General features: G+C 49.4%; 7 protein-coding genes across 10 annotated transcripts; 4 read left to right on the forward strand and 3 right to left on the reverse strand.

Moving 5' to 3' along the window:
• The first annotated feature begins 3,398 nt into the window (after positions 1-3,398).
• Positions 3,399-3,713, forward strand: LOC147413673 (feather keratin 1-like). Its single transcript, XM_086478146.1, has one exon. It carries the CDS (start codon positions 3,399-3,401, stop codon positions 3,711-3,713), a length of 315 nt encoding a protein of 104 aa, XP_086334272.1.
• Positions 3,714-8,197: 4,484 nt separating this feature from the next.
• Positions 8,198-8,503, reverse strand: LOC147413674 (feather keratin Cos1-1/Cos1-3/Cos2-1-like). The gene has a single exon (XM_086478148.1). The coding sequence runs from the start codon at positions 8,501-8,503 to the stop codon at positions 8,198-8,200; it is 306 nt and encodes a 101-aa protein (XP_086334274.1).
• Positions 8,504-14,956: 6,453 nt separating this feature from the next.
• LOC147413675 (feather keratin 1-like) lies at positions 14,957-15,271 on the forward strand. The gene has a single exon (XM_086478192.1). It carries the CDS (start codon positions 14,957-14,959, stop codon positions 15,269-15,271), a length of 315 nt encoding a protein of 104 aa, XP_086334318.1.
• A 2,900-nt stretch (positions 15,272-18,171) lies between these two features.
• LOC147413676 (feather keratin Cos1-1/Cos1-3/Cos2-1-like) lies at positions 18,172-18,477 on the reverse strand. Its single transcript, XM_086477881.1, has one exon. The coding sequence runs from the start codon at positions 18,475-18,477 to the stop codon at positions 18,172-18,174; it is 306 nt and encodes a 101-aa protein (XP_086334007.1).
• A 3,248-nt stretch (positions 18,478-21,725) lies between these two features.
• LOC104345212 (feather keratin Cos1-1/Cos1-3/Cos2-1) lies at positions 21,726-22,031 on the forward strand. The gene has a single exon (XM_009949575.2). It carries the CDS (start codon positions 21,726-21,728, stop codon positions 22,029-22,031), a length of 306 nt encoding a protein of 101 aa, XP_009947877.2.
• A 4,228-nt stretch (positions 22,032-26,259) lies between these two features.
• On the forward strand, positions 26,260-43,827 carry LOC104351432 (gametocyte-specific factor 1). The gene is made up of 9 exons (XM_086478163.1): positions 26,260-26,281; positions 28,101-28,198; positions 30,422-30,548; positions 31,536-31,622; positions 32,072-32,141; positions 33,096-33,182; positions 35,250-35,321; positions 42,109-42,218; positions 43,661-43,827. The coding sequence occupies exons 1-9, from the start codon at positions 26,260-26,262 to the stop codon at positions 43,825-43,827; spliced, it is 840 nt and encodes a 279-aa protein (XP_086334289.1).
• GOSR2 (golgi SNAP receptor complex member 2) lies at positions 42,618-60,564 on the reverse strand. Of its 4 annotated transcripts, none has more exons than XM_086477866.1 (6): positions 60,520-60,564; positions 57,813-57,877; positions 53,849-53,954; positions 52,580-52,712; positions 49,402-49,542; positions 42,618-45,840 (listed from the first exon to the last, which is right to left on the reverse strand). In XM_086477866.1, the coding sequence occupies exons 1-6, from the start codon at positions 60,546-60,548 to the stop codon at positions 45,679-45,681; spliced, it is 636 nt and encodes a 211-aa protein (XP_086333992.1). In that variant the 5' UTR covers positions 60,549-60,564; the 3' UTR covers positions 42,618-45,678. The 4 variants fall into 4 exon arrangements, with proteins under 4 accessions (XP_086333992.1, XP_086333991.1, XP_086333994.1 ...); XM_086477865.1 differs by having other exon boundaries at positions 53,849-53,957; XM_086477868.1 differs by lacking the exon at positions 49,402-49,542.
• Positions 60,565-68,981: the final 8,417 nt, after the last annotated feature.

A 68,981-nucleotide genomic window follows, 5' to 3' on the forward strand; every position in this document is an offset into this window, starting at 1 on the left:
CCATTCCCTCTTCCATGGCAAGCAGCCTCATGACACAGCACAGGACAAAGAGACAGCCATGTCCCGAGAAATTCTAGAGGAGGCAAAGGACGAGGAGGAGGAGGAGGAAGAAGAGGAGGAGGAAGGGGAGGAGAAGAAAGGCTTTCAGACTCACCTTGTTCTCAAGGAGATGGAGGCGAGAGGAGGGGATGAGAGAGTGAGGAGAAGCACCCTCTTATATACTGCTCCTGCACCGCCCCAGGCCCACAGTCACTGCACACGGGCAGTAATTTTCCAACAGACTCACCTCCAAAGCAAAATATCCTGCCTAATGGCGCAGGTTGTGTTTTGGTTTCCGTCAACACTGTCATTTCACTTCCTCATTTCTGACATGCTCACTAGGCCAAGGAGGCTCCTTTCAAGTCGGAGGATGAGAGGCCCAAGGATATTGTGGGCAGAAACACATCAGTGTTACAGGTACAAGATGGTGCCTGCATGCTGGAGATGCCTGTGCAGATGGAGGACATGGGTCTCAGGAAATATGTGGAGGTTGTTTTCACACCCCTGTGCAGGAAGGTGCGCACGTCTTCCCCCCAATGCAATCCTCTCCTGAGTGCCCAAAGGCTTCTGCGAATGAGGACGTGCCGCATCCTTCTCCCTCCCTGCCTGCCTCCCTGCTCGCTCCAGCCGTCACTGATCATTACCTCTCTAGGCAGGTGGGCCATGCTACTGCTTTCAAATGCCTTCGCCCATGGAAAGCTTCTCTTTCCTGGGGACGTTTGCTGGTTTCTTTGGCAAAGTCGTTCTGTCTCGTGGCAGTCTCTGGGGGTCCCAAAGCAGTGACGTCAGCAGGCTTGCAGAAGGACGTCATCGCCCTCCCCAAAACCACGATTACTCAACAAGACCTGTGGAGTCAGGTCCCTCCTCACTACATGAGGGGTGTGTTGGTGCTCAGGACAGCATCTTCTTCCTCAGACTCTCCTCACGCCACCCAAGCACCATGGCCGCATGCTTTGGACATTGACCTGCATGACAGACAAATGTCGGGCCACTTTTCCATCTTCCTCCTCTGCAGCTCATCCCTCCTTCCACATTCAGGATGCTGCCTTTTGGCATTGTTGCTCTGCCTCAGGTAACCCGCTTAGCCAAAGCCGGTGTGCTGCTACACCTGAGTATTAGCTGGACTGTTCTCACTCTTGGACCATGAGGTGCCTAAGGTGCTGACAGCTTTTCTGAGCTCATTTTTGCTTCACCGCTGCCTTCACGTCATCTTACCTACCAGCTGCCTCACTGGGCAAAAGTTGGCTTGCCTGAAGGCCAGGAGTTGTAGTCTGCTACACTCTTTCCTTCCTGTCTTCGGCTCCAAAACTCCAGCGTTTCTCAGGAGTTTCCCATACTTCGTTATGACCTATTGCTAAGAGGCATGCCTCGGGGCCTTCTTTCCTCCAGGCTGAACAAGCCCAGCTCCCACAGTCCCTCCTGCCTCAGTGGCTCCAGTCACTTCCTGGGCTCTGTGGCCCTTTGCTGCACTCCCGCCACTATGGCCATGCCCGTTTTGTACCAGGGAGCCACAAACTGGGCACGGTTCATGGCAGATGTGGTCTCAGTAGTGCTGAGCCAAGAAGAAGCACCACCTTCCATGATCTGATAGCAAACCCCTTCCTTATGTGGCCCAGGACGCTGTCAAATGCCGTTTTCTCACGGGCACAGGCCTGCCTCACGGTGTCCACCAGGAGCCACGTCCTCTGCTACAAAGCTCTTTGGGAGCCCATGGGCTCCAGCCTGTAGTGGTGCAGGAGGTTCTTTCTCTCCTGCTGCAGAACTTTGCACAGAGGGCTTAAATACTGGTGGACCCGGTCTGGTCCCCAGGAGTGAGTGGCCAGCAGCTGGACGTTGTGCCACTTATTCCCAACTCTTGGAGACCAGCAGCCATGCCAGATCTCAACCCCATGCACTGCCCTCTTCCCAAGCCTGTCTTTCATCACTTGGTCTCTCTCTAAGGATTGTTACAGCAGACAGTGGCAAAAGCCTTCATTAGATGAAAATAACAACATTTGCTGCACTTCCCTCATGCACCAGAGGCAGGCTGATCATGAAAGAAGGCCGTGAGGTTGGTCAGGCCTGCTTTCCCCACCATAAATCCGTGCTGACTACTCACAATCACCTTCTCATGCTTTCATGTTGGGAAAAGTCTTCTGGGATGATTTGCTCCATCAGCTTTGCAGGGATCGAGGTGAGGCTGACGGACCCGTCCTTCCAGAGCTCCTCCTTCATGCCCTTCTTGAAGGCAGGAGGCCCACTGGCTGTCTTCCAGTCCTCAGGTGCATGCCCTGGCTGCTGCGATGTCCAAAGGGAGGAGAGAGCAGCCTTGTAGTGACACTATGTCAGCCAATCGGTTGGAATGTCCCCACACCTGATCCTCCTCTCCTGCAGGTAAGTCTTTCAAGTTCCAGATTTCTGAGGAATATCACCATCCTCACCTAGCAAGAGCAAACCCTGCCAATAAGGACCAAGGCCAAGGACCTTGGATGTCCCCTGCCTTTCCTATATCCCCAGTCCCAAGTGAAGCTGCCCCATTCTGTGCTGTATCTGCGTTTGGCCAAGCCTTGATTTTCCTGCTGACCTACCTGGAGGAAGAAATCCTTGTTGTCCTCCACATACTTTGCCTGATTGAATGGCAGGTGGACACCTCCAGCACTTAGGAGGCATCTTGTGCCTGCACTGACACAATCCTGAACAAGCAGTCCTTGGGCCTCTCATCCCGACACATGAAAAAAGCCTCTATGGCAGAGAAGGCATGTCAAAAATGAGGAAATGAAATGGCAATGTTGACAGAAACCAAAACACAGCCTTTGCCATTAGGCAGGATATTTTGCTTTGGAGGTGAGTCTGTTGGAAAATTACTGCCTGCGTGCAGTGACTGTGGGCCTGGGGCGGTGCAGGAGCAGTATATAAGAGGGCGCTTCTCCTCACTCGCTCAACCCCTCCGCTCACCTTTATCTCCTTGGAAACAAGGTGAGTCTGAAGGCCTTTCTCCTCCTTCTCCTCTTCATCCTCATCCTCCTTTGGAATTTTTAAGCACATAAATGCCTCTTTGTCCTACACTGGTTTTCGGAGCTGGATGTTATGGGAATACGAAAGGGGTAGAAGTTGTGGCGTGGAGACAGCTGGGTCTTGGCTGAGGTGTCTACCAAGCTGTGGGTTAGGTGAGGACCTGCATGAGATTGGTCAATCTTGGCAGGGCTCATCTGGGCTGAGTGGACAGTAAAGCCCATGGACCTCCCTAAAATGCTTCCAGCTCTTGTCTCCAGCTCATGCTTGGATCCCTTGTTGTGGTGCGACAGGATAATTCTCACCTACCCCTCACGCTCTGCTTCCCCCTGCTCCTTCTCTCCCAGGTGCACCTCCAGCCTCAAGACATGTCCTGCTACAACCCGTGCCAGCCCTGCCTGCCCTGCCAGCCCTGTGGCCCGACCCCGCTGGCCAACAGCTGCAACGAGCCCTGTGTCAGGCAGTGCCAGGACTCCAATGTCTTCATCCAGCCCTCCCCCGTGGTGGTGACCCTGCCCGGACCCATCCTCAGCTCCTTCCCGCAGAACACCGCCGTGGGCTCCTCCACCTCCGCTGCTGTTGGCAGCATCCTCAGCTCTGAGGGAGTGCCCATCTCCTCCGGGGGCTTCGGCCTCTCCAGCCTTGGCAGCCGCTACTGCGGCAGGAGGTGCCTCCCCTGCTAAAGCTGCTGGCAATGGCCCTGGGGAAGGCCCCCGCGCACCCACAAGATGGTACCAGACTGGGGACGGAGCATCGGCTTGTTGCTTCCAGAGGGGCTGAGGAAGCCCAGCAGCCCTCGCAAAAGGACGGTCAGCCTGGGCTCTCAGGAAGCACAGGTTGCGCCTGACTTTCCTCTGTTCCACTCCTTTTTCCTTTCCCTGTTCTTGTTCTCTTGTGCTCCCTTGGGCTGGAAGTCCCACAAAACCAGCCTAGGGTGGATCTGCTGGCCCTGCTCCCTCTGCAGGGCAGGCAGATGGACACCTGGTGGGATCACAGCCCCGGCCATGGGGTGCAGACTCCTGTCTGCCCCTGGTGCTCCCTGCACTGGGGCCTCTACTCCATTTTTGACTCATTAAAGTTCTGCTGCATCCCAGCCCACGCCTCTGTATCACCTTTTCCTTTGCTGGCACTCTCCCAGGGTGCCCAAGGAGAGAGATGTTGCTCAGGGGTGGTGCTGGGAGGCGGGTGTTGGGGATGGTTGTGCAGAGATTGTCAATACAGCTTTGCATTGAGTATGCGTAGTTGTGAATTGGGTATACTCTCTGGTTTCCAAACATCTGTGCCCGTGTTGGGTATTCCAGGACAGAATGACCCAATGTAGTTGGTCACTACCATCACTTTGTTGTGTGCACCTTTTCCTTTTCCTTGGTAAACTCAGCATTTTGAAGCAAGCAGTCAGGTATGGGAGGGATGAATATGTTAGTGACAAGGCAGAGGCAATACCTTCCCAGAGAGCCCAGGAAAACCTACCTGAACCACAGCATCGAGATCTAGAGTTGCAGGGTGAGGAGAAGACCAGGTGGAAAATAAAAGCATGAGAACAGTAAGGAAACTTACTGCCACAGCATCTATGGGAAAACATTGTTCCAACACCTGGGGTCCACAGGTCTTGTGGTCTCTTCTAGCTGGTGCAGCAATGCTTTTTGCTTTCGTTTCCTTCCACAGAACAGTCAGCAGAGCTCCTGCACGCTGCCTGTCTGCTCGGATGGGAAGCCAAGCCCCTCCCTCTCATTGCTGGCCCTATCCCCAGTGGGCAAAGGCTCAAATAAGTGGTCCTGGGACCACAGGGTCATAGCACAATCAAGTTGGAAAGGACTTCCAGAGGTCATCGGGCCCAACCCCTTGCTCCAAGTTCAGTCAGCCATGAGTGTCCAAGGAGGGCTACTGCATAACCTCCCCAGGCAACCTGTTCCACTGCTTGATTCTCTTCTTGGTGAATACCATTTTCCACCCATTAAGTCCAAAACTCTCATCTTTCAACGTGACCCAAAAGCCTCTAGTCCTCCAATCACGCACTACCACAGCCTGGATCGGTCTTCCAGTTGACTGCACAATAGTTACTCCAAAGCTGCTCTTAGGTCTCCCACTAAAGCCTTCTCTTCACGCTCAGCAAGCCCTCTGCCCTCAGCCTCTCCTCCCCACCCAAGTGCTCAAGCCTTCTCACCATCCTGGCCACCCTTCACTCAAGTCACTCCACTTGCTCAAGGTCCTTCTTTCATTACATCTTCCTTGCATTAGAGCAATGTTCTAGATGCCAGCAGGTTAATGCCGAGCAGAGCAGAACAGACACTACCTCTATCTCCTAGCTCAGCTCCTGCTTATATTGCCCACGATGTTGATGACCGTTCTTGGTGTCTGGGAACAGTGCTGGGAGTCACAACTATTTTGATGGAGTTACTTCAAAAGCACCTTTCCCTGGCCCTGCTTTTGGGTTGAGGCATCTCAGGGGCTGAAGGATGGGTGGTGACACAGGGTTGGTTGCTACCGAGCCAGTTGCCACTCGGGGCTCTGGGCAGACACGTGTCATCTCGCCCAGCTGTGTCCTGCTGCGGTTCAGCAGCTCCCCTTCCTCAGCTGCAAGCTCTCTTTAGCCTTGGCTACTGGTCATTCCACTGCTTTGGAGAGCGCCTGGACAGCCCTTTGACATACTCAGATCACATCCGCTGCACCTCTTCCTGCCTTGTGTCTCTCCCTGACTCCCACAATCCAGAAACATTCCCAGGAAGCCCTGGGCACACACAGCAAATGAGCAGGGCAACGAGGACATGCACAGGGACGGTATGGTGCGTTGACATGACAAGCACTGAGCACCCAACACCTATTTTCTCAACCTGCTGTCCCAGTGGGAAGGAGAGAGAACTGGAAGAGGAAGACCCCCCAAAAAACCATTGATAAAGGCCACAGCAGTTTACGTGGCGAAGGGAAAAAAGAGAAAAAAACAAGCAACGCAAAGGCAATAACCCACCACCTAGCACGAGCAGACCAATGTCCAGCCATTTTCTGAAGAACAGCTGCTTTGGAAGGACTGCCCACAGTTTTACTGCTGAGCATGATGCTACGTGGCATGGCATAGCCCTTCGGTCAATTCAGGTCATTCATCCTGGCTGTGTCCCCTCCCACGACTTGCCCAGCATTAACCTCCACTGCGAGGGGTGCAAAGAGAGAAAGACAGACGGCCTTGATGCTGTGCAAGCACTGTGCAGCAATATCTAAAGCTCTGGTGTTTTACCTCCCCTGTTTTTGCCATGCGTTTGGAGCACAGCAGCATATGGGCTGCTGTGAGGGCAATGACCTCCATCCTAGCCAGCGCCAGAACAGCCCGGTTCCCCCATTCCCTCTCCTGTTGCCCTCTGGGGCCATTTGCTACTCGAGCCTCCTCCCCCAGCACGGTGGCAGCCAGGGCAAGAGGAATTGCCGCCCCTCCTCTCCCATCTCTTCCTCTCTCCTCCTGTCCACTTCCCAGCAGCCTGTGGGGCTGCTGCCCTCCCAGGACCTTCCACAGCCCAGGCTTCTCAACCAGCGTCAGCAGTGGCCATGTGCCTCTTCCGCAGCATGTGCACCGAGGCCAAGGGAGCGCATGTGGGCAGAGGCTCAGCAAAGCATGACCTGATGGCCAGGGGCTCTGGTGGAGTCGTGGAGGCCTTCCTCACCTGCGACTGACAGTGCCCCAAAGGCTCTTGGGCTGCATCCAAACAGTTACAGTCAACAGCTGAAGGCCCAAGCGGAAACCAGTGCTGACTGGTGTCCTTCACCAGCCCATACGGGGACCAAATACTATCTCCTGTCTTCATCAGTGACATAGACAGTGGGATTGAGTGCACCCTCAGCAAGTTTCTGCATGACACCAAGCTGAGGGGCGCAGTTGATGATACTCTTGAGACAAGGGATGCTGTCCAAAGGGATTTGACAGGCTGGAGGAATGGTCCCATGTGGTGAAAGTCAGGAACCTCAAGCAGGCCAAGAGCTAGGCCTGGCACCTGGGTTGGGGCAATCCCCAATATCAATGCAGACTGGAGGGTAAATGGTTGAGAGCAGCCCTGCAGAGAAGGTCTAGAAGATACCGGAGGCTGCAGAATTGGGCCCGTGCCAGCACTGTGCGCTTGCAGCCCAGAAAGCCGAGCGCATCCTGGGCTGTGTCCAAATAGGGTGGCCATCAGGTGGAGGGAGGTGATTCTCCACTCCTAGTCCGCACTTGTCAGACCCCACCTGGAACACTGTGCAGTCTGGGGTCTCCAGTACAAAAAAGACATGGTCCAGAGAAGGGCGACAAAAATGATCAGAGGGCTATATGGCCCCTTCTGTGAAGAAAGGCTGAGGGTGTTCAGGGTTTGCTAGCCTGCTCTGGGGAGACCTTATGGCAGCCTTTCAATATAAAAAGGGGACTTACAAGAAAGCCAGTGAGAGACATTTAATCAAGGCCTGTGGTGATAGGGGAAGGAGCAACAGCTTTAAACTCCAGTAGGGTAGATGTAGGTTGGACATAAGGAAGAAATTTATTACCATGAGGGTGCTCAGACCCTGGAAAAGGTTGTGCGGAGAATGGTGGGATGCCTCATCACTGGGAGTGTTCAAGGTCAGGTCTGACGGAACGTAGAGTAATGCGATGTAGTGACAGATTCCCTGCAGGAATGGCAGGAGGGTTGGAGGAGAAGATCTTTAAAGGCCTCTTCCAACCAAAACCGTTCTTCTACGATTCTAAGATAAGACGGTTCTACAATAAGGCAGCCCACTGCACTGTGTCCCTCCCTTTGACAATGCTGTGCTTAGGATAGTTTGTCCTGGCCTCTCCTGGGAAGCTAGTGCCTATGGTGAAACAAAAAAAAAAAAAAGGAGTGTTCAAGAAAGTGACTGGTGGTCACTGAACTATGTCGGTTAATTCAATCCACACCCAAAGAGGCAGAGAAATTTTGAAAGCGGAGGGTCACTCAACGCACAGCGAAGCAGGCTCAATGCAAGCCTCTGCTGACAACCAGTGCAAAATATCCCCATAAAACCCCCTCCACCAAAAGCACCCCTAAGGAACATCTCTCTGCCTGGGCCTCTTGGGAGAGTGTCTGTAAGGGAAAGGATGACAGAGAGCCGTGGATTGGGATGCAGTGGTACTTTAATGAGTCAAAAGAGGGGAATGAGGTCAATTCAAGTGGAGGCCTCGGTTCAGGGAACAGCTTTAGCAGGGGAGGCACGTCCTGCCACAGTAGCGGCTGCTGAGGCTGGAGAGGCCGAAGCCCCCAGAGTTGATGGGCACTCCCTCAGAGCTGAGGATGCTGCCAACGGCAGCGGAGGTGGAGGAGCCCACGGCGGTGTTCTGCGGGAAGGAGCTGAGGATGGGTCCGGGCAGGGTCACCACCACGGGGGAGGGCTGGATGAAGACATTGGAGTCCTGGCACTGCCTGACACAGGGCTCGTTGCAACTGTTGGCCAGTGGGGTCGGGCCGCAGGGCTGGCAGGGCAGGCACGGGTTGTAGCAGGACATGTCTTGAGGCTGGAGGCGCACCTGGGACGAAGAGCAGGGGGAAGCAGAGCAGGGAAGAAGGGTGAGGAACATTCTGTCACACCACCATGAGAGAGACAAGGCACAATCTGGAGACGGGTGTTGGATGCTACTTAGGGAGTTCCACAACGACTGTCCTTTCCCACAAATGAGCCCCACCAAGGTCAACTGAGCCCAGGGAAATCCCCACCGACCCAAATCCCAGGAGACACCTTAGCCAGGCTTCGGCATCTCTCCATGTCACACCTTCTGCATGCTTCCCTGTCCTATAGCAAGCAGTTCCAAGATCCCGTTCCAGACAAAGGGGCATATATGATCTGAGAAATCGCAGAGGAGGAGAAAGGGCTTCAGACTCACCTTGTGCTCAAGGAGATGGAGGCGAGAGGAGTGGATGAGAGAGTGAGGAGAAAGGCCCGCTTTTATGCTGCTCCTGCACCGCCCCAGGCGCACAGTCACTGCACGCGGGCAGTAATTTTCCAACAGACTCACCTCCAAAGCAAAATATCCTGCCTAATGGCGCAGGTTCACTTTGGTTTCCGTCAACACTGCTATTTCATTTCCTCATTTCTGGCATGCCTGCTCTGCCATGCAGGATCCTTTCATGTGTGTGGGCAAATGCCCAAGGATAACCCAGGTAAGATGATGGAGTCATACAATCGTAGAATGCTTTTGTTTGGAAAAGACCTTTAAGATCAAGTCCAACCATTATCCTAACACCACCAAGCCCACCACTAAACCATGTCCCTAAGCACCACATCTATACATCTTTTGAACACCTCCAGGGATGGTGCCTCCACCACCTCCCTGGGCAGCCTGTTCCAATGCCTAACCACTCCTTCAGTAAAGAAATTTTTCCTAATATCCAATCTAAATCTCCCCTGTCACGACTTGAGGCCATTTCCTCTTGTCCTTAGTTGCTTGGGAGAAGAGACCAACACTGGCCTCACTACAGCTTCCCTTTAGTTAGCTGTAGAGAGCAACAAGGTCTCCTCTCAGCCTCCTCTTCTCCAAGCTATACAATCCCAGTTCCCTCAGGCGCTCCTCCTAAGACCTGTTTTCCAGACACCTCACCAGCTTTGTTGCCCTTCTCTGGACCCACTCCAGCACCTCAACATCTTTCTTATACTGTGGCGACCAAAACTGGACACAGAACTCAAGGTGTGGTCTCACCAGTGCTGAGTACAGGGGCACAATCTCTTCCCTACTACTGCTCATCGCACTATTTCTGGTTCAGGCCAGGATGCTGTTGGCTTTCTTGGCCACCTGGGCATGCTGCCAGCTCACGTTCAGCCAGCTGTCAACTAGCACCCCCAGATCCTTTTCCGCTGGGCAGCTTTCCAGCCACACTTCCCCAAGCCTGTAGCGTTGCATGGGGTTGTTGTGAACCAAGTGCAGGACCCGGCACTTGGCCTTGTTAAACTTCATACAACTGATCTCAGCCCATCGATCCAGCCTGTCCAGAACCTTCTGCAGAGCCTCTCTACCCTCAAGCAGATTGACACTCCCACTGAATTTCATATCATCTGCAAACTTACTGAGGGTGCACTCGATCCCCTCATCCAGGTCATTGATAACGATATTAAACAAGACCAACCCCAAACCTGAGCCATGGGGAACACCACTTGTGACCGGTTGCCAACTGGATTGAACTCCATTTACCACAACTCTCTGGGCTCGGCCATCCTGTCAGTTTCTGACCCAATGAAGAGTACACCTGTCTGAGCCATGAGCCACCAGTATCTCCAGCAGGATGCTGTGGGAGACTGTGTCAAATGCCTTACTGAAGTCCAGGTAGACAACACCCACAGCTTTTCCCTCATCCACTAGGCGGGTCACCTGACGATAGAAGGAGATCAGGTTGGTCAAAGAGGACCTGCTTCTTATGAGCCCGTGCTGGCTGGGCCTCATTCCCTGGATGTCCTGCACTTGCCGTGTGAGCGCACCTAAGGTGGACCACTCCATAACCTTGCCCGGGACCGAAGTCAGGCTGACAGGCCTGTAGTTCCCCGGCTCCTCCTCCTGGCCCTTCTTGTAGATGGGCGTCACATTGGCAAGCTTCCAGTCTTCCAGGACCTCTACCGTTAACCAGGATTGCTGATAAATGATGCAGAGTGGTTTGGCAAGTTCCTCCACCAGCTCCCTCGGAATTCTCAAGTGGATCTCCTCTGGCCCCATAGACATCTGAGTATCCAAGTGGCATAGCAGGTCGTTAACTACTACTTCCTGGATTACGAGGGAATCCTTCTGGACTCCATCCCTGTCCTCCAGCTCAGGGGGCTGATTACCTTGGGGATAACTAGTCTGACTATTAAAGACTGAGGCAAAGAAGGCATTAAGTACCTCAGCCTTTTCCTCGTTCTCGGAGACAATGTTCCCCCTCAGATCCAATAAAGGAAGGAGAATCTCCCTGGCTCTTTTTATGTTGGTAATGTATTCGTAAAAACACTTCCATGTCTGTGCAGGCAGAAGGTGTGCCCCCAAGTGCTGGAGGGGTCCCGAGCAGACAGGGGATGTTGGCTTGGGGCAGTGAAGTGCGATTTGCAACTCGTTTCGCAGCAAGGAGCCCAGCTCTGCCCTGCCCTGCACACCTCAGCAGAGCACCCAAAGGCTCCTCTTTTTAAGGACGTGCCACGTGCTTCTCTCTCCTCCCTCTCATTCAGCTCACTCCAGCCCTCACTGCCCATTGCATCCCTGGGCAGCCAGCCTGTGCCCATGGTTTCAGTTGTCTTCCTCTCCATGCCCTCTGCTCTGGGAAGAATAGTTGCCAGGACATATGAGTATGCAGGGTTGGGGTTAGGAAAGCCAGAGCCCACCTGGCATTGAAGCAAAGCACGTGGAGGTCAAGAAGAAAGTCTTCTTCCAGGTAGGTCATCACCAAAAGCAGGGCTTGGGTCAAGGCAGCCTCGGCGTTGAACAGGGTGGCTTCCCTGAGGACAGGGGATACAGGAAAGGTGGACATACTCCAAGGGTACCAGGCCTTCACCTTTGCTGTTAGGAGCTGCTGTCAAGCACTTGGGCTCCTGACATTCCTCAGAACATCTGGAGCAGGGAAGACTTACTCACAGTAGAGGAGGATCAGGGGTGGGAACAATTCAACAGATCGGACTGGCACGGCGTTACTACAAGGCTGCTCTCAACTCCCTTTGGACGTCACAGCAGCCAGGGCATGCACCTGAGGTCTGGAAGAAAGCCAGTGGGCCTCCTGTCTTCAAGAAGGGCGTGAAGGAGGAGCCAGAGAAGGATGGGCCTGTCAGCCTCACCTCGATCCCTGCAAAGCTGATGGAGCAAATCATCCCGAAGACTTTTCCCAACACGAGAGAATGAGAAGGTGATTGTGCGTGGTCAGCATGGGTTTACGGAGGGGAAAGCAGGCCTGACCAACCTCACGGCCTTCTTTCATGATCAGCCTGCCTCCAGTGCATGAGGGAAGTGCAGCAAATGTGGTTAATTTCATCTAACCAAGGCTTTTGACACTGTCTGCTGTAACAATCCTTAGAGAGAGACTAAGTGATGAAAGACAAGCTTGGGAAGAGGGCAGTGCATGGGGTTGAGATCTGGCATGGCTGCTGGTCTCCAAGAGCTGTGACAAGTGGCACAAAGTCCAGGTTGAGGCTACTCACTCTTGATGCACAGCAGGGGTCTAGGCTAGTGTCACTCTTGTTAAACCCTGTTTTTAACGGCCTGCAGAGCTGGAAGGATTGTGCCCACAGCAAGCCTATGGAAGACACACCACTTGAGGGAGGAGGGTGTTGATGCAGGAGACAGCTGTCCTGCTGCGTGGAGGCATGCCGAGAGTGTGGAGACATGGGAAGGCAGGAATTTCCTGAGGTTCAGCCAAGCGAAATGCACAAACCTCTTATGGAAAGTCCTTCAGAGGGGAGCAATAACCTCATGCATCACTACAGGCTGGAGCCAGTGGGCTGAAAAACAGCTTCGCAGCTGAGGACGGGGGTCCCAGTGGGCATCATGAGGCAGCGCCACACCCTTGCAGCATCGGCATCCGCCAGCACCCTGGGATGCATTAGGAAGAGGGTTGCTGTCAGATCATGGAAGGTGATCCCTCCTCTCTGAACAGCACTGCTGAGACCATAACGGCCATGAAATGTGTCAAACTGACTCTTTGCTATGAGAGGGGCACTGCCATACGGATATGTCCAGGAAAGGGCCACACAGATAGAGTAAGGAATATTAAAAGAAAGCTCCGCTGCTTTGCGTCTTGCAAGGGTATCCTGAGAAAAAGGCAAAAAGCACCACGAGCCGCCTCCACTGCTGTTACGAAAGCCATAGCTCAGCCTACCTTGAGTCTTGCAAGGTGCATCAAGAGCAACAGGGAAAACCATTAAGAGCAAGATCAACCCCTACAAGAGTAGCTGAAGACTGATGGAGGAAAATTGGGGCCCGCTGATGACTGGGGCAGCTGATTTCCTGAACAGTGGACAGAGAGGGGGCTGGGGAGTGTGAAGGCCTTCTCTCTCTCTCTCTCTCTCTCTGTGTCTCTCTAAGTCTTCACCTATAAGGTTGAGCAGGCCACTGTGCCCTCTGAAAAAGTTGAAGGAAGGAGGGGCAGCCTTCCCAGCAGTGAGTGGCCAGTAAATCAAAGAGTGCCTGAGAAGAGTCGATCCCTACATACCAGCTGAGGTGCTCCAGGGCAGAGCTGCCATGCAGGTAGAACTAGACAGGCTCGAGGAATGGGCCCACAGGAGCCTCATGTGATTCAAGAAGGACAAATGGCAAGTCCTGCACATGGAAAGGAAGGACCACTTGCATCAGTACAGACTGGGGACAGAACAATGCTTCAATCTTGGAGCTCACAGACCTCCTCTGGGCAGATCTGCCCACAGGGGCAGGGGCAGCAATGGGGAGAGACTTGGATGTTGGAAGGGAAAAGATACACAGGCCTCATCTTCCTTGCGAAGGAGACGCGTCTTTGGTGAACAGCTCTCCTGAATACTCCGTGGAGGGAAAGAAAAGGTTGCAAAAACCATCTCCCCTCCAGCTGGGACTCGTCTCTGGGTCCCAGGCAATATGCCTTCTCCTGGCGTTAGGCTTCAGTACACATCCTTTCCCATGTCCCAAAGAAATCCTCAGCCTGGAGCACAAACCCAGCACCATCGGAGAGGCGAGGAAAGTTCCTCCAGCTCCCCAAGGACTGAGGGCTGTCAGGACCCTGCAGTGCCATGTCACTGAGGATGCACAGAGAAGAGGCCTGGGTACAAGAACAACATTCGGACTACATCAAGGAGGTGATGCACTTCCCTGCCCTGCAGCCATGCAGGCAGTTGGGACGCCTCGCAGGAGGGCAAGGGAATGCCTTCAGTAGGCAAGCTTCCTGGGATAGACTCACCCTTCCCACGCTGATTCACGCTCTAATTTTGGATTGGCCGTGTGTGTCAGCCTTTTGGCGTGAGTCCAAGCCAGGCCTGCGTGCTGTCTGCTGTCTCCATCTCTGCCCTAGAAAAAGAAGCTCTGAGCACTGGGCTGTACCTGAGTACACACCTCCAGGAAGCCATAATCACCACTGCTCTCAACTTGCCTATCTTGCCAGCACTCCCACAGCTTGGAGGTCTTGCAGGATGGTCAGCGTGTTTTGGACAAGTGGCCAGGTCAGTGAGTCTCTTGCTGGTCAGTGTCCAAAGCCTGCAGCCAAAGTGCATCATGGTGTGAGCAGAGTGGGAGGAACAAGATGCTGTCCTGAGCCCCAGCACACCTATCAGGAAGTGAGGAAGTACCCAGCTCCACTTGAGGATTGTCTTCTGCCTCTACTCATGTGTTCCTGCCCAGGAAATCTTTGGGCTTCTCATCCTCGTACTTGAAACAAGCCTCTGTGGCCTAGTGGGCATGTCAGAAAGAAGGAAACGAAATGGCAGTGTTGACAGAAAAAAACCCACAACCTGTGTAATTAGGCAGAATATTTTGCTCTGCAGGTGAGTCTGTTGGAAAATTACTGCCCGCGTGCAGTGACTGTGCGCCTGGGGCGGTGCAGGAGCAGCATATAAGAGGGCCCTTCTCCTCACTCTCTCATCCACTCCTCCGCCTCCATCTCCTTGAGCACAAGGTGAGTCTGAAGCCCTTTCTCCTCCTCCTCGGCAATTTCTCAGATCATGTATGCCCCTTTGTCCAGAACGGGATCATGGAACAGCTTGCCATAGCACGGGGAAGCATGCAGAAGGTGTGACATGGAGAGATGCCGAGGCCTGGCTAAGGTGTCTCCTGGGATTTGGGTCGGTGGGGATTTCCCTGGGCTCAGTTGACCTTGGTGGGGCTTATTTGAGGGAAAGGACAGTCATTGTGGAACTCCCTACGCAGCATCCAACACCCTTCTCCAGTTTGCGCCTTGTCTCCCTTGTGGTGGTGTGACAGTGTGTTCCTCACCCATCTCCCATAATCTGCTTCCCTCTGCCCCTTCTCTCCCAGGTGCACCTCCAGCCTCAAGACATGTCCTGCTTCAACCCCTGCCGTCCCTGCCTGCCCTGCCAGCCCTGCGGCCCGACCCCGCTGGCCAACAGCTGCAACGAGCCCTGTGTCAGGCAGTGCCAGGACTCCAATGTCTTCATCCAGCCCTCCCCCGTGGTGGTGACCCTGCCCGGACCCATCCTCAGCTCCTTCCCGCAGAACACCGCCGTGGGCTCCTCCACCTCCGCTGCCGTTGGCAGCATCCTCAGCTCTGAGGGAGTGCCCATCAATTCCGGGGGCTTTGGCCTTTCTGGCTTTGGGAGCCGCTACTGCGGCAGGAGGTGCCTCCCCTGCTAAAGCTGCTGGCAATGGCCCTGGGGAAGGCCCCCGCACGCCCACAAGATGGTACCGGACTGGGGACGGAGTATCGGCTTGTCGCTTCCAGAGGAACCAAGCAAGCCCAGCAGCCCTTGCAAAAGAACAGGGCCAGACTGGGCGCAGAAAGCACGGCTCATGCCTGACATTGCTCTCTTCCGCTCTCTCCTTTCCCTCCCATGTTCTTGTTCTCTTGTGCTCCCCCAGGCTGTGAGCCCCACAAAACCAGCCTAGGGTGGATCTGCTGGCCCTGCTCCCTCTGCAGGGCAGGCAGATGGACACCTGGTGGGATCACAGCCCCGGCCATGGGGTGCAGACTCCTGTCTGCCCCTGGTGCTCCCTGCACTGGGGCCTCTACTCCATTTTTGACTCATTAAAGTTCTGCTGTATCCCAGCCCACGCCTCTGTATCACCTTTTCCTTTGCTGGCGCTCTCCCAGGGTGCCCAAGGAGAGAGATGTTGCTCAGGGGTGGTGCTGGGAGGCGGGTGTTGGGGATGGTTGTGCAGAGATTGTCAATACAGCTTTGCATTGAGTATGCGTAGTTGTGAATTGGGTATACTCTCTGGTTTCCAAACCTCTGTGCCCATATTGGGTATTCCAGGACAGAATGACCCAATGTAGTTGGTCACTACCATCACTTTGTTGTGTGCACCTTTTCCTTTTCCTTGGTAAACTCAGCATTTTGAAGCAAGCAGTCAGGTATGGGAGGGATGAATATGTTAGTGACAAGGCAGAGGCAATACCTTCCCAGAGAGCCCAGGAAAACCTACCTGAACCACAGCATCGAGATCTAGAGTTGCAGGGTGAGGAGAAGACCAGGTGGAAAATAAAAGCATGAGAACAGTAAGGAAACTTACTGCCACAGCATCTATGGGAAAACATTGTTCCAACACCTGGGGTCCACAGGTCTTGTGGTCTCTTCTAGCTGGTGCAGCAATGCTTTTTGCTTTCGTTTCCTTCCACAGAACAGTCAGCAGAGCTCCTGCACGCTGCCTGTCTGCTCGGATGGGAAGCCAAGCCCCTCCCTCTCATTGCTGGCCCTATCCCCAGTGGGCAAAGGCTCAAATAAGTGGTCCTGGGACCACAGGGTCATAGCACAATCAAGTTGGAAAGGACTTCCAGAGGTCATCGGGCCCAACCCCTTGCTCCAAGTTCAGTCAGCCATGAGTGTCCAAGGAGGGCTACTGCATAACCTCCCCAGGCAACCTGTTCCACTGCTTGATTCTCTTCTTGGTGAATACCATTTTCCACCCATTAAGTCCAAAACTCTCATCTTTCAACGTGACCCAAAAGCCTCTAGTCCTCCAATCACGCACTACCACAGCCTGGATCGGTCTTCCAGTTGACTGCACAATAGTTACTCCAAAGCTGCTCTTAGGCCTCCCACTAAAGCCTTCTCTTCACTCTCAGCAAGCCCTCTGCCCTCAGCCTCTCCTCCCCACCCAAGTGCTCAAGCCTTCTCACCATCCTGGCCACCCTTCACTCAAGTCACTCCACTTGCTCAAGGTCCTTCTTTCATTACATCTTCCTTGCATTAGAGCAATGTTCTAGATGCCAGCAGGTTAATGCCGAGCAGAGCAGAACAGACACTACCTCTGTCTCCTAGCTCAGCTCCTGCTTATATTGCCCACGATGTTGATGACCGTTCTTGGTGTCTGGGAACAGTGCTGGGAGTCACAACTATTTTGATGGAGTTACTTCAAAAGCACCTTTCCCTGGCCCTGCTTTTGGATTGAGGCATCTCAGGGGCTGAAGGATGGGTGGTGACACAGGGTTGGTTGCTACCGAGCCAGTTGCCACTCGGGGCTCTGGGCAGACACGTGTCATCTCGCCCAGCTGTGTCCTGCTGCGGTTCAGCAGCTCCCCTTCCTCAGCTGCAAGCTCTCTTTAGCCTTGGCTACTGGTCATTCCACTGCTTTGGAGAGCGCCTGGACAGCCCTTTGACATACTCAGCCTGCTCTCACTGCCTCTCTTCCTGCCCTGAATCTCTTCCTGCCCTATAACTCTCCTTGCCTCCCTCTCCAGAAACATCCCCAGGAAGCCCAGGGCACAGACAGGGAAGGAGCAGGGCAAGGACGACATGTACTCTCTGGGGGTTCTCTTGATCCGCTGTCTCATTTGGATGGGCGAAGAATTGGAAAAGGAAAGAAGTGAAATACCCTGGGGTTGAGATCAGAAAAGTCATAAGACAAGGGACAAAAGAGAAAAAAACAAGTGATGCAAAGGCAATCACCCACCACCTGTCACCAGCAGACCAATGCCCAGACATTCTCCAAAGAATGGCTACTTTGGAAAGACTGCCCACACTCTTTCAGTTAACAATCATTGTGTAAACAACCACTGCACAACCATTCCCAAAAACTCCCTCCCGAAACCACCCCAAGGAACTTGTCTCTCCCTGGGCATCTTGGGACAGTATCTGCAGGGGAAAGGACAAGACAAAGGCGTAGGCTGGGATGCAGCAGAACTTTAATGAGTCAAAAGAGGGAAACAAGGTCTATCCAAGTGGACATCCTGGGGCAGAGAGCACCAGGGACAGACAAGAGTCTGTGCCCCATGGCTTTGGTGGACAGCATCAGGTGTCCGTCTGCCTGCCCCACAGAGGGAGCAGGGTCAGCAGGTCCTCCTTAGGCTGGTTTTGTGAGGCTCACAGCCTGGGGGAGAACAAGAGAACAAGGACATGGGAGGGAAAAGAGCAAGTGGAAGATAGGAAAGGCAAGCATGAGCTGTGCTTTCCAAGAGCCCAGGCTTGTCCTGTCCTTTTGCAAGGGCTACTGGGCTTGCTCAGCCCCTCTGGAAGCAACAAGCCGATGCTCCGTCCCCAATCCGGTACCATCTTGTGGGTGCGTGGGGGCCTTCCCCAGGGCCATTGCCAGCAGCTTTAGCAGGGGAGGCACCTCCTGCCGCAGTAGCGGCTGCCCAGGCTGGAGAGGCCAAAGCCCCCAGAGTTGATGGGCACTCCCTCAGAGCTGAGGATGCTGCCAACGGCAGCGGAGGTGGAGGAGCCCACGGCGGTGTTCTGCGGGAAGGAGCTGAGGATGGGTCCGGGCAGGGTCACCACCACAGCAGGAGGCTCAATGACGACGGTGGAGTCCTGGCACTGCCTGACACAGCACTCGTTGCAGCTGTTGGCCAGTGGGGTCGGGCCGCAGGGCTGGCAGGGCAGGCAGGGGTTGTAGCAGGACATGTCTTGAGGCCGGAGGTGCACCTGGGAGAGAGGGCAGGGGGAAGCAGAGCAGGGAAGATGGGTGAGGAGCATCCTGTCACACCACCATGAGGGAGCAAAGGCACATGCTGGGCAGAGAGCTGGGATTTCTGTAGCTCCCTACCCATGGGCTTCTCCTTCCTGTCAGACCAAAAACCCTCCTGACAAGAGTAGCCAAGCCCAAGGAGGTCCACACCTAGCCCACAGCTCAGGAGACACATCAGTGAAGACCCAGCCTCCCTCCATACTAGACCTTCTCCCTCCTTCCTGCTTCTGTGACAAGGACCTCCAAGTCCTGCTGTGGCATGATGGAGCAGGCATCGGCTGAGGTGTCCATTGGTGTGAGACCTCAGCCTGAGGAAGGTTGAGAAGCAGAAAGAGCTGCAGACTCACCTGTTCCCAAGGAGAGCAAGGCAAGTGTTGTGGATGAGAGAACAAGGCTTTGGGTTTACTTTTATACTGCTCTAGCATCGCCCCAGGCCCTAAGGCTGTCTCTGCGCAGGGAGTAATTTTCCAAGAGACTCATCTTAAATCAAGAAGACCATTCCTAATCACACAGCTTTTAATTTGGTTTCCTTCATTGACTCCTTTTCATTTCCTCATTTCTGAAATGCCCTTTGTGCCAGAGACGCTCCTGCCAAATGCTGGAATGAGAGGCTCAAAGACTTAAGGGGCAGGAAAGCAACAGTGCTGAAGAGAGAACTCCAGTGCTGAAGAAGTCCCATGCAGGCAGGGGATACCAGCTTGGGGTACCTTGGTGAGCTCATTTGCAAGTCTGTTTTCAGGAAGGGTCCCAGATACTGCAAGTGTTGCAGTCCTCAGCTATATACCCATAGGTTCCCATGCGCAAGGAGTGGCGCCGTCTTTCTCTCTCCCTCTGTCCCAGCTCACTCTGACAGTCAGTGGTAGTCATTCCTCAGGCTGGTTGGCTGTGCTCTTTCTCCTTATACTGCTTGGTTTGAGAAGAAATTTCCCCCCTTTCTTAGCCTCCTCTCTGGTCTCTCTCTAGGTGTGCAACCCAGCCTAGCATGTCTAAGTGAGTGTAATGTCCAGAAGTAACAGAATTCTCACTTCAATACCTCAGGGAATGGACAAAACATCTTGGGAATGGAATCAGCAGAGTGATAGCCTGCCTCTTGGAGCCTTCAGCAGCCCAAAGCCAATGCTTCTTAGCCGCACTGAGGTGAAGGAGTGTGGGCAGAAATGTGCCCAGGTGTGTTCAAGAGCCATGAAGGAATGGGGCAAGAGAGGATTCAGTCATAGGTACAGAATTTACCTCTGCTGTTGCACACCCCATTCCCCACCAGCAAGCACCACTGTGCAATGACCAGAGATATGGAAAGCCTGGCTGGAAGAGGATGAAGGTTACTAAGAGGAACACCGCAAGGTGAAACGCAAAGAAGTTTCTTGCAGAAGTAGTTCTCAATAGGGAGAGCATTTCCCCTTCTCCTGCAGTGCCCTTCCTTTCACTGCTAACAGACTCAGGGAAAGAGTTCTCCTCCTGACACTCCTCATAGGATAGCAGGAGCATTTGGGGAGTGTGACTCAGACAATCCTTCCCTCTCAGGCAGTTCCTGGAAGAATAGGATTTCAGCATGGGACATAAAAGCTCTGTGTGGCTGAACACCAAATGAGTCGTCAGCTGTTTAGCTCTCCCTTTGCAGACTAGACGGTCTGTTCTTCCTCTCAAAGCACAGTGACACTAGGTCATCTGTCCTTGTGTTTGGATACTCAAGGTCTCAGCCCCTGCCTGACTCAGTGTCAGGCCAATTAGCTGCAGAGGTGCCCATGGCTTTAGACTTGGACACAAGGGGTCTATGTCCCATGCTGGACAAGGTCAACACTGCAACAGAAGCAGATTCACTCAGGGGTGCCCTTCATGAGGTGGGCAGGATTTCCTGGCTTTTCGTCCTGTACATAAAGCCAACCCTATTGTTTTGAACTCCTTAACACTGGGAGGAGAAGATGTATCCTGATCTGGAGAGGCAGGGAATGGTGACTGACAGTCATGCTAAGACACTTTGAATGCTGATACGCTGAATTAAACTGTGTTTCCAAACTGGTGTGAAACTGTCCTCGCTAGGCTCTGAAATCTGCAGTGCAGACCATGAACTTTGGTGGAGCATGAAAAGAAGAATGCAGGAAACATGGGTTGTGTTTCAGTGCCAGCGCCCAGGGCAGGTCTCTGCCAGGTCCATGGCACTGCTGCTCAGCTGCCACTGGGCTTCTTTTGGCCTGTGGAACCTGCTGCTCATGTATAGAGGAGCAGAGAGCGCCTCTGCCATGATCAGCACATCTCCTCATGAGGAGCAGATATAGGCGGGGCACCTGTGTGCATGCACACACTTAAGCATGCATACGTACCCAGACATTAGGGAAAACAAATTCTTTTGATACAAGAATGAATACAGACACACAAGTGAGAAAACATATATGCATGCATATATGTGAAGCTACACAGATGTTGTTTGCACATAGATTGGACAGAGAAATAATCCTAATATGCTCGAAGCATTGGTTGGAGACGCTAAGAGATTGCTCAGAGAGAGGAAATGGCAAAACAGACTGGCAGATTTGTCCCAAAAGCAAGAGCATCAGGAAGAGGAGATTCAAAATGAGCAGTGCAGCCCACCCACTGCAATGAAGACCGGTGACCATCAGAGTATGCTGGGCCCTTTATTTTAAATAGGATGACAAACAACCCAACCAGAAAATCTCAGGTCACTGTTACTTGCCTCCACTGGATCTCTATCCAGCAACTGGGTCAGGTCTTCAGCCCATAATGATGCATTCCTGACCTGAAAATCCTTGGGTCTCTCATCTCAGCACTTGAAAGGAGGCTCAAAGGGAAATGGCCATGGCATAAATCACTGAAAGCACTGAACTATGGAAAATCAAAAGAGCCCGTGCCATTGGCTGGGATGTCTTCAATTAGAGAGTATGTTAGAAAATTACTGCCTGTATAGAGCATGACTGCACACCTGGGGCAGTCCTGGAGCACTATAAAAGCCAGCACAAATAGCCAGTCTTTCATCCACTTCTCTCACCTCTTTCTCCTTGAGGATCAGGTGAGTCTGAAGCTCTTTCTCTACTCCTCTGAGCAGCATTCTGCTCCCCACCCACCATGTGCCTTGGCTTCCTTGTGGTGGGGTGACAGGATACTCCTTGCCCATCTCCCTTACTCTGCTTCCCCCTGCCTTCTCTCCCAGGTGCACCTCCAGCCTCAAGACATGTCCTGCTACAACCCCTGCCTGCCATGCCAGCCCTGCGGCCCGACCCCACTGGCCAACAGCTGCAACGAGCCCTGTGTCAGGCAGTGCCAGGACTCCACCGTCGTCATTGAGCCTCCTGCTGTGGTGGTGACCCTGCCCGGACCCATCCTCAGCTCCTTCCCGCAGAACACCGCCGTGGGCTCCTCCACCTCCGCTGCCGTTGGCAGCATCCTCAGCTCTGAGGGAGTGCCCATCAACTCTGGGGGCTTCGGCCTCTCCAGCCTTGGCAGCCGCTATTGCGGCAGGAGGTGCCTCCCCTGCTAAAGCTGCTGGCAATGGCCCTGGGGAAGGGCCCCACGCACCCACAAGATGGTACCGGACTGGGGATGGAGCATCAGCTTGTTGCTTCCAGAGGGGCTGAGCAAGCCCAGCACTACCTGCAAAAGTTCAGGTCCAGCCTGGGCTCTTGGAAAGCACAGCTCATGACTGACTTTCCTCTCTTCCACTCTCTCCTTTCCCTCCTATGTCCTTATTTCCTTGTGCTCCCACAAAACCAGCCTAGGGAGGACCTGCTGACCCTGCTCCCTCTGTGGGGCAGGCAGATGGGCATCTGATGCGATCTCTGCCCCAGCCATGGGGTGCAGACTCCTTTCTGTCCCTGGTGCTTCCTGCACTGGGACCTCCCCTCAGGGTGTCCCTGTTTCCCTCTTTTGACTCATTAAAGTTCTGCTGCATCCCAGCCCACGCCTTTGTGTCATCTTTTCCCCTGCAGACACTCTCCCAAGATGCTCAGGTAGAAATATGTTGCTTAGCGGTGGTTCTGGGAGGCGCTATTTGGGGATCATTGTGCGCTCCTTGTTAACACAAAGATTGTTCACTGTTACTGGGTGGTCCTTCCCTCTGTGTACACTCCAAACACATACAATTCAAAAGAAAGGGCATTTCTCTGGAGAAGTTAGGGGTGCATGGGGCCCATGGAGAGCCTTCACCATTCTCAAAGGAGAGGAGGGTGGGGCACATTGCTGAGGGCCCCCTTCAGGAACTGTCACTTGCAGGCGAGGAAGGCATCCATGATTCCACCAGAGCCCCTGGCTGACAGGCCCAGCTTTGTTGAGTCTCTCCCCAGAAATGCCCTCTTGGCCTTGGTGCACACGCTACGAAGGGGTGTGGCCACTCCCAAGCTTGGCTGTCTGCTCCTGTGGAAGGCCCTGGGAGGGCAGCAGCCCCACAAGGTCTTGAGAAGGGGCGGAAAGGGAATTCCTCTTGCTCTGGATGCCACTGTGCTGGGGGAGAAAGGCTCAGGTAGAAAATGTTCCTAGAGAATGGCAGGAGTGAGAATGAGATGAATAGGCTCACAGTGCACATCATCCTCCTAATTCCATCTCTGGGTTTCCTGGGGAAGTTTCTGGAGAGACAATGGCCAGAGTTGTTTCATGATCTGCATTAGTGCAGATAAGAAATACACCACTGCAAGATCATGTACACAAGGAGACATCTCAATCCATTGACAGATTTAGTCCATCTCAGGCTCCTGGAAACAGTTTAAGATTCTACATATTTTTGCAGATAAAATGACAGGAAGAGGGAAGCCTCTCTGTGCTTGAAAATGTCTGTTAATATTTCCATTCAAGAGAAGACTACACTGTTGTCCTGATCTACTGTTATGATTCTGTAAACACACTATCTCTTGTACCTTAAGATGACTGTGCTGTTGCTACTACCAGAGAGCATTGGTAACTCTTCAGTTACCTCCTGGATTTAAATTAGGAAGGGCAGGACCTACTGCCAGAAATCCTTATCCAGTAACTTCTAGCTAAAACAGTGGGAAACTCTCTAGTGAATTTTCTTCTCCTCAAGAAAATCAGGGGATTGAAGGTCAGTTCCTTTTGCTCACATTCACTTGAGTCTCCTCTTTTGAAGTCAGTTCCCAGAAAGGATATTGCCTTGAGGAGATGTGGGCTGTGAACAATTATTGTCCAGGAAGGAGAGAAGTAGAGGCACAATGATGGAGAACAGAATGTTTTCAGCTCTACCATAAATGGTTCCCAAAATTTAGAGGGAAAAAACTAAAAAGTGTTGTTTTCTTTGCAAAAAAAACTACCTAGGTTGTAAATCAGAAGCCATCTACACTCCCACCTCTTGCCTGTCTTACTACCGATAAAACCTGTTCAGCTGCAGCAGGAATTCCCTTTAGATGGAGTGGGGATGTGTAGGAGGACATACCAGTGCAAAGCAAGTTTTGTAAGAAAATGCTGGCCATGACACTGGCCAGACTTGTGTGTTGGTGCAGCATATGGCAGAGCAGTCATTATGAATATCACTGTCACAGATGTAATCCTCACAGCATGATGAATGCCAGAAGGACTATGCAGTAAAAATATTCAGGGTGTGTGACTTACCCAGCAGCACAAGCACAAGCCGACTTTCTCTGTAGGCTCTGTAATCTCTTGGTTTGCCCTTTGTCCTGAAGTACTTGTAACCTGACCAGAGTAGCTGTATACCCTAACTTGGCATCTACAGCAGATCTGCAGCAGTCAGACAACATGGGGTAAAGGAGTTTGTTTTCTCAGGGACAACCAAATGGAAGATGGAAAGGCCTCTTAGCAATGCAAACCCGGAGGGGACAGTCAGCCAGAAAGTAAACAATGGCTTCAGTGGCCTTAGGAGCATCAGCACAGCAGACTCACCTTCAGCAGGGACTCCAGATCCTTCAGCTCTAGGGGATGCTTATCAGGCTCTGACAGTGCTGAGGAGAGACAGAGGCAGAAGACTCTCCAGCACCCAAGAAGAGATAGAAGAGGGATGTGTCTCAGTTGAAAATCTCCCTCCAGGCCTGCAAATTTACATGCACAGGAGAGCTGCAGGCACCCCACTGTGATCCTGGAAGACCAACCACTTGCCTGGGGCAGTGGTGAGAGCCCTTGACTGCCCAGGCCTCCTGGAGAGATTTCACAGTGCCTCTATGTCAGAGTGGGCAGCCTAAGGGGGCCAGAGTCTCAGCCTAACAGCAGGCATTTCTGTAGATACGTCTTCAATCTATGGGTCCTACATTCACCCGAAGTAGCTGCAAATGTGTCCCTCTGAGAGGGGCTTTCCAGCTCAGAGCCCTACTGGAACCAGTGAAAGGTCATAGTAGAGATGCAGCCTGGGAAGCCAAATTGCTGTAGAAGTGCTCCATGGGCAGTATCCACAACTGCGTGGTGGATGGGAACGGATGAGTTCCATACTGCCATGCTGTGATGCTCTTAGCCTGTTTTTACCAGGAAAATTTGCAATGGAGCAACACAGTGGAGTCTACACTGACCTCCAAAGAGCAGCAAATTCTTTTCAGATGCTGGTTGTCTCTTCTTGCCCTGGAAAAAAGGGGAGACTGGAGGGAGAAGCTAAGACCATGCTGCAGTGGAAAACACCCCTTTTCTTATAGTTGCTCAGGTTCCCTTCCCTCATCCCTGAAAGGCAGTACAAATCATCAAGGCAGGGATCCCCTCACAGAGCAGAGCACAGCTGCACCCCTGGGGAGCTCATGAACCCGGACATCTTCCACACACATTCACGCTCTCCAGGCCTCTGTGTCCCACTCCACAGCTGCACAGCAGACCTGAGACCCGCTCTTGAATGCAGTCCACACGAGCCAGGGCTCAAGCAGATGCTGTGCTCTAACCACTAGCCTGTACCCTCATCCTGCAGCTGAAGGGACCTGTGTGGTGGTTTGCAGAACCCAGGTCCCTGCATTGCCAGCCTTCTGTTTCGAAAAAGCGTCTCTCCATTCATGTGTATATCCACCGAACATTTATATTTTTGGTTGCAAAATGAGGCAATGATGAGGCAAAAGTGAGTGCTTTTGAATCCAGCAATGTGGGAAGAGGAAGCAGCAGGGATCTGATTTCATTTTGACAGTAAAACCCCCGGTTTTTTTTCTTCCCGCGTCGCACGTGCCCAAGAGCATTGTGTAAAAAAACCATGGCCTTTTTCAAAGCTATCTCTTCGCTCACAGCCTTCGAGGCAGGAGACCTGCGGGAGCAGAAATCAAGCAGGGTAACCAAGTCGCCTTGCTCCAAGCATCTGGAAAAGGGCCCGGCGGGTCAGGCCACTCACCAGGGCCGCACGGTGCACGGGCCCACCACGCCCCCGGCCGCCTTCCAGCTCCCCCTCAGCCGCAGCCTCCTGCACGACTTCCAGGGCAGGGACACACTCTCCCTACCCTCGGACGGGGTTTCGAGTTCTCCGTCCCCACCTTGGGCGCCGGTGGCGGGGAGCACGGCGGCACCAGGCCGGCCTTTCCCAAACCGCGCTTCGCCCCGGAGGCACCGGCCCCCGCGCCCGGCCCGGCCCGGCCCGGGGATGGCGGCAGAGATCCCGCCCGCGGCGTTGCCCCGGCAACCGCTCCAAGGGTGGGAGGGGCCGCGCGCGAGGAGGGGACGGTTGTTACGAAACAGCGCCGAGCCGCACGCGGCCCCCGCCCCCCCCCCCCCGAGGAGCGACCCCCGCCCGCGGCCCGGCCTGGCCCGGTGAGATCGCCCGGCCCGTAGTGCCCGCGGAGCCCTTCGTCGGCATGGAGCTGGAGGATGACTTCGGTGAGGGTCGGGGGGTGGGGGGGGGGGTCTCGCGGGGGGAAGGGGAAGGGGGCCGCCGCCGTCCGCTGCGGGTAGGCCCCGGCCCCGGCGCCGCGCCAGGGGGTCTGGGTCTGGGTCTGGGTCTGTCTGAGCCAAGCGGGCTCCAGGGGGTTGTTGATTCTAGGCCAGTGCTGTGCGGTACCGCACCAGGCGTCCTTCTGGGGCCTGGCCTTTAGGAAGTATCTGAATAAAGTGACTTAATTTGTTTGCGGTGTGTCTCCCCTCGTAGCTGTTGTCTCAGCTGGCTCCAGCCGTGCGTTTTGGGGGCGGTTGTGGGTTTGTGTTTGCACGCGGCCTGGCTGAGGGAGAGGGATCTCGTTTGCACGTGGCATTGCTGTGGTGCTGCAGAGGCTGTGCTCATTGCGGCCTTGTGTTGACTCCATCTACTTCCCTCATCAAGCCAGCTCCTGTGATTTATCATGTTTGCCTCTTCACATACTGTGGTGAGGACTTTCCTTTTCCTCTGGTACTCGTCTGGAGTCTCCTTCTGTTTACTGGTAATGCACCTGGTCTGATCCTGTGTTGAGCCAGTTCGCAGAGAGAAACCACTTCTGATCACTCTCCCAGGGGCAGCTGAACTACTGCAAAGCTTGTCAATCCTTAATGATAAAGTCTTTAGTTTTCAGCTGTTCTAATGGCCTAAACTGGCTAATGGAGGTGAGAGGTGCTCGCAGGTGGCAGAGCTGACAGCAGCAGCCCTGCACAGCAGAGGTGGAAGGAAGGATTACATCCGTCCTTCCTTCCTGGGGGCTTACAGCATGAAGTGTGCTCGTTGTGACTTGCGGGACGACTTAACTAGCTGTCAGCCTGTGGGCTGATAGAGCTCCCTGAGCTGGCTGTAACTGAGCACCAATGCACGGGTAAGAGAAAGGGATGTGATGGCAGGGCAGAGGTTAAACAGTAGTAGCCTGTACTTAGATCTGTTGAAGCTACTGTGTAATCAAATCCTAAATGTGCTAAAAGCCTGTGCAAAAACAGTGGCAGAGGAGAAAGGATGAAAGAAGCCTGGTGTGGCTCCCTGGTTTGTACCCCACAAAGACCCACAGGCAGCAGAGGGGACCTCTGTCTCCTTCTGACTGCCTCTCTTCCTCACTGAGAATATGAACTGTGGGTTTTTTAATGGAGAAAATAATATTTATATATTTCATCTATAGATAGATAAAAATTTCTATCTTGTGTGCATGCATTCATGCTGCTTCACTGTTCAGTGCCTGGATTCTTAGATGTTTTAGCCGGTTTAGTAACTCCTCAGCTCCTAAATAATGGCATGGCTTATGAAAACTTTCATTTAGAAGTCACGTGCACCATGTTAGGCATGCTGCTTCCTCAGAAATTAAACTAAATTTCCTGGCAGCCTTCCTCCAGCAAAACGAGCTGTTGATCAAAAAAGATTTGGTTCAGACTGACAATGCTCCTGCAGGCGCTGGTGGGTGTGTCATCATCCCACTGATTCTCCTCTAAGATAGCTGGAGAAGTACTGCTGTCTTCACTCACTTTAAGTGTGGTTACCTACCTCCTATGGTAACTTAAAGAGTTATTATGCTCGGTGCTACTGACTATTCTCTGTTTTGACTAATGTCCCAGTCACCACAAACTTCAAAATGAATTATGCAAAACAGGTGCCTGCCTTAATGAGTGGTTTCAAGCTAAATACAACTGGTTTAACTCCCTAAGATCACAGCCCTGATGTGGTGGTATGGTTTTTTTTCCCCGCTTCACTGTGTTAGTGATGCTAGATCTTGGCTTTCTAACGTATTTTCTTTTCTCGCTGTTCTACTAGATGTTTTGGATCCAGAGAGATTAATACAGTGTCCGTATAATAAACATCACCGAATCAGAGCCTGTCGGTTTCCCTATCACCTTGTCAAGTGTAGGAAGGTAAGCTGGCCTGCCCAACGAGGCTCTGAATGGAAGTAACTCTGTGCATGTAAATGTGACATGCATGTTCTCATTCTTGTTGCCTTTTCTGGCTGGCTGAGTAAGTTCCTGACAAATAGCCTTATTTAGCCTTTATTTCATATAACTTTATTATTTGTTTAGTAATAGCTTCAAGCACATGTTAATTCACCCAAGACGTGTGGCTTTGTTGAAAGGAGAGAGATTCTTCATAGCTAGGTCAGGGAGGAAATTCTGGTCTCTTCCAGCAGCACACAGGGAGGTCAGAGACATTTTTGCACTTTAAAGTGAAGAGAGAACTCAGTCTGAGTTCTGTGCACCCCTTCTGGCTAGTTAGAGTAGAAGTGATGTTGCAATTCATTCTTTCAGTGCTGGAAATGCAGCTGCGTAAGAGGGTTGGGTTTGGGTTCTTTGGTTTTGCTAATAACTATTTAATGTGCATCTGGCAGAAACTGCACATCGTGGGCTCAGCACATACAGGAGAGGGGTTTTTCCCCCCTCTTCATCTTTTATCCAGAATTTCAGTACAAATCGTTTAATAGGAAGCATTGCTTTTTCTCTTCTCCTCTGTTGTCCTCATGGTTTGTTTTCTTTAAACCTGTCAAGTCCTAGCATCTGACTGAGCTTTGGGTTTTTGCTGAGACCTTTTAGAGGTCGATTGTTCCTCTTTAAGTTTACCAATTAGTTTGCCAATGTGTTTTTAAAATAGCGTAGCAGTGCTGTGCCTTGCAGTTAAGACGCAGTTGTAGGGTGTGTGTCCTGGTATCAGTACTTACAAACAATTCATTTTGGTGGAACTAGAGCCTTAAAAAACATTAAGTAACTAGTGAAAGTGGTGGCAGAGTTAAGCAGCCAGTGCCTCCATCTTTCCAACATTCAAGAGGGCTGAAATTTTCTGTGGTGACCCCCTGCAAATTTTGGCAAGAATGTGTGTGTGAGCTAGATGAACCGTGTTGGCAAGTAAACTTTTAACCACGTTGGGTTTGTCCTTGTATTGCACAACCAATGACCAGACAGTTCTGGCAAGCTTACCTAGTAAAGAGGATGCGGTAAGACAGTGATCGCCAGTCGGACACAGTTGGTGCCTGTAAGTAAACAGCAGGAGAAGGGTCCTCAGGGTGATCGTCCAATCCATCTAAAGATGCCACTGTGATTGTTTGCAGTGGCAAGTGCCTGGGCAGAGACTGTCCTTCTTGCTTGCTAATGTGTTGAATTTTCTTTGCATACCCAATGCGTAAAACCCAATTAAACGCTTCCGCCTGCCCCGGTGTCCCATTGCTTTGTGCAGAACGCAGCCCTGCCTTGGCGGGGCCACTGCAGGCAGAGTCCTGGCAGCCTGAACTGCGTTAGCACAGAGAGGCTTCTGCTGTGCAGCCAGGATAGCTTGGTCAAGCTTGTTGAGGCAAATGATGGACACAGGGACACAGCAACCCTGGCTGTATAGGGTGGGTAATGACAAATGCCTTGGATGTGCCTGCAGCCTGTGCTGCAGTTGCATCAGCGCTAATGGAGGAGACTTGGCCTCCAGCAGCGTCTGAAAAGGTGCTTCTGCCTCTGCCTCAGGGGCAGGTCTGATCCCTGACCAGCCGAGCTGCGTCAGCCGGAACCAGGCAGGCACTGGTACAGTGGCAAAGTCGTGCTTTTCCGGATAAAGGCTGTATCATTTGCAGGGGGTGGGCCAATTGACGGTCGTGACAGCTGAGCACTGCCAACAGAACCTGTGTCTGTCTCTGTTTTACTTGTATGATAATCCTGTGGCACCAAAGTCTGCAGGTGGAATGCTACCAACTCCCTGTTTTGAAAGGTTTAAGGAATTTCTCTGTCTTTGTGCCTGCTTATTTAAAAATATATAAATGGTTTAGATTCGCCTAACATCTCTCCCCTGTTGTTTTTAAAATAGTTTCGTCCGTGCTTTAAACGACACAACCATACTGCCAGTGTTACAGCAAACTATAGGGAGTTTAGCTGAGGGTATGTTTCATTCCAGGGGCTCAGTTTCTCAGTGAATTGTGTTTTAAAGAACAGTCACATTAGTTTCTCCTTGCATTTTTAGTAAGTGTCTGAACAATATATTGCCATGCCTTGCTCAGTCTTTTACTTTTAAAGCAACATCACAAATATCCTTGATTTTTTTTTTTCTATAGATTAGCAAGAGATAAGTGAACTTGAGAGATATGCACATGATTTTGGTTTTCCCTTGTCTAGAGCTACCCTGAAGTTGCAAAGGAATTGGCCACGTGCCCCTTCAATGCTCGCCATCTTGTTCCTCAAGCTGACCTCAGCGATCACATAATGAAGTGCAATGACAAAGGGCTCATTGAGCAAGATATAGGTAAGAGAACCACCTGGGCTCTGAGATGGCTGTTCACCCTGGGCACTGAGGTCTCCTGTTTGTAAGGATAGCTCATAGAACAACCAAAAAGTGAGAGTCAAATTATTGTCTATAGTTTCATGTCACACAGCAGCTTTAACTCAAGTCTTATTTGCTTTGATCTATTGGGTAGGTTCATGAGAATATTGCAGATGCTCCTGCTAGGCCTTGCACATATTTTGTTACTGGGCTTGTTGAATAAAAAGTTGTACCCTAGACTGTGCACACTGAAGTACCTCCAGAAGGAGCTGGGATGCTTTAATGACCAGGAGAGGCCCTTCTCTTTGTAGAGCTGATCTCCCTTTGTTGAGGCTTCACTACTGATGCTGTGTGAAAAGCTGATTTCTACCAAATTGGTGTCTAAGCTGTGGGAACCCCTGCAGCTGTTCTCCTCCAGGGCAACCTGAATAGGTCACTCCCACCAAGACGTGGGGCAGCTCCTCTTCCAGGCTGCTCTGCTGCTGCCCTTCCTTCATCTGCTATCCAGTTAAGATTTCAGTCTCCTGCCCAGTGAGACAAGGTGGGAGGGGGGCTGTACCAAGCCCCCAAAATATTTAGGAATATTGTGCTATGCAGTGTCTTTTCCATCCCCTGCAGTGGCTCTTTAACTGTTGCCACACTACAGAGCATATAGATAGTTTTCTGTCTTCTGTAGAGTTGCACTGAGGCTAGCAGTGGTGCCTGCATCCATGCAAGCAGGTTTCCTCTTCACTCGAGCATTCCTGCCACAAAGTTCAAGGAGGCAGAGTCTTCTCCTGGTCATTGAAGAAGGCAAATTCAAAGTTGCTCCATTTCAGATCAGTACCTGGCTCCTGGGTGTACCTCACCTATTGGCATTGTGCAGGGTTTCCTCTAAAGCCAAGAGATGTTTTACAGCTTGATCCAAAGCACTTAATGCCTCTGAAGCAGGATTGACTGCTACTCACAGAGTTTTCTCTCTTCCTGAAGTGATTCAGTCCTCTGGCTTCCAGAGAGAGCAGATGACTGCTGTGAGCACATGGGAGGCACCTCCATGTGATGAAGACTGGGAAACAGGTGAGGAGCTTCTCCATCTGCCACATTGCTGCCTCCTCCCTGATCTTGTCCTTCAACTCCGCTTGGGACAGTGTGAGTCCAGAGATGCTGTTCACTTAGGTCTCACTTGTAGGACACCTTGCTTCTGCTCATTCCTAAAAACCTACATCTCTCCACCCAGCAGGCTTTTCTTGGTGAAGAGATCTATTCAACGTGCCTGCCATAACTGGCATGGAGATGTATTTCCAAGCATCTGCTTCTTCCCATATAAGCTTTTGTGTAGTGATGACAATGGAAACATGATAGCTTTTATGTTCCTCAGTTAAATGATAGTGAAGCAGACACATTCATCATGAGATCAACTTTTACTCCCTCTTGAACATGTAGAAACATGACAGAGATATTCCTGATCTGATGGTGGTTGCTGGAGTTTCTTAGTTCTGAGCCACAACATCTGTGTTCTTTTGCAGAGTCGTTGGACCAGTCGGATTCTCCTTTTGTTTGGGGCATGACCAGCTCTGGTGCAAACAAGGAGCAAATGCAAGTTTGATTCCTTACAACAGTGTTTTGTGTGGAGGAATATTGCAGCCTGCTCCCAGCCCAGCCTTGATGGCTGACTTTGCTGCTGTACAAACCCTGGGAGGAGAGCTGCTGATGAACAGGGAACGTCCTTAGGGTGCCAGTTCGGTGTTCCTTGCTTTCTCGCGTGACTGGCCCGTACAAGAGAAGGAATGCCTTGGGCACACAGATGCTCCCTGCTCTTATAGGCATGTGGCAGGGTGCTTTTCCTGCCCATGGCCTGTGTTTATCCTGCTGGATGTCTGGCCAATGTGCAGGGGAGAAAGGTGCTGAGCATTTATGCTGACTTCAGAAATGTGGCCAGGTGCCTCCCTCTGGAGCCTTTTCAAATAGTTACTGAGCTTCTGTTGGGCTAATGGTTAGCTAACAGTCCCTGGTGACCTCTTGTCGCCTTAGACTTGGCAGATGTGATGGCATTAAGACCCGATATGAGCAGAAATTTCCCCCTCTTGCCCTTTGCAAAGCGTAATGATAGTTTGGGGTTGGGGCAGTGAGGAGCTTAATGGCTAGTTGAGGACTGAATGGAGCTGCTTTGACTGGTGTCATTGATCCGACAGTGGATCGTGACTGCAGGCTGTATATACAGGATGTGATGGCACCACCAGAGTTGCTAAAGCTTGTTTTAAGGTTTGTCTAAGCCCATGTGCAGCAACAGTCTGCGCCTGACAGCTCTGCAGTTCTGTTAGCTCAGCCATGATATGTACCTCTCCATAAGGGGTGACAACAGCGCTATCTGGTTTCACTTTTAGAGTTTTTGGAAAACTTTCTAGTGTTTAGAGCATATGTAGTGCTTCTAAGCACCACCACCTCTGAGTGGCAAAGTACCGTCCCCTTATGGCCCTGCTCTCCTTCATGCTCTAGTAAAAAATTTAGCAAGTGCAGTTGTCAGAAGTAACTGAAGTCTTTCTGTTCCAGTACCGCCGCTGAACAGAATTGCCTGCCTTCGAGAGTACGTGCCCCTGAGTCCTTCCCTTACACTGGGGAATCGTGGAAAGGCTGTAAGTACTGTGCACGTGGTGTGGGCACTGGGACTTCTGTAGATGGTGACAGTTGCTGAAATCTCTGGCTGCAGCAGTGCTTTATGGCCAGGGCTGCATGGACAGGAGGGGTAGTGTATAACACCTCCCTCCTCAAGAGCAGCTTCTGAGGGAATCTGGTGCTTGGACCATCCTCTATATCCTCTGTTTCATGTTCTTGACAGGCACTAAATTACAGTGATCCAGTTTAAGCAGCCCCGCTCCCCAGCCACTTTGTCTAAACGAGTCCTTCCACACCGTCTACACTAACCCCTTTCACCCCCCCACTCTTCCCCTCCGCCCTCCCGACTTGAACCGAATGATTTCCTTGCTTTGTGCAGCTCTGCTCACTGTCAGACACAGCTCAGTCAGAGCAGGGGTAAAACTAGGGCTGCTTAAGTCAGCACTACTGGGGAAAAAAAACCTGTCAAATTACATCTGGAGGTGAGAGGGAGGGAGGTTCCTGTGTTGAAGTGTCTGACGCTGAAATCACAGACCATTATTTGCCATTAGCAGCAAATCGAAAGCTTAAAGGTGCTTCAAGGAATGACTGTCTTGTTTCCCACCTGGAGCGACTAAATCCCATCCTCTCGGGGCTTTGCAGGCACCGCTTCTGCACAAGCCAGTGCCTGTGCAGTGGCCGTAGTGTCAGGCTGAATCTGCCAAACCAAATTGAAGTGTCGCTTGTAGATAAGCCTTGTTGCCAAGGTGACAAGTGCTGCTTCAACAAAGGCCACTGTCACTTGGGGGAGTGAAGGAAATTCTTGTCTTTTTCTTGGTCTTGTGCAAAAAATGTGCCTTGCCCTTTCCAGAGTTTGGAGTACTAGCATCAGTTTCCCCTGGAAGACCGTTCCCCCCAGCACTAAATGGCTCCCTTCCTAGGACCACAGGACTCCTGCAGATGCCAGATATTCTTTGGACCTGATGGCAGCACTCTGTGGACTTGGCTGTTGCTTCATGGCATGTTTTGTAAAACTGTCCTTGGTTGCCAAATCTTTTTCCCAAGCATTTGTTTTGTAAGTTACCCTCATCTTCATTTGATAGTCTTTGTTACTGTTACTGAGTGAACAGACTGATAAATTTACACAGCACCAACTCAGAAACCTTCTCTCCTCAGGCAGCAGTGAGTAGTTAACAGAAAGAGCGCAGGAATTAGCAAGTCTGTGTGGGTTCACTTGTCAAATGGCAGCGCTGATGATCAGTGAAGTTGTTCTGTTTGCTTCAGTGATTTGGAAACAGCAGGAGAAATCTTCTGAAGTGGGATGGGGTTTAAGGGGCAGGGGTGGTGTTAAGTTGAGGAGGTAAGGTCTGGTTGGGTTCCCAATCAGAGAAGTGATAGTGGGGAAACAGAACAGCCTGGGTAGTTGCACATAACGCTGAAATCTTGTCCCTTAGCTTGATGCTTTAAAACAAGTGTGTGCATTTGCAAGCAGCCCCTTCAGAGTTGTGTGCTTAAGATGTTTTGTGCTAACTGTAAACGAGGGGATGTAGTTATGCTGGGGGGTGTCCCTGCGAGAATGGCAGATTTCTGTGAATTCAGGCCTTGGTGCAGCAGGAACTGTTATAGTCCCATTTCAGTGGAAGTCAGGAACCGCACAACAGAGTAATTTCCAGAAATTTCTACCCTGCACCACAAGCATGTGTCTTGCATCTGCAAAGCAACACTACATATTACTGTTCTCAGGATTATATGGTGTCTAGAGTGATTTCTGTGGAACTTCTACTGGACGTGTGTGAAAACATTTGGTTGTTTGCTGGGGAGGTGCAGAGAACTTTCTCTGCAGTGAGCTGTGGTCGTAAGATCTGTAGCCAGCAGAATCATATTGGAGGGCCTGTTACAGCCTGTAGAGCATGACGTAAGTTCTGAGAGTTTGTCTAGTCTGTAAAGAAGCTGAGACTTCCTACTGCGTGATGTTTGATTAAAATTATCTGGATCAGCCAAACCTAGAACTATTTTTTTCTGTCCATGCATTTTTTGCCAGCATTTGAGTTTGTCCACATAGAGTATGTAAAGTGGACAGTTTTGATTTTTAAACCACGTTGTCATTTACAGAGACTTCTTCTTCCTAGAAAGCATCTCGATCGTGCCTTTACAGCTTCAAGCCTTAAGCCTTAACTTTGTCACGTGGGTGCGTGGCGCTTCAAGTCGTACAATAATGGGGAATCCTCTGTGAGTTCCTCACAATATGCATAATACCAAAGAGATGAAGTTTAAAGAGTACACTTAAATACTTGTCTGGTTTCAGTTAGGGTTTTGTAGTTTTCTAACACTTAAAATACATTTGAGAGCTCTAACATTGAGGGGGCAGGGAGGGAGGAGGCAGGAATGGTTTAAGTCACTAAAAATGCGTGTTTGGGTCTGCGTAAACATTTGGATCCAGCAGTATATTTCAAAAAATGGATGCAAAGTACAAAACGGAATCTACAAACACAAAGAATTAAGAAACCAGACATGGTATTTGTCTAGAAAGCAATTAATGCCTCTCACATTTTGCAAAGAAAGTTCCTCAAAATACTGAATTTTCACCATTTGTATTACTACCAATGTAAAACAATACATGTTGTCTAGAATGTGCAAAATTAGGATTACTTTAAAGTTCGGTTCTGTCAAGGTTCTTTGGCAATTTAGAATAAAAAGGTTATGAATACTCCTGGACTCATTTTTTTAAGACATCTGCAGTGATTTGTTATACACTATTTCTGTTGAATAAGTAAATGCTTACACAGTAAGCCCTCCACTCAACCTTTATTTGATTATTTTTTTGTCACTTTGAATGAAAGTGGTGACAAATGTCAGCTCTTTGATTGTTGCTGGTTTGACTGCAGCAGCTTATTTGCAGGATTTGTGGGCCAGAGGATTATAATTTTACAGATAGACGCCATAATTGGGCCCTATTATCCTAAGCTCGTTTAATTGCCTGGTGGTGAAAGACTGGCAGTACTTAGTGCTGCGTAACTACCTGCGTTTTGTTGGGTCTCTCCACTTGTCTGCACTGCAGAGGAGGTGAGCTTGGGGTGCACCTCCTCCCAGGAGCCACATTGCCCCAGGCCCCAGCTCTTCATCAGGGTGAATCCTGAGAGAGCAGTGTTCTCCAATAGGCCTGCCTTCCTGGAAAGGACAAGGTGGGCTTGGCAGGTCATGGCCGGGACCTCAGAAGATCTCCTGGCCACAATAATCAGAGGTTAGGGACCACAAGAAGTGAGTTTGTCTTGTAGGGCGGGTGCAGCCAACGCAGGACTGAGATCTGAAAGCCTGTATCCTTCTGGGCAGCTTCCTCGAGTATGTCCTGCATGTGCCACTGCCTCTGAAGAACAGGAAACCCGTCATTTTCCTGTTCCCTGTAGTGATCTGGGAATGCAAGATTAACAGGCTGTAAGGCTGTAAAACACAAAGATGACCCTGCTTGAGTTTTATGACTATTTAAAATCCCAGTATCGTCTATCATTGTGCTGTTTGCTCCCTTTGGTTGTTTTGTGTTTACCACAGGACAGGGAATGTTTTAAAAAGCATGTTGGATGGCACCTACTCCAAGGTGGCAGAGCGAGGAGTTTCATGTGACTGTCACTGCGGTTACAGCCACGTGTTCCTGTGTCAAATCCTTGGTCTCTCTTGTGATGGTCAGGCTGTGCAGTGCTGGAGCCTTCACCCACTTCACTAGAGGTTGGATGTGTCCCTTGCCAGGAGAAGGTGGTGGGATGTAAGGAAATAGCAGCCCCTCTTGGCCTGCCAGGGGGGGTTTCAGAGCACATGCCTGAGTGACTCCCCCAGCCTGAGTTTCTTGGTAGGTTAACAGTGCCTGTGCTCACCCTGAGCGCTCCTGTGGGTGCACCCTACCTGCTCAGCCATTTCTGCCTTGGCTGAGCCACCAGCTCTGCAGCAATGGGACTGGTCTGACTAGAAATGCCTACGGAAATTTGGGGTAGGAGTTGTTGTGTCTGCAGTTGTCCCTGGTGACTCAGGAGGGAGGAGAGGAGGCAGCGTTTACCTTTAGGCACAGATTCCTCTGTGTTGGAGAGCCTGGACGCACTGGAGTTTGTTGTTGTTGTTTCTCCCAGTGCCTGTAGCCCTGCGTGGTGTCTGATGGGTCTCTCCACCCCTGGTTTGCACCCGGCCACTGAGGTGCAGCAGCTCTGCTCAGGGCTGAAGTGCACCCGTGCTGTTGGTGCAGCTCCTGGATGCACAGACCCCTAGTGCTCTGCCTTGTCCCTGTGGCTCACTGTGTGGTTCTGCACAAAACATACAGGGCCACAAAGATGACCCAGGGGTTGGAGCAGCTCCCCTGTGAGGACAGGCTGAGGGAGCTGGGGTTGTTCAGCCTGGAGAAGAGAAGGCTCCAGGGAGACCTTAGAGTGGTTAAAGAGGGGTACAGGAAAGGTGGGGAGGGACCCTTGATCAGGGAGGGTAGTGGTAGGACGAGGGGTAACAGTTTCAAACTGGAAGAGGAGAGATTTCGATTAGATATTAGGAAGAAATTCTTCACTGTGAGGGTGGTGAGGCACTGGAACAGGTTGTCCAGAGAGGTGATAGATGCCCCGTCCCTGGAAACACTCAAGGTCAGGTGGGACAGGGCTCTGAGCAACCTGATCCAGCTAAAGATGTCCCTGCTCACTGCAGGGGGTTGGACTAGATGGCCTTTAAAGGTCCCTTCCAATCCAAAAGGCCCCTTCCAAGCCTTGATTCTGTGACTTTCTCCCACTGAAAGGCTGAGCCCGCACTGCAGGACCCCCCCATGCTGTCGCTGTGCTACAGGGGCTGGAGCACAGCAAGGTGCAAAGGTCTAGGTGGATCAGTGGGGAACCAGATCACTTCTTCGCCCTTGTGGGTTCTGTGTTCCTCATGGGCTGATTGGGACAGCGCAGCCAGCTCCCTGCAGTTCCTGCTGTGGGGGCCCTTGCTTCTGGATCCTTGCTGAGTCAGACCCTCCTCCGCACCTTGGTGGTCTGCTGTAGGGTCCCAGCTCCTCTCTGCTTGGCCACCAGCTGCAGCTGGCGCAGGGACACCATGAGCAGGGCCGTCAGCCGCTTCCCACACTGTCCCTGCTGTTCTCATCTGCAGAATGCAGCACATGCTTCCGCTCAGCAGAGCTGCGGTCCACTGGCGCAGGAAAGAAGTGTCCTGTCTCCAGCCTTCCCTCTCCTCCCACTGGTTCTAGAGCACTGAGGAAGACAGAAACCCCTTTCCTCCTCACTCGCATGGATAAAGCCAGGCCTGCACACAGATTCATTTATTTTTCACTTTGCTGTGGTGCAGGGAGAGGGGGGAGCTCTGCCTTCAGCCACACATCTTTTCAGGGTCAAGGCCTGCCTGGATGGATTTGGTTCTGCCCTTCTGGCACTCAGCAGGTTGCACCGCTGAGGTCTCTGGGCCCTTTATTGCTGACTCTAGAAGTCCATGCAAGCCTCTGGTGACAGCCAGATCCCACAGAGATGCACTTGCGCTGCGGTGTGTCCGTATGCATGGTTCACATCCAGGGGCATAGCCTGGGAAAAACACACTCCCCTGTCTCTCCCTCCCCCAGCAGTTCAGACTGCTCTCTTCCCAGTGCTGTCTTCAGCTAACTGGGATTTGAGTAGTTGTGTTTGTTCCCAGCCGATATCCAGGAGACCAGCACTGTCCGGTGTCCCCCCATCAAAGGGGGCAGGGTTCCTTGATACTGCAAATAAGCAGCTTTGAATCTGATCAATTAAATCCTGCTTAGTCACTCTTCTAACCTAATCATCACACATAAACACAGGGTCCTGAGCTATGTTCGCTCCTACCCAGTGCAAAAGGGGAGAGGGTGAGAGGAAGAGAGGGAATAAAGAAGACTTTCCATGGTGGGGGTGTTGTTTACAAGCAAACATAAAGTGCTGGAGGTGGGAGAGCGAGAAGGGGACAGATCTACCTGGTGGGGCAAGTGAACAGAAGCTGCAAAAATGCCCCTTCACGCTTGTTCTGGAAGGTGACCAAGCTCCTAGTGTTGTTTTGCCTTTGGAGTTCAGTGTCCAGCTCCTGTTTCTGTGCTGTGGTCAGGAAGGCTGGAGGAGAAGAGCTGAGTGGTGGTGGAGACCAGGCTGCCCAGGGACTCTCTCCAGACTAGAGCCCTTGTGTTCAAGGTATACCCTGCACTTTGCAGCAGTAGTTCAGCCTGAGTTACGCAGATGAGTTCCATGTGGTGTTTCCTTCAACTCCCCAGCGAACCACCTCCTGCTCCTGAACTTCAGGTTCCAGCAGGAGAGACTGCCTGGGGTTACCGAAGGCGGCACAAAGTCTCCTTTTTCTGGCAGATCAGGCTCTGGCTGCAGATCTCAACTTCACAGCCAAACCACATTTAAGAAGTCATTTCCCCTTCCCTGGCTTTTAGTCCAGGTTATAACTCATAAAACCAAAACCATGGTTTCATCTTGGAGGTCATTTACAAGCGCTCGCTCAGCCACAGGCTGGAAATCAAAGCAGTGGCTGCCTGAGCTGCACACACAGCTGCAGACCTGAGCGTTTCTCGTTTGAAGCGTTAGCCAAATGGTGCAGACAAGGTGTCTCCTTATGCAGGTCTGACGTACATGTTCCAGGGCAAGCAGATTGAAACAGCCCGTTCACCTCCGATCCAGTGTCCAGGAAAGCGTCTCACACAGCGTTCCCAGCCCTGCCGATGTCTGGGTGCCTCGTGGCGGCTGTTCCTGTTCCCTGGAGTGCACAGGTCACCGTGGGAAGGATCATGGCTGTCATGTCTCATCCTTGCTGCTGTGATGTCCGTGTCCTGGGAGTGCTGCCGTGAGCCACTGGGATCGCAGGTATCTCCTGCTGCATGGGCAGCCGTGCCGATTGCTCCCAGCTAGCCCCTGCCATTTGGGCTCCAGAGGCAGACAGGCACTTGAACACTCATCCCAGAGCCCTGGCACCAAACCAGGTGGGATCCCTGGCTCTGCAAAGTCCCTGAGGATTTCTGTAGGGCTCTTCCCAGCTGCCACTGGCCAGCCTGGCCGTGCCCTCCTCCCTGCCCATAAGGAGGGGATGCACCAAGCCAGCATCTGCCTTACTCCGGTGATACCGTGATGGCCAAGGGCGGCAGCAGCACCCATTGACTATATCCAGCCCAACTGATGTCTCTGACAACATACCTGCCCTGTATTTTGCAAGTCTGATACCATCTGAAGTCTAGCTGGGTTATCGTTTCTGCCCATTTCCAGAATGTTGCTGTTCTTCTCTGGCACCTGGTCACTGTTTTATTCCACCCACCACCCCTTTGCTTTTAGCTTTTCACCTCCCTAAATCAAGGTACAAAGATACCCAAGAGTGGTACAACAAGAGCCAAATGATTGCCTGGGGAGGAGGAGGGCAGATTGCTGCCAAGCATCCACCCAGGACCGCAGCAGCTGGTGCTTGCAGGGAGAGCTGGAGCTGGGCTGAGAGGCTGGCAGGGGTGTGCAGGGAAGGGCTTCAGCATCCAAAGGCTGCGGGCAAGATAAAACAGAGTGAGGCAGGAGCACCCCCTGCAGAGCAACGATTAAAGTTTCTACATTTACACTGTTGGCGTGAAAACATGATGCCATCACCTTTGGATTGTGCTATAGCTCATGAATTTTTTTCTTCTGCAGTTGAGGCATTCGATATTGTTACTGTAGTCCTGGGTAGCGTCCTCATTGTTTCTGTTTTACTCTAAAGGAGGTGTTGATTTTTAACACCTATCAGTTGTAATCATGCATTATAGGGTTAACATTTGGTATACATATATAGGCACACATATTAAGCTTTGATTCTAGACAAGTACAAACATCCTCTAGTATTTATCTGTACTATCTTCCTTCTAAATTAATTCTACTCCACCCAGTCATAATGTCTTATTATTCATTATCTCCCCCTCCAATCTGCATATACATTAAACAACTCTGCTTTTAACTGCTAAAATACTATTTTTTAAAATAAAGTCTCTTTCTTTTAAAACTTCTCCCTCTCTGTTTCATACCCTCCTAGATTTCTTCTGCACATAGTCACACCTTAAAGCATGCTGCTGAAGCAACAATACTATTTCTAAGCTTGAGCTGCTGCTTATCCTGTTGAAGTCCTTCAGGGGACCACCCTAGAAGATAAACTGTGAAGACCCATCTCAGCAGGCTGCCAAAGGCTGGTCTGATCTATGTATCTAGTTTATACCTACAGCACTGGATGACTTTTTAACTTTTTGCATTCTTGGCTGGATATTTTCTGATGTAGTAAGTGTTTTGTAGCTGTGGGGAACATGAATTACTGCAAAACAAAATGTAATTACAAGAGAAAGATAATCCAGCCCCTTGATCTCGCATTTTAAATCCACAATCTCTTTATCAACAGCCACGTTTTGCCCTCTAAGCTCTTCCTTTGCTATCCTTCGTCAGAACCTAGAAGGAAGGTTGAGCAGGACACCGGGATGTCAGCCCCCACCACCTGCAGCATTAGCAGGGAGAGGGCAGGAGAGGCGAAGGTCTGGCCCCTCTCCGGGGCCAAAGATGGAGCGGGCAGAGCACACTGAGCTCCTGAGTTATCTTCCCCACAGCATAGCTGCCACCTGCACCCAGCTCCCACACTCCTGTTCCACCACTCAGCCAAGAGACCACTACTGCCATTTCTCCCCCCCATCCTGAGCCACCACCACTCCCACACGAGCCTGCCATGTCACCACCCATCTCACCAGTGAGAGCCAGCACTGGGAGCGCCTGGTCTGGAGCCAGCACCCAGTCCCACACCTTCCAGCCCCACAGCGCAGCAGGAGACTCACTTCTTACCAGACCAGACCAGACTACTCCACAGCCTCCCTGCAACCTCTCCCTGCTGGTGCCTTCTCCTCCCCAGAACCCTCCTCCTCTCTCCATCCATCCTCAGTGAACTGGGAAGAAAACCCACCCCACGTTTCCCATCTCCTTTCACCTCATTGCACACTTTCTCCCTCCATCCGCAGGACTTTCCGGGGTTATGCCTCCCTGCGTGTTTCCATCTGGCTCCGCACTCCCCCACTTGACAGAAGCCCGAAGAGCCAGTCCCCTCCCCAGGGCACTGCTTCCCCCTCAGGTGGGGCACCTGCCCCAGCACTGTGCGAGCAAACAGCGGGAGGCTGCAGGAGGACTCACCTCGCTGCCCCTGTAGTGGCCCCTTCGCTTTGGCTGATGGCTTTGGTTCCTCTGGCCACCACCAACACATTTCTAGAAGTCCTTCCCGTCCCTCACTAGCTTCAGTGCCAGCTGAGCTGTGGTTTTGACCCTTGAGTGACACCTGTCCCTTCCTCCGGGGTAGCTGACCCCTGCTTCCACCTTCTGTGAACTTGCTGTTCGCATCTGAGCTCTGGCAGGGGTTCCCTGCTTGGCCAAGGCACCTTCTGCCCTACCTGCCTTGATGCTTAGGATACTGGAATTTGTCCAGCTTGTTCAAGCATTTGGGCACCTTATGTGTTAGTCAAGGTAAAAAACTTCATTTTGGTTGAAAAATCTTTATTCACATAACACATCACATGAATCACATCATGTCCCACCCTTGCCCCTTCATGTATAAAATACTGGTAAAAAGGTTTTTTCAAGAGGCAAGTTAATTTCCACAGTGTCCTCTTGTGAGAGAGCAGTTTGCCCAACAGTGGGAACGCTTGCTGTGCCACAGAAGTTCAGAAGCAAAACGGCTCTGTTGAAGGAAGTGTAGCCTTTAGTAAGACAGGGAACTTTACGGAGAGCAGCAACATGTGTAAAGCCACCAGGGTTTCGGCTCTGTCTCACTTCATGTTAGCAGAGATCCTGACCCTACCTGCGCTCCCGCTGTGGCACACTGTAATGACAGAGGCTGGAGGGTTTTACACCAACCATCCGAGATAGCAGAGATGCTCCTGTAAATCACTTTGGACTTAACATGCTGGACAGATTGGTTTGAAATTGCAGGTCATCAAATCCAGTTACCTCAGTGGTTCCTTCAAGCCCCACGTCTCGCCTTTAAACACAGTGAATCGCAAGGACACTTTGCTTACAAAAGGGAAATTACCCTACACGAGGACAAGGAGACTCTAAAAGGGCAAAGTACATGAACAGAGAAACATGTATTAAAATCCAAGCTAGTCTCAAAAACAGAAGAAAAATCCAGTTCCAATTATTTGATGGCTCCTGCCACAAGCCAAAAAAGGAAACATGTTGGCTGGAGTCCCGCCTTGGTACAAGACAAATCCTGCTACACCGCGTCACAACTATATAAACTTCAAACACGGTCAAATGACGTCCTTTAAACACCAAACCACAGAGCTGTAAAATCAAGGTCGAATTGGACCGATTTATTGGAACAGAAAAAGATTTGCCAGGGACCCCTTACAAGGTGCCCAACTGATCTCATAGAAGATGATCTCGTAAGTGCATAGTATGCTACTCCATCAGATTTCATATTTAAAATAAAGTAAATTTCGATTTAGGCTTTAGATTACAGACACAGCAAGACAGGTGATCTGTCACTGCAGACTTCCTCTTTTCCTTTTAACTCCCTAGTCCCTCAGGCTCAAATGAAAACAGATTCTGTACGTGGTCTGCTCACGGGTTGCCTTGGGAAGGCCGAGCAGGCTGAACACAAGAGCACGAAACGCTTCAGAAGCGCCAAACACACCGAGAAGCACAGAAGGGGCGGCCGGAAGGCGTGCAGCACACAGGACGGGTGACAGGCGCCGAGGCTTTCCCGCTTCTGCTGAACCACCCGATAGGACTATAGGCACTGACAGCACCTCGGCCTCCCCTCCGGTGTCTGGCTCTCCTCTTGCACTGGGTTCCACGTACAAGGCTGACTGGCCTGTGACAGCTGATCGAACTGGGTGCTCTCCCCTGGGCTTTAAGTGATGGCACTTTAGTTCTGCACCAGTGAACAGACTGGCTAAAGCCCGTGTCACTTGCCCGTATTAACTGACCTCCATTCCTCACAGTTATTAATACCATTTCTGCAAGTTTCTAACAGGCTATGTAATAAAAGCAAAGCTTATTGCAGCAAAGACAAATGCAGAACTTGTAATCTATTACTAATTAAAAGACCCACAACCATTCCAGATTAAAAAAAAAAAAATGAATTGCCTGCATTATGCCACATCATTTGAGTATGACACTTCTGTGCCACTGTCAGACATCTGGAAATGCTCCAGACTTGTACACAAACCGAGACAGGAATGTATCTGAAGGCTGACTGAAATGGATGATGCCCAAAATCGCAGGGTGGCCCCTCTAACAGAGTCCCCCCATCTGCAGGGAAAGGAGCGCCGTATTTAAACAAGGGGGCATACCCTAACCATGAATGTTTAAATGTGGACAGACACCTGCAACCAAGGAGGTACGCCCAAGCTGGCTATCACCCCTGTGAGACGGTACGTGGGGATGTGCGAGAAGGTCCTTCACGGTAATTTTGTACAAAGGCTAACGCCAAGAACACCCTTCCCAAGGATGAGGGACGTTTACCTTCCCAAGGCACGTAACTCTTCTGACAACTGCTTTTAAGTGAAAGGTCGGTTGCCCTGATCCCACGGTGACTCTGAATGTGACGAGCAGCAGACAGCCCACTCCAACTCCAAGAACATAAACATCACAAAGCTGAATCTGAGCACAGCGAGGACTTGCCTGTTTCATCGATTCCAGAAACATCAGCTACAGAGCACAAAACCCCAACCAACCGCCTCAGAACATGAATACAACTCACCAAAACGTGACGTGCACCAGCATTAAGTGTCTTACAGTGTTCAGAGGCTGGATTTGGCACTAGGCACAGTGAGATGACACAGGCCTGATGTGCATCTGACTGAAAGCAGGCAGGAGTACAGCATTCAGCTTCCACTGGGAAGCAGCGGGGCATAAAAAGGTACCAAAACATACCTCAGATGAGAAGTATTTCAGCCTAAAATGGGAAGATTCGTGCTGGTTAATACTGTATGCGTAAACAAAAAAGCTGAGGTTGTAACGGTGCTTTCAGACCCTTCCCCACAAACCCTTCTCCCTCCAAGCAAAATGGTGAGTTTGCAGATGGGAACCCTTCGCTTACCTCCTCCTCTTACACCGCAGAAGCGTGCCCACAAACAACGCGAAATTCTCTGAGTGGCATTCTTTCATTGCAAAATACAGTGATCAGGGTCACCTGGAGCTAGCACAGGGAAGAGCTGGCATGAGCTACCTCTCATGCTCTGCATTTGCATCCTCTTGTCCTTCCCTGCACAAAAGGACACTCCTACCTTGCAATACAGCTGGGCAAAATTTTCTCTTCTGCTTCCTATTTAACCAGATTCTTAAACTCACAGACAGTAAGGTGAGCGCAGTAAAGGCTGGGGTTATTTTTATAGGGCCATTCTCAACTACAGCGTCCCCAGAGAAATTAGTTTCCCTACATGCTTTCCACACGACATGTGTCTGAGCGTGATTTGTAAACTCTGAAGTTCACAGGAGGGGCTCATCCAAAGCAGCGCTCAGAGGAAAGTACAGTCTAGAGGACAGTCCATCTTGCTCCAAAAGACAATCTCCTCTGGCGACAGTTCAGTAGCTCATGTGAGATACTGCACGACGAGAAACATAATTACACAAGTCAAAATCATTCCCCCAATCATGAAGTATTTATCTTGAAAGGCTCGCTTCTCAATCAGCCGCATTACCGTATTGGATAAGCCCAACATATTGGCAACATCCAGGATCTTCTTGTGAGTACCCTGAGAATAAAAAAGACAGCAAAGAAACAATTAACCTCATGGTCCAACACTCCTTATTCCACAGTCCAAGCATATTTCATCATGGGTGGCAAGCGATGAATTCTGATCAAAGGAACTTGCTGTCAGCCAACAGTTCCTACAATTTCAGAGGAGATGGCCACAGGACCCTGGACATAGTGGATGATGAGACGAATTACTTCACACACATGAACTGATAAAGACTGTGGTTAAAGATACTAAACAATCTGTCCAGACAGAGACATCATAAAGAGTGGCTCGGAGAAAATGCACTCCTTGTGGAGGCATTAAGTTTTTCTGGTCCTTTTTCAAACACACAGTCTAGTAAGAGCTTGAAGCTTCTTATCAGACAAACCTTTCTTGCAGAACTATCCTGCTGAAGTGCGGTTCATATCAACAAGAGATTGAAAAGGAGGTCCAGAAACTTGTAAGGCTAATGGTAGAGTGCAATCAAAAGGCATATGAAAGTGTAATTAATGCAATTCCAAGCAATCCTTCCGGAGAAAAGCGCTGAGCAGACTGCTAGCAGGGGTACTGCAGGCAAGCCCACACCCCAGTTTTGTGAAGCTGGTTGGTATTACTAAGAACGTGGATCCCAGTTACCACACCAGCAGCGAGGACACGACAGAGAACCACCGTGAGCTGCAGGACTGGAGGTACCAGGAAATGAGCTGGGGGAGTCACTTGCAGCAGGAACCCTCCTGCTTTATTTCAGGGCAACGGTCAAAGGGAACTGTGTGAAATACAGGCACGTAGATGGACTCTGGGCACAGGTCAGAGCTGGATATCGTCCCGTCTGGGAAGAAGGGACAGAACTCGGGGCTACAGAGTCACAGTGGTACAGGGAGGGGAGAAGGACCCTTCTAGATAAGCTGGACAAATGGGTCCCAGGGGATGGGCAGGCAGCTCAGCTCACCACAGGCCGTCAGACAGACACGGGCCAGGACCAGCCTCCGTCGCACCTACGAGTGCCCGAAAACGGGCCCTGCTAGGAAGCAGCCTGGTCACACCATGGTAAGGACAATGGACCTGGTCTCTCAAAATGACTTCTGGGTCCAAGTCCTTAACAGAACACCCTGCTTCAGGGTGTTTCTTCTCTGAGCAAGGTCAATAGCAGATTCCCATGACAATGCTCTACTGCCATGCTTTAAATTAAAAACTCTAGCCCCTGTTCCTACAGTTCACTGTACCTTTGGTCTCAGAAAAATAAAAGGGTGAAATTTGAGAATTCTTTTGAATATAAACCTGACTTAAGATCAGAAAAGCTCTCTGAGGACAGACTTCACACCAAGAACATTAGATATACATGCATAGCTTCTCAATCCATAAAATACACATTTTACAATACCAAATTAGGGAAACAGTTTCTTATGTAGAAGGCCTTTTGCTGAAATCAGGTTGTGTCTCTGTTAGTAAAACATAAACACATTTTTCACCTCATTTCATACACCTCACACTAAAGCCCTGGATACCAAGCTTTCAAGTTCAGCACTTTTCCCGTCTCTGCAGCAATCTTTTCACACTACTGTAGAACAAAAGAAAACCTTGCTCAGAGCAAAGAAACCAAATACGGAGCTTTAAAATGAAAGCAAACAATAGGAAAGCGAAGACTTCAATTCTTGCAGTCTGTGGAACAGTGGAATTGTACAACTAGAACAGCTAAAGCCTTGTGACAATTTGGGAACACGTAGTTCACGCCTTTCTATTTATATCCAATACCCAAGAAGTTACATGGAATAACTTGCTTCCAAATTAACCCATTTATCCTTGTAACTGGTCTCTATGCTGCTTCTGCCACATTTGTAAATGGGTGAAGTCTTTGATAGTGTAAGAAAAGCTGAGCTAAGGGGAAAAGGAATATGAACGGATGTTTCCTAAGAACACAATGCTCCCAAAAGAACAGACTATCAACAGCAGTGGGCAGCTTTACTATTAGCTACTGACAACTTCGCTGTTACAGTTCTGACCTGAAGTATGCTTGACTTGCCAGAACTGGCAGCTCAGACAAGGCATGCTTACATTTGCAGAAGGCCCACCATGATCTAACAGGAATCCAGGCACGTTACTACAACGTAACTAGCAAAAGAAGCGAGACAGGACTATGATCTACACGAGGAAATAGTATTTCCTCTCAGTCTCTGAGGCAGCAGGTCCCACAAGTGTTCCTTTATTGTATTTGCCAACTGTGGTTATGTTCTCCTGACTCGTGACGTATGCGCATCCTTCTCAGGAACCCTCCAGAAACCAAGTGCTTCAGTCGCTCATCAGAGATCACCTTGAATCGGTGACTTACTATCTGGTGGAGTCAGCAACTCAAATTCTCTGTGCAAAGCACAGGTACACTCGTGCACTTCAACAGCTGGATGCCCCGAGCCAATGCCATCAGCCGCCAAAGCTAAGCACAGAGGACAAGCGTCCTCTGCCACTATTCCCTGCAGTGGTCCCAGCCAGTGCTCTGGGCACACCAGGTAGCCTGGACCTCTGTGATCCGGGCAGGAAGTACCTGGCTCATGAACTGCAACGGACACTAGGATTAAAATAAGCACCAGGGACTCTGCCTCGGGAGGACACCCAGCTCTGGTAACTCCTAGGCAATGGGTACCACAGGTACTAGAAGCTGCTCCAGCAAAATCCCCATGCGCTGTAAGGGCGAGACCCTCACGTGTGCACAGTTCAGCTCTCTCTGGGTAAGCTGGCTCGACTGCCTTTATAGCCAGGGAAACCCTAGTCTGCGATCCAAGGGGCTTAAGGGGCGATTCATCGGACCAAATGCAGGGATTTATGTTAGCAAATAAAAATGCCTAAATCCTCTGGCAGATAGATCCCAAAACAAAGCAGTATCACAAATTAGACAACAATATTTATCTCCATCAGAAGATGAATATAACAGAGACAGGTATTTACCCAAATTTTTCAGAAATCCAGCTTTCCCCCCAACACACACCTATTAAAAAGCTTTTTGTATCTTTGAGCTATTTGCTCAAAACTTAACATCACTATGAACAGTCTTTAAAATATTTGTGATTAAGACATGAAGAAATACAGCTGTCATTAACAGTATTCAGGGAAGGATATGTTGTTGAGGTGCATTAGACCTGCGAGAGTATTATCTTTATTACTAATCCTAAACACAAGTACTTTACACCAGCTTTGAGGTTGCTCTGCATAATGTTCATCTGAATCAGAATCAACACCTGTCTTGACCTAGCCGCTACTTTAACACTTTAAGAAAAAAAACCCAACCAAACAACCAAACAAAAACCCCACAAGGGAACAAAACATAACATTCAGCACTCCAGATACCAACTACCGTGCAGGTGAAGACTGCAAGGCCATCCAGCCACAAAAAGAGCTTAAAGATGTTCCTAAGAAGATGATAAAATGTAAGATTTCAGGTTTAGTTAAAATGGAGTTTGGGCCTTTCCCAGCATTCTCAGCTTGAAGCAGTGTACTGAAACAAACTCATGTATCGATTTTACTCAGCCTGGTCATCATAAACACAGAAAAACGTGGGGTCTTTTTGGTAAAAAATGATGCCCCCACCTTTAATGTCACTCTCTGGTCCCTCAGCCCCTGAAGGATGTTGGTCCCACTGCCAATAAGATCATCCATGCCACGATGGGCATTCTGGAGGGATTCATTAAACTGTAAAGTTTCGTCGATCGGTATGGTGGTGTCAGAGTCCTGTAGGGGAAACGCAGGGTGTTGGTTACCTCGCCTGCTCATTCATACTGCCCGTACACAGTTAGAGCCAGAAAAAGAACATGCAGAAATAAACGCAGCAAAAAACGTGACAGGACTTGAAGGATTACGTTTTAAACATTTTTTCATGAGGATATTAAATACAACATTAATATTTGAGTAAAAAAAGTAATTTAGAGAAGCCTACAGGAAGCAAGCCAAAAGGCAAAGCCGATCAGTTCTTCAACTGCAATTAGATCGCGAAGGATAAAAAGCCAGATTAAAAGTGGAGAATTTTTTATAGTCTCAGGTTATGATACATGTAGGAAAGGGTATTACAAGAGAGAACATCAAAACTAACAGAAGGTGTTTAACAAGGAGTCATTTGATCATTGCAAATGAAAGACTTCTGAAAAGTTTAATATCCCCTTTCTCAGCGATAAAAGGCCTGCAAGACACAATGTCTGGGAGATGACATTCTATAAATTTACAACATGGTGCAAGTTTCTGGTACCGAGGGCAAACAGACATGAACCTCATTCCCTGAAGGTCTGGCTCACTCAACCAACACCCAAGGCCTTACCTTAAAAAAAATTAAAATCATGTTTTTCCAGAAAAGATGCATTAGCTCAAGTAGAAACTATGAATCTTGAAATGGAAATAACTGGATAAAATTCTGTAATCTGAATTGCACAAGAGGTCAGCAGATGTGATCACTTCCATCTTTCAAAGGCCTCCAGTTTAATCTTCTCTGGACCCCATTCCATCGAGAGAGTCAAGGTAACAGCTCATTGTTCCAACACTGTTTTACAAACAGGAATCGTGATACTGGTAAGTGTGGGAACACTGGCTTACCTGCTTCCAGGTACTGAGAACAAGAACTACCGAAATGTGGAATTTGTATTTGGGGCAGAAGATGGCTAATTCCCTACATCTGACTGTCAGCTGTAGGTCACACGCACATAACAATAGCAAACTTGCTCTGAGTAGACTCTGGGGGTTATTGTAAAAAACAGTGTTAACATGGGAATGACACGTACGATCCAGTACTGCCCGGGTGGGTGTTCTGCTTACTGTAAAAGCATGAAGAAGGAGGGACAGAGCTGTAGCAGCTGCAGGGTCAAAGCTCCTGGATGAAGAAGCCGTGACAGCATAGACATCTCTTGGATCAAATGTTAATGCAGCACTAAGGCTGAAACAAGTGTCTTGTCTTACACAAGCCTGCACAGCAGAAGGACTTGGATTTGCACCTGAATGGCTACTATTGCAGATATTCATTAAACTTCAAATCAGCAAGGATTCCATTTCCTACACGAGGAGCTTGTAGGGTTTTTTTATACACCACAAGGCAACAAGAAAAATATCAAAGTAGATTTTTGACCCTCCTCACAGGGAGACCAGGTGACATCCTATCTTTCATTTGCTCTAAGTGCTCTTCTCCAGAATGGTGAAAGGGAAGGCTTTAAAGGTAAAGATGGTATTTATCTTCGAATTAAGCAAAACATTCAGAACACTGCTACAGCCTTCAAAAGCTGCTACGTACATTACAGTGATTTATTCAGGATGCTCACATGCTCCGCTGACATTTCTATTTAACAGGGTAGTGTATGACTAGAAACAGTATAAACAGGCCAATACCTGACAGATAAATCATCATTTTCCTATTAAAGGGTCATTCTACTTTAAAATTCACCTTTTTGTAACGAATTAAAAGAAATACAAAATAATCATGGTGGTTTTTTCATCATTCAACATCTAAAGGAGAAAAAACCCCCCAATTTGCCATTTATTTTGCATTTGCAATCCTGCTGCTGCTCTCAAAACTGTTCCACTTACACCCATGTTTTATTTCTGGACAAGTTTTCCTACAGGAAAACTTCTCCATATTTGCAGAGGAACACCACAGTGTGTTGAAAACAAATCTGGTTTCAAATTTCAGTGTTCCTTTGAAGTCCTTTTTATAATCTCAAAATAGCCAACAAAATGCTAGGTGTCATCTTTATGTCAGGCTTTGAGAAATGCATCCAACTTCCCAAATCTCAAGAAAAGAGGACCACTCACATTCGTTCTTCCTTGCCCTAACAGTGAGTGACAACACAGGTAATGGATGTTAGGTTACATGCCTTTAACAACAAAAAACAAACAAACAAACAAAAATCAAAACACACCCCCCCCAAAAAAAAACCCACCCATAAAACAAGACATAGCTTTTGAGTTACAGAGAAGTGAAATCTGAAAGCAAACCTACATTATTCAGAGCAAGATTCCTCTAGGAATTTGCACTGGGAAGACCTCCCAGTGGAGGAACTAAGAATTAACAAGAACAGATGGAGACACATTCCTGTTATTAAAAACTTTTGAATCATTTATAGGTGAAAAGGGGTTTTTCCCCAGCTGTGTGATTTATGCTTGGACAAATTAAAGCTTGCTGACACCTACTGACAGCATGGTGTATAAAAGCCAGACATTTTACAAATCTCAGGACTTGACAAAGACATTTGACACAAACCCAAGTCAAATGTACACTTTGGTACCTACCTCACTCACCCTTTTGAAACTGCTAAATAAAGTCAGGTAGAACCGCACCGGATTAAACACGAGCAGCAGTTTCTGAAGGCTTTTACTGCTGCCTCTTAATTGCCCAACTTGTCCTTATGAGAAAGTTGTCCTTTTTCAAAACATACTTTTATTCTTTTCTAGATACAAGGAAGAAATTCTTCCCTGTGAGGGTGGTGAGACACTGGCCCAGGCTGCCCAGAGCAGCTGTGGCTGCCCCCTCCCTGGCAGGGCTCAAGGCCAGGCTGGATGGGGCTGGGAGCGACCTGGTCTGGTGGGAGGTGTCCCTGCCCATGGCAGGGGGCTGGAACGAGATGGTCTTTGAGGTCCCTTCCACCCCAAACCATGCTGTGATTCTATGAGTCTACCTTTACTCCATTTACATCTCCCAGCAGCAATCAAACAGAGGCAAGCCTACTGCCTGAAACTTCTCTGAAAGACCACGGCTTCTAGAACACAGAGATCTAACATAAAGAATATTTACATTAGTAGTGAATGTACGTGCAAGCAACTCTTCTCGCTGTCGCTCCTGCTGCTCCCGGATGTAACGGCGATGTTGAAAGTTCCTCAGAGCTGTCTGCAGATGCTGAACATCATACTTCAGCTGGTCAACTCGGCTACAAAGGATCAACAACAGGAGACATTCCCAGGGATCAAAATACCATTCTTTTCTGATGTTTTTAATATGACCAATGGAGCATTATAAAAAAGAGACAAATAATAAAGAATGATGGGTTCTACTTACGTAGAAGATAAAGGCCATTCAACGTTAGCCCTATATTCCAAACTTAGATCTTCTGCACCTTGTTTTTCTACCAAATAGGTGATTATTTAACTGGAGGCTAATGACAGCATGTGAAGCAGAATTCTTGAGCTCTCTTGGACACCCCATCCCATGTCTAGTCTCTTCAGGAGTTAAATATATATATATCTATCTTCAGGAGTTAAATATATATATTTTTTTTTCCTCATTTAACACAGATTTGGAATGACAGCAGGACGGGTTCTATTTTATGACCTTCATGCACATACAAGATTAAGCTTTCAAATTTCACTAATTAGCACCACGTTCTTAAGTTTGACTTCTTATTAAAAGGAGTTTAAAAGTCAACAGGCAACACAGGAAACATCTCCATTAAGCTAGTAACGTCCAGAACTCCATTGCCTCTGACTGAATGTCTGATGACTATAAAGAAAGCCTAGATGACTATTTCAGATACTGACCTCTCTAATACAGGTGACAGGAAATCTACCCCTAACATCTACAAAGGCATTTGGGGAGTAATTGTCAATAGTAGTGTTACAGAATACATTAGAACAGAAGCCCTGAGGTCTCTGGTCCAACCTCCTGCTCAAACCAGGGCTAACTTTAGAAACCTCCCTACTTTAGTTACCAACAGTTAGGAAAAACTGACACCAGAGAAAATGACACCAGCTGAAGTAATTTTACTCCTTACCTCCACAAATGCCATTAAAAGCAAATGCCATATAGAGTAGAAATTTTTTTAAGACTCCAAGTGCCATGTTCTGCTCATCTCAGAACAGAGCCATGAATCCAGCTCCATCACCAGTCTGTGATGCAGGGAAGTGATTTTTGCCCCTGTGCCTCAATTTTGCTACTGTAGAGCACAGAGATAAGTTATACAAAGTATAAAGGTTTCATTCAAATCAAAGGGGAAAGGGCATCAATAAATTTAATGAAAATAATGACAAAAACTACACTACACTATTATAGCAAAGAAGGTGAACTTACAGCTTAGCATTCTGTCGCTTATTGGGAGGTTCTTTGCTGGACAGGATTTCCAGACGTTCCAAGCTGCTGAAGATATTGTCTATTCTTGCCTGAATCTCATTTTCTACTACTGCAAAGAAATAAAAATGAGATTTGGTTTGAATTAAAGAACTGCAATCTGAGTCAAGGTAAAAGCTCAAAAGCATTCAACCAGTATTTAAAACCTGACAGATGCAAATCCTTACTGGATGAAACAAAAGATCCCTCAGAACTATACATATCATGAAAAGCCACTTCTTTAACTCACTAATTTGAGACCCTTGCCTTTCCCTCCTCCTCTGAGAAGGGAGCTAGGAAAGCCTCTGCTCTTTTGAGACATCTGAGCCTCTTTCCCCATCAGCTCCACGTATTAGGACTCAAAGGTCCCACCGTCCCCCCTGCAGCCCCTTCCTGTTCCCTCGGCAGGATTTGCTGACACAGCTAACAACCAAGATGATTCTCACAGCAACAGCAATTTAAAACTCTGAAAACTGTTAGTGCAGAATTAACACACATCATCCATACCTACAGCAGGGGAGACTGACAGAGCATGGGAAGGAATCAGAGCTGACAGGAACTGGCAGACTGGACAGACAGCTCAGAAAGACATGGCCAAAACAGGGCTGAAGCCCTTGCAAGTGGGACAACAAGGCCCCAAAAGAACTGCCTCTGTAATCACCTACGTTGCAATTGCTTCTGATAATCGGTGTAGAAATAGCAGGGGGGCAATAATACAACACCAACTCATGTACTTGTACCTTAATGAGGTGGGAAACTGATACAAGTGGGGAGAGAGAGTCACGTGCTTTCGGTTACTGCAGGCATTGGGCAGCAACACTCAGTACAAGCCACAACCCCCTTCCTCATTCGGCAACCACGTTTTCTAACCACGTCACAATCCAGCATGTCACACCTTAAAAGCATTGCACAGAAGGGTGCAAGACAGGGGCACTATTAACCATCTGACATTTTCGTGTTTAAAGAAGGTGAGCTGCAAGGCTGGAGGTACGCACCCACCAGAGCAGGTCCACGGCCTGACTGTTAAGAGGACAGAGGCCCCGTCATGTGTGTGCAGCCGTGAGGACAGTCCTGAAGTCTCACACCGCCTGGTCAGACCCAATACAAACAATAACCAAATCCTACAGGCATCATTTTGCATTTAGACTGAGGAGCTACTCAGAAAAGCATTATTAACCACTGTCTGACTGCTCCACGGTATCTCAGGACTTCCCAGAAAATCGCATTCAGCAGAACCAGGAAAAGCAAATAGCACACGCAATCCCTTTTCTTTGACCTTTGCTCTCACACAACCAAAGAGTAATTAACTGACATACACAGGCACAAATCAATCAAATTGTCCTAATTCTTCTCTCCGTCATTTACTACAGCTAAACTTAACAGAAAAGCAGCCACAAGAGCAGACAGTTACACCAGTTTTGCTAGTCCAAACAGCAGTATTACTGCCTTGGTCATCTTGCACCGTTCTGAGCATTTACCCAAAGTCAGAAAAGGAAAGCTGCCACACAGTTTGATTTCCTGGCTCCTACTCCTGCTCTTCAGCCAAAAGATAATCCTTTTTCCTATAAATTCTGACACACACTAATATCTAGAACACCTATCTTTAACTTTAAATATATAGAGCAAATATACAGTATCTTCATTTATTGACTACGTAAGATGGTACATAACCCCATCTCTTGAAATGGTCTCAGGCAGCAGAGGCAAGATGGCAAATTATGCTAATTTTCAAGAGGTTCCAAAATCACATCCAGTGAACAGCAGCCTGGGAAGCCTGGCATTGTACTAGGAGCAATACAACCACCACAAAAAAAAAAAAAAAAACAAAAAAACAAAAAAACAAAAAAAACACACACAACAGAGAGCCAGTAAGACAAGTCATTATTTTTTGACATGAAAGTTCTCACAGCCCTTTCTACAGCAAAATCATGCTTCACAAATATATCCAGAGAGTAGTGGTCAATGGCTCCATGTCCAGATGGAAAACTGTGACAAGCGGTATCCCTCAGGGGTCCGTACTGGGACCAGTGTTATTTAATATCTTCATTAATGATATTGACAGTGGCATTGAGTGCACCCTCAGCAAGTTCACTGATGACACCAAGCTGGGTGGTGCAGCTGATGTGCCAGAGGGACAGGATGCCAACCAGAGGGACCTGGACAGGCTGGAGAGATGGGCCCAGGTGAACCTCATGAGGTTCAACAAGGCCAAGTGCAAGGTCCTGCACCTGGGCTGGAGCAACTGCCGGTATCAACACAGGCTGGGAGGAGACATGCTAGAGAGCAGCCCTGTGGAACAAGACTTGGGGGTGCTGGTAGATGAAAAGCTGGACACGAGCCACCAGCGCGCAACCGCAGCCCAGAAGGCCATTCGCATCCTGGGCTGCATCAGAAGTGTGGCCAGCAGATGGAGAGAGGTGACTCTGCCCCTCTGCTCTCCCTCGTGAGACCCCACCTGCAGTACTGTGCCAGCTCTGGAGCCCCCAACACAAGAACGATGTGGACGTGTTGGAGCATGTTCAGAGGAGGGCCACAAAAATGATCAAAGGGCTGGAGCACCTCTCCTGTGATGACAGGCTGAGAGACTTGGGGTTGTTCAGCCTGGAGAAGAGAAGGCTCCGGAGGACCTTATAGCGACCTTCCAATACCTGAAAGGAGCCTATAAGAAGGCAGGAGAAGAACTGTTCACCAGGGTTTGTAGCGAAAGGATGAGGGGTAATGGTTTTAAGCTAGAAAAGTGTAGATTTAGGTTGGACATCGGGAAAAAGTTCTTTAACATGAGGGTGGTGGAACAGGTTGCCCAGAGAGGTGGTGGAAGCCCCATCCCTGGCGACATTCAAGGTCAGGCTTGGTGGGGCTCTGAGCAACCTGACCTAGCTAGAGATGTCCCTGCTTATTGTAGGGGGGTTGGACTAGACAGCTTTAGAGGTCCTTTCCAACCCAATACATTCTATGGTTCTAAGATATAGGATAACAGAAGTCAGTCAACATGTGCATAAATGTATCCAGACAATGAGTGTCCCTTCACTTTAGAAGTTCCTCATGAGACTCATTAGCATACAGGAATTAAGGCTTCAAACACAGGTCCAAAATACACTTGCCAGCTCCACACTGGGGTGAAAAGTCCTGCCACAACATACCACAGCATTTTATTACAGACATTTTATAGGCACAGGGTTATAGTCCAAATTTACTGAAGCAATTTCAGACCTAGTTGTTCCACGTATTTCTCATAAGCAGATGGAATTACAGGTTCTGACGCTGAGGCAAGCAGGAACTGTCAGAATCACGCTGCTTAAACTCCTGCACACCAAATCACGGCATTCTCCCCAGAAACCGGACTAACCATCTTTTGGGCAAGACTGCCAATTAGCGGATGCTTAAGGAATAGCAGAATAACGGGACAGAGACACAATCACATTTCTCAGCTTTCTGAGCTTTTAACAAACTCACCCAGTGATGTTCTGAATTTGCAGTTCTGTCCACATCAGTGTGTTCGTTACACCTCCAGGAACGCATCAGTGTGGGGTTTTTAACCTGTTTACATTGAAGACCTTCACAGCACACCCCGAGTTCCAAAATCTAACAGCACCAAAAAATAGCTGGCACTCCCGTACCAAGACATTGTAAAAGCATCCGCAGTAAGCACTATTTATCAATTAAAGAATTACAATTTCAAGTAAATTCTTGTTCTGTCTTTTCTGCTCTGCGCTTCACACAAAACATCACCTTATTAAGGTCAAATACGAAAATAATTTTAGTGTATTTCACCTGGGTGATATGTCTCACCAGCTGATCACAATGACCAAAGAGCCAAATGTGTTCCAATAATGATTGAAAATACAATGGTAAAGCACGTGAGGTTACAGGTGCAAGCTGAGTCCAACCAGTACTGGAGTGGGACTTTTCTCACTAATTAATCACTTACGGTGTACTGAGTCTTTCTCTGAAGTCTCCAGGCGCCCCATGTAAGACTGGACCTCATGGACTTGCCTATCAAAAGAAAGAGTAAATTAACAGAAGTCAGTCAACAGCTTCAGAATAAAATAATTTTTCAATACATCAGTTTTCAACTTCTTTTACTTAAAAGTACTTTTTAGAACAGAAAAGGGATCACCTACCTGGTATTCAGTGCAGACAGCCCAACACTGAACACAAAAAGCCACCCAATTCTTCAGTATGAAGCAACCTGTGCTTTCACTTAATATGCATGTACAAAATGACTTTCAGTTTAAAAACAAAAATCAAAGTGAAGGGGATTCTTTTCTTCAAAGCCTTCCAATCCAGTTTGAGCTCCCTTTCCATGTTGATAACCTGAACTGGGGCTCTCCCCCATGCCACACACCGGGGATGCTGAAAGCCGTTAAGATCCACCTACTCCAAGACAACCACGGAGGCAAGACTTCAGACTCACAGTAGGAACCCACAGGTGGGGAGCACAGCGCAGGGAAGACCTGACTGGGAGAGCTGGTACAAGCGAGACCTCAGTAACAGCTCTGCAGTGAAACACTGCCTACATCACTGCATAAATGGGGAGTACGCATCTCCAACCCTCGACACAGGTTTTGTCCCTCTTCTCTCAAAAAGGAAGCAGAAGCACTGGCAAAGGCTCAGGGAAGAACAATAGAGATTATGAAAAGTACAGAACAGCCGCCACACAAGAACCAGTTGGTCAGGCCGCACTGGAGATGCCAGCGGGGAAATGCCCTACAGCATAAACGGCACAGGAGAAGGTGAACAAGGAATGATTTTCACTGTCTCTCACAACATATGAATTACAGAGGCATCAAATGAAATTAAAAGCTTAAAATCAAAAAGGAACTACTGTTACTGGACAAGCAGTGGCAAAGGAAAACAAAAAAAAAAAGGGGGGAGGTTTTAACAACTGATGATTGTTAAATTCCGCTGTTTCAAAAGGCCCCCAAGCCTCACATTTCTGGGAGACTGGGACATATTCAATAGAAGTATCACATCTGTTTGCCCATTTCTTAGTGTCTTTCCTAGAGATCCGCAGTCAGGCGATGCTGAACACAGACTGGGACAGAGGGTTCTTGGTGTGATCATGACCTTTTTTCAAAAAATTTTAAGAGATCATCATTTTGGTCACATTAGTGACTTTTTCTGGTGTATGTACCGATTAGTAACTTCGGCACAAAGGTCTGCAAAGCCAGAACTCTGAAACCAACTGACCTTACAGAGTAATGAAATATTTAGTCTTCAGTTATGAGGTTTTTTAGTAACTACCAGGGCTGCCTTCCAAATCACAACACTGTGCTGCTAAAGAGCATCACCCAGTATGTCACAAGCACCATGTTACTTGGAACTAACTAGAGAACCAATTCAATACCCAGTATCTTGCAGCCAGTACTCGTTCTATGATTTTATTTTCAGTCAGTTTCTCTAGGATGCCCCAGACAGCTTGAGACTTGGATTGCCCTTAAAATGCCTGTTTAGAAAGCCAGATCACATGCAACTGGATCAGAAAAACTACTCTGTGCTCACCAGGACTCTCCCTGTGCCAGAAAATACAGTAAGTCTGGGGAAAAGGTGGGAAGACAGTTAAAAAACTCAAAGAGTACCCCCAGACCGACAAACTACAACAAAAATGCAACTCAGTGACTACGATCCCCAGAGCAGCTGTGGCTGCCCCCTCCCTGGCAGTGCTCAAGGCCAGGCTGGATGGGGCTGGGAGCGACCTGGTCTGGTGGGAGGTGTCCCTGCCCATGGCAGGGGGCTGGAACGAGATGGTCTTTATGGTCCCTTCCAACCCAAACCTTTCTGTGATCATGGAGTAAGGCAATATGGAAACAAGAATAAGACAAAATCATTCCCCTTATCAATAAGTTACTATTATGGGAACGCACTCCTAGATCAACAACAGGATTTCCTGCTCTTCCCCGCAGGGTCACTCTCTATCATTATTCAATTAAAGTCTCTTACTTCTCACACTATCTCCTTTCACAGAGCTCAACAGAAATTTGGAATATCTGGATTAGCTGTCTCCTTTAGCCTCCTTCCCATGAATTACTCTGTACCACACACACACACAAAAGATTTTTTTTGTCTTATTTTGCAATTTTCATACTACAGCTACCTCACCAGGCAAGCAAAATCTGTGAAACAGAGTGGGTTCTATCATTAAGGAGTCACAGGTTTCCCCAGGTGCTTTAAATTGTGTCTGCTAGCCACCCTAAAACCCCTACTGCCATAAAAATCCTACTAAATTAGTATGCTTGTATGTAATAAAACAGAATCACTTGTTTTCAGTGAATACTTGCAATCCCGTGCTCTAAAACCCCGGGGCGAGCAGCCTTTGCTCGCTTTCGGACTGACGTGGCCCACAGCCGGCCGGGACTCGGGACAGACACCCGGCCAGCCCGGCGGGACAGGCTTTTGCTTCCTTCGGCTGCTGAAACACGGTCCTCGCGGCCACGCTCCGGGCTGGAAGTCGAGATTTCTTTGAGAAAAAGCTTTCAGAGAGCGCTGCGAGCGCGCTGGGCCGCAGCCCGCCGGCCGGCCGGCCGCCCTCGCCCTCCTCCCGCGCAACCCCTCCGGCAGACCGCTCCGGCCGGCCCCGACCCCGGGCTCCCGCGGGGGTTACACCCCGCTCCCCCGCCCCGCGCCGCCTCACGCACTTGTTGGTCTGCTGGTAAAGCCCCTCCATGGCGGCGGCGCGGCCCGCCCGCCTCCGCTCCGCCGCCCACGTCGCCGCCGTCCACTTCCGGCCCCGCCAAGTTCCGCTTCCGCCGCGCGGGGACACCCACCCCCCTTCAGGCGCGGGCGCCGCCCGCAGCGCCGGGTGCGGCCGCCAGGGGGCGCTGCCGGACCGCCACGGCCGGGCGCCGGCGGGGAGTCACGGGCCGGGGGCGCGGCGGGGCGGGGCGGGGCGGGGCGGGGCGGGGCGGGGCCGCCCCGCAGGCCGTGGCGGGAGGGCTCCGCGCCCTTGTCCGCCGTCTGGGTTCGCCGGCCGGGTTCCCTCGGTGCCCGGGCGCAGCGGGCCGCCGTCCCCTGCTCGCGTTTCCCGCACCCGTCCTCGTTTGCCCCCACGTCCCTTCGTGGTCCCCTCTCCCAAGCTCAGGAGTGCCAGGAGGGAGGGATCACCCGCGTGTGGGTGGATGAAGGGCACCCGAACCATTCCGTGACCCCATCAGAGAAGCTGTGGATGTCCCGTCCACGGAAGTGTCCCAGGCCAGGCTGGATGGGGCTTTGAGCAGCCTGGTCTAGCGGGAGATGTCCCTGTCCAAGGCACGGGGTTTGGACTAGATGATCTTTACAGGTCCCTTCCGACCCAAACCTGTCCGTGGGTCCATCAGGTCCATCCACGCTGCAAAGCAGTTACCTTATGTTCCCATCACGGTCAGCATAGATGTCAGCTGAGATAGCGCCTCTATGGTCACGTGAACTGCATCCACCTCACGGAACCACAGAACGGTTTGGGTTGGAAGGGACCAAAAAGACCATCTCGTTCCAGCCCCCTGCCCTGGGCAGGGACACCTCCCACCACACCAGGTCACTCCCAGCCCCATCCAGCCTGGCCTTGAGCACTGCCAGGGAGGGGGCAGCCACAGCTGCTCTGGGCGACCTGTGCCAGCGTCTCATCGCCCTCACAGTAAAGAATTTCTTCCTAATATCTGATCTAAATCTAGCCCACTTCAGTTTGTTACTGTCCTATCACTACCCTCCCTGATCAAGGTCCCTCCCCACCTTTCCTGTAGACCCCTTTAGGTACTGGAAGGCTGCAGTAAGGTCTCCCCTGAGCCTTCTCCTGTCCAGGCTGAACAACCCCAGCTCTCTCAGCCTGTCCTCACAGGGGAGCTGCTCCGGCCCCCTGAGCATCTTTACAGCCTCCTCTGGACCCACTTGAGCAGGTCTGTGTCTGTCTTGTGCTGAGGGCCCCGGAGCTGGATGCAGCACTGCAGGTGGGGTCTCTAGAAGTCAGGTCACCTCTAGAAGTCTAGGTCACTAGCGCACATGGGGATGCAGATACCAAGCAGGAAGTTAGATGAATCCTACATCTGGGCAGCCCTTCTAAAAGAGCTGTTCCAGCTCTTTGATCATCATCACCATCTTCTCTGAACCTTGCCTAGCTGTCCCATTCAGTCTTTTATTTTCACAGAACTACTTTAAAGGCTTGTTCACAAGTTGTCATAGTCAGCTCAGGGCATCCATTGTGCAAATAGCTGTTTTCTTAATAATCCTGGTTTTCCTTCTTAGCTTCAGATACACTAAATTCCCTACGCCAGGTTATCACCCATTCATCGTGTAACATCAGGTTCCTCTGTCGTTTTTCACAGGGCTGGCAGTTTAGGCCTTGCTCTGGGGTTGTATGAATGACTGCTTTCACTTCGCTCATCTGTACATCGCTTCTTAATTGTTTTGACCAGATAATCAACTGCAGTTGAAGCCACAACCCTTTCTTGTATGTGCTGGGCTACAAAACCTGATGTGCTTTACGGCTGTAGCCTGCTGAGCCATCTGAACTGAAAAGTTTTAACTTTATGGGAGAATCAAGGATAAGGTGGATTATAAAAAAAAGTGTAAATACAGGCCAGTTAGTCAGGGCACCAGGACATTAGAAATACAGACACAGAAACTGATTGATTAAAAAGCTAGAATTAGGACTATAACACATTCTTGTCAGTGTACTTCAATGGAAAATAGTTCTTGTCAAGAAAGATAACATCATGCTAATAACAGCTTGATTGGGAAAAATTGTGAAAGACGTGTATTCTGTAAAGCGTTCAACTTAATACCACAAGATCGGTCACTTAAAAGTTCATAGGAGTAGCCTCTGCCCTCGTGGACCAGGCAAGCACTCAGCTCTTCCCTTCTCCACTATTTCTTCCCCCTTTTAAATGTTGTCTTTTTTACACTTGTTCCTCAGGCTTTGAATTCTCCCTGATGTTGGGCTGATACTACCCTTTTCTGGGTTCATGCTACCTGTCCCGCTTCTGGTATGGAGAGAAACTTGCTCTGTCACAAAGAGTACTGTGGTAAACTGGGTCCCTCCAAATAAAATGCTCTAATGCAGTTAAATGCAATATTTTAAATCATAAGCTGTCTTCAGCAACTTCAGCCTCATTCTGCACTTTTCTTCACTTAGGCAAAGCCTAAATAACGTTACAGCAAAAATTCAAGACACTGAAGGATGGCAAACATTGGACAAAAGATGAGGAATTGTTTTAAGAGCTGGGCAAGCTTAAGGCGGATGCCTTCTTATGTGACACTGGGCAAAGTGTGAAACCTTGAGACTGAAACAGTTGCCAAGGTGTTGGGTTTTTTTGTTGTTGCTCATTTACAGTTAAGGGAGTGCACCTGAAGAGTACAGTCTAGTCACATGAGAACAAGTCACTGAGTATGATACAGATACAAATGAGTGAAATAACTACATGTCTTTAATTAATGAGAGATTCTTGTTCCTGTGGATCTATCCCTTGCATCTCAGATGGTGCACGAAACTTTCTGTGTCCACCCTGCACTGGCAGGCAGCAAGCCAGGTCTCTGGCAAAAGATTATCCCCTGGATATCTAATAGTAACTCAAGCCACAGAAATCACATCAGTCTAAGAACAAACAGCATATCAATAAAAAACATTAACTGCAGCAGTGATGTATATATATACTAATATACTCAGTCCTTGTTCTTTGCTCTCCCTTATCTGGGTCGTTACACCCTGTTTTCAAACGCTTTCTGGAAATAGAGAGGTTGAATGAAAATAGATGCTGGGATTTCCCTCCTGGCCAGGGCTTTAAGAAGTTTTGATGAAGTGGCAAGCACTGAAATACAAGAATGAATTTCTGGTTTTTTGGTAAAGGAATTGATTTTTGCCGGAAACAACATGCTGCAACCAAGCGTCTGTTCTTGTTAGACTTCAAGTCCTTCCAGAGGAGTGCTTCAGCAAATTGGCTCGTTTAGACACAACAGCCAGGAGCATGGAGAGTCAAAAAAAAGGGTTTTGTTCAAGGAAAGCCTCTGTATTGTAAACAGGATAAAAGGGTATGGAGAGAGTCACTTATCACCGTCTAATGTGTCCCCAGGTCATTCCTGTGTAGCACCTACTGGAGAAAAAGGATTTCATATTTGCCACCCTCTTAGGAACCCCAAGACAACTGTGGGGATATTTGCTATCAAACAATCTGCAGACATCATGTGCATTCAACGGCACCGTTCAAACCCCCATCGGTGCACTCTCCTGCTCTCCTCTGGCTTGTAGTTTAAAGCCTTGCGGCACCAAAGGAAAAGCTGGATCCTTGTAGGGTCTCCTTTGTTCTGCCTGCACCAGCCCGTTTTCCCTCACAGCTGCAGGACTTTGTTCTCGCTCCGAAAAAACAGCCCCTGATGCTCTATTTAAAAGCAGATCCTAATAATGTGTCTCTCCCTGTTTCCCTAAGCAGGCATAGAAACTCTTTTCCCCCCCTCCTCCCTCCCTCCCTCCCTCCCCCTTCTGTTTTTCGGGCACACAAAGTATTCCCCAGCTCTTTGCATGCTTTCTTGATACTAATAACTGTGGCTTTAAAAACAAAGGAGTGCCGAACCTGGGGGCATGCAGCAGAGGTAAGATATTTAGGTGAATACTTGATGGAGACTCCTCACTCAGTCCAGCTGCAGGCCATGGGGCTGCATGTCCCAGCTCTGACAGACTCCCTTACACAAGCCAGACCTCACAGCATGCCTCTCAGCATTTCGAGGCCGTGGAAGCAGAGAAAAAGAGAAGGGGAGACATGACAAGAATGTTGGAGACTCATCTATCAAATTTCTTGGACTGTTGGGTGATGTGCTGGACCCAGGTCTTCCTGGGCAGTAGGCTTTTTAAAGACACATTGCACCTTCCTTCTCATCTTCCCAAATTAAGGGTGTTTCTGCCCTACTATTGCCGTCAGTTTTGAGATTGATCTGTGGCCAGAAGAGTCACAAATGCTTGGACCATCATTCCCTTCTTCATAAATGTGCCAGGTAAAGGGATACAGCAAGGGTGGGGAAGGGCAGGCCGATGGAAAAAAGAAGTCAAACAACATCTCTACCTTTTCACTAGGGAAATATGATAGAAATATGATAGAAGGGGGGGGGGGGGGGGGGAAATCATCCAGTGGTGAGAAACACTGCAGCATCCCCCAGCCTTAGGGATCTTTGAGACACAAATGGCTGGAGGTTCGGAGAATATCCTGGGCAAATATATTTGCCTCATGCTTTTATTCTTCCCTGGGTGACAGCCACAGATGACTGCTGGAGATGAAATACTGACCTCGATGGATTTTTGGTACGCGCAGTACATTGGGTATGTTTGGTACCTCCATGCCTCCATTGCAGTATAATGTGTTATATTATCATAATAATGATTAAATATGACTCAGTTCTCCATGCAGGACTGAGTTGCTTGTGCCTTTTCCCTGCCGATCACGTCTCAGTTTGACCTTATCAATGAAATTCAGAAAACAGGAACAGAAGAGCCTCCTCCGACAAAGCCCAGGAGGCAGAAGGGGCAAGAAATGACATTGCCTTCCCCAGTCAACGAACAGATGAAATTACAATAATCCTGCCAAGAAATGGAGCACCTTCCATCCATTTGCCCAGCATCAGGAACTTGTTAGGAGCCTCAGCTGCCTTCTACTGAGATGGCATTGCCCCCTTAATCCCAAATCCCACAGCAATGTCTGGGTCCAGGCCTTAAAACCTCCGGCTTTGAAAATCTGAATTTATTCACTGGGCAGCCGTGTTTGATACATAAATGTATTAGGACAGATTCTGTTCTGGCACTAATGTAGCCCTGAACTGTATGCATAATTTAACACTTACATAGGAAAATCTTAAAATATGTGAGCGAAACCGTGTGCTATTATCCTGATTTTTCCAGGGGTCAGTTCCCTGACAGTCAGTCTCTCTGAAATGTGTCAGGTTAAGAATTCCATCAGAATTAGACAAAATCATCAGCTGCTTTGGGAAATCTTAGGCACAGATCTTTTATGTGCTACTGGTTTCCACTGAATAAACACCTATTTGCTAGGTCTAATTTTAGCAAACCAATCCAGATAACTGCACTGCTTTGTTCATTAACTTCATAGGATAATTCTGAACAGTTTTCCGAGTCAAATTTGAATGTCAATCTGCCTCATGTTCATGTTTTGTCAATATGGGGGGATCTTGAAATAAATAAAAAAAAATATGTAAAATTCATTTTCATCCACGCTTCGTCAACTGGGTAACCCAGGCATAAATAGATGGACATGCTGCGCTATCTCTCCCTGCTTCTCACACACCAGACTGGATGCTCCAGGGGCTGTGATATGTTTGTTGTTAGAACAGCCTGACACAAAGAAGCCCCGGGAGCTGCGTGCATCCACAGGACAGATGTCTTCTTCTGTCAATCCAGCTGGGGTCCCCCAAGAGGGAAAACTGGATTGTCTGTATGGGTGAGGGGAGAGTGGGGAGAGTCCTCTGAAGAATGTCATAGAGGAATTTTCCTAAAACCTTCTTATCTGAACAAAACCTTACCAAGTATTTCGCCATTAATGGAGGCCGGGAGAAAGTTGAATGCAGAATAAAGATGCAATTTACCATTCAGTCCAGCCTGGTAGCTCTGGTGCCAGAGTCCATAGTAGCTTGGTTGGGTATTGCTTATGTAGAGTCTAATTCCAACAGTGTGGTGCTTGTCAGGCCATTTTCTAATGCCCAGGTAAGACTGATGCTCTACTCAGAGGGGTCCCAGGAGTTTCTTATAGTCCAGTAAACTATGGACTAAGTGGCATTCAGGAATGTATAGCATAGGCTTCAGACAGGGATCTCTTCAGGGGGCGTTCTTTTTACCAGCTCTGCACTCATCATCTGACAGGCTCCAATATATAGATAATCCAGCCCTAACACTGACTTTTCTGGCGCTTTTGAAAACTTTCTTTCTCCTTGGGAATTTAATTTTGCCGTCTTCTCACAAGATGGTTTTGGTACCTGTAAGTAGCCTAAATCATATTTCTTTGGGCCTGGAAAATACCTGAACAGGGATGGAGAAGTGGATTGCATCTCATTAGCTTTCATATTCTTTAAGAGCGAGGCGCATATCGCAGGCTGAGAAGCATTGTTTGCATCAGTTTGGTTCAGTCTCCTCAACAGCAGGAGTGGACCAGGAACCGATGCAGGCAGCTGGAGCTGCAGATGGTCCCTTAGAAGTGAGGTCACTTCACTGGCGCGATGGCATTTATCCACTTGCCAGAATGTCTGCAGGGAGAGGGAAGGTGCCACAGCAGGAGCTGTTAGACTGCCTGTCCCATCACTGTGTTGGAGATCTTATCTCCAGTGATTAGCTTGGCCCTGCTGTACTGCTCTGTTCACTACCCTGAGCTATCTGTCAATTTGCTACTTCTATTTCAAATTCAAAGAAGGGCTTGTTTTTCCTAAAGCTTATCTGCTTTTTTCTGACCAGACTGGATGGTCTAATTGCAAAAAAATCTACCTCCAGCAGCCAACCTTGCACCTCTTTTGTTACAATTCAGTCTTCTTCCAGGTTCAGTTTCATTTGCCCACTCCAGTCACGATTGCACTGGCAGCGGGGCTTCATTTGCCCCCAGGCAGGTTGGTTTAACAACAAACGAGATCTGCAAAATTACATCTACCAGTCTTCCCTGTTTTAATGAAATGGATTTACTTTATTGCTCCTTCAAGTTTTCCAACACTGTTCTGGTGACCCAAGCATCACGGTGCAACTGGGCACAGCATAGCGCAACAGCTGGGGCTATGATGGGTGGCACAAGAGTTCCAGGATTTGTTGCACTCTTCAAGTGGTTTTGGAGTGCCCATAATGCATAAGCCCTTTAGTTGCCGGTTAACCGATGTCTTGTGAGACTAGCCAGGGATGCTCACCTCCCTAGTCGTGCTGCCCATGGCCAGGGCAGCTCTGCTGACAGCGAGCAATATGCCCATCAAGCTAAACTGACTATGAAGTGCAAGTGAAAGGTGTGGGAATCTATGGAGGAATTGGGAGGGCTGGATATGAAGGGCGACCAACTCATCGTAAAGACATTACTTTTTTTTAACAGGTTTTTTATCATTTTTTCCTCCTGTTTTTGGAAAAGTACCTGAAATTCAGTCATTTTCTGTTGGTCATTTTCATCACTGAATTGGCGGTAGCTTACTGTCCTTGTGGATCCGAATTTCCCAAGCTACAGTTTTAACTCCTGCTGAATGATTTGATGAATTATAAAAATTGAATAATGTTATAAAATTATATGCTATAATTATATCATTATAGAATATTTTAAAACTGCGTTGTTAACAGGCATTCACAGCTTATCTCTGCCTGTCCAGTTACAGATCTTTCTGCATCACTTCCCTGCAGCCTCCAAACCAGGTAAGTTCTTTGTTCGCAGCAAGTGATGCAAAATCAGCCTGACTGCACTGATGGTGAAAAACCTTGCTGAGTTTCCACGTGCCAAGACTCTTCTCCCCAGTGTCCATGTCACAGGCTGGTTGGGAGAACCACTCTTGTTTCTCCAAGCCCACTTCACTTTCCTGCTACAGCTGTTGTAAAACACCTGCTTTTTGAGCATTTCAGATGCCACAAGCTTCACTTACGTGATTATGAGTTACAACTACAAATATGACATGTATTTTTAAGGATTCTTTATACTAGAAAGAAAAATGTCTTATCGTTTTTATTGCAAATGCTGAGGTTAATTCCTCTGGCCTGTGTCAGGTAAGGTGGTCTCTCAAACCTGTGTGTTAAAAAAACATTATTTCAGTTGTAAGGCTGAACACAAGGATGCTCACAAAATCTCCACTTTTTCTCTGAATCACTAACCATCTGTCTGAAATGAGACAGGAAAAGCAGAATGAAAAGTGGCGTCATTATGTAAATACCCACCGCACTACTGTCAGCAAGGAGAGCTGTGTTTGCCAAGACCACATTAATGACGGTGTGCTGGCCCTGAGTGCTTGATGCTCAACCTTGTACAGATTTGCAATGTAAATCTCTTTCCCTCCTCCTAACCAGGACAGCTTTATTTGTACCTACAGCAGCATCAGGTCCATTCCTGCATTCTGGCAGCTGTAATGCGGGAGCCCTGCCTTCCATGTGCTCAAGCCGACACTGCTCTTGCCCACGCTGCAGGGC

Source organism: Leptosomus discolor, chromosome 25, assembly GCF_034619465.1.
Source record: "Leptosomus discolor isolate bLepDis1 chromosome 25, bLepDis1.hap2, whole genome shotgun sequence".
In the NCBI taxonomy this organism is placed as follows: Eukaryota; Metazoa; Chordata; class Aves; order Leptosomiformes; family Leptosomidae; genus Leptosomus; species Leptosomus discolor.

Bases quoted from the DNA above. Each gene is read 5' to 3' on its own strand.
- LOC147413673 (XM_086478146.1), top strand. From the start codon at position 3,399: ATGTCCTGCTACAACCCGTGCCAGCCCTGCCTGCCCTGCCAGCCCTGT.
- LOC147413674 (XM_086478148.1), bottom strand. From the start codon at position 8,503: ATGTCCTGCTACAACCCGTGCCTGCCCTGCCAGCCCTGCGGCCCGACC.
- LOC147413675 (XM_086478192.1), top strand. From the start codon at position 14,957: ATGTCCTGCTTCAACCCCTGCCGTCCCTGCCTGCCCTGCCAGCCCTGC.
- LOC147413676 (XM_086477881.1), bottom strand. From the start codon at position 18,477: ATGTCCTGCTACAACCCCTGCCTGCCCTGCCAGCCCTGCGGCCCGACC.
- LOC104345212 (XM_009949575.2), top strand. From the start codon at position 21,726: ATGTCCTGCTACAACCCCTGCCTGCCATGCCAGCCCTGCGGCCCGACC.
- LOC104351432 (XM_086478163.1), top strand. From the start codon at position 26,260: ATGGAGCTGGAGGATGACTTCG. The intron at 28,199-30,421 runs GTAAGCTGGCCT...TCCCTTGTCTAG, and splicing joins ACCTTGTCAAGTGTAGGAAG to AGCTACCCTGAAGTTGCAAA. The intron at 42,219-43,660 runs GTGGGGCACCTG...TTAACTCCCTAG, and splicing joins GGGCACTGCTTCCCCCTCAG to TCCCTCAGGCTCAAATGAAA.
- GOSR2 (XM_086477865.1), bottom strand. From the start codon at position 60,548: ATGGAGGGGCTTTACCAGCAGACCAACAA. The intron at 53,958-57,812 runs GTAAGTGATTAA...ATTTCTTTGCAG, and splicing joins AGAGAAAGACTCAGTACACC to TAGTAGAAAATGAGATTCAG. The intron at 49,543-52,579 runs GTAAATATTCTT...TTTCCCCTACAG, and splicing joins CACGTACATTCACTACTAAT to GACTCTGACACCACCATACC.